Source organism: Lutra lutra, chromosome 16, assembly GCF_902655055.1.
Source record: "Lutra lutra chromosome 16, mLutLut1.2, whole genome shotgun sequence".
Taxonomy (NCBI): domain Eukaryota; kingdom Metazoa; phylum Chordata; class Mammalia; order Carnivora; family Mustelidae; genus Lutra; species Lutra lutra.
Genome location: NC_062293.1, coordinates 25,770,956 through 25,831,903, shown reverse-complemented (window position 1 = coordinate 25,831,903; position 60,948 = coordinate 25,770,956). Strand labels below are relative to the sequence as shown.

Below are 60,948 nucleotides of genomic sequence, written 5' to 3'. Positions count from 1 at the left end.
TCTCAAAGGAATTTTGGAAGCAGGTTTCCAGGATCTTGAGGGGGCTAGCTATTGTTGGAAAAAAGTCATTTATTACTGTCTATAAAACCTTAGTCATGAGACCCTTCAGATGTATATCGGTGGGCCATATGCTTGGGGGATGATTGCCAATGTATATGGGGTAGAGCGGTAGAGATAAAGGAAGTTTCCAAAGGAATTTTTTTATGTTGAAGCAGTCTTACAGGATCCTGAGGCCAGGGTGGAGGGCTGGGGGGGTGGTCAGGCTTGCTTTGCCCTTAACAAGGTATTAACATGGAGGCAGCTGAGTTCAGAGAGGAATGTCCCTCTGTCTGTTTTAAGGACTTAGCAGTGGGCTGTAAGTCGTAAAGAAATTTAATAATTTTTCTTTTGCCTTTGCTTCCTACATCAGAGGCCACCTAATGGAAGTCTACACAGCATCCCAGGCAGGGAGGGGCTGGGGATTGTGAGGAGACTGCAGAAGCAGGCAGGGACCAGTCTAGAAAGGAGAGTAGTCCATATTCTAGAGGTAGCCAGAGGTTTGAAGGGTTTTAAGCAGAGGAAAGACTTGGTTATATTTTTAGAACGATCATCTGGGCAGTTGGGTGAAGGTGGGTGGCAGGGAGAGAGACAGAGTAATCCAGGCACGAGGTGATGGCGGCCTGGACAAGAGGCTGGGGCAGGGAAGAAGAGTTCAGAGAGATAAAGAGGCTGAAATTTCCGGATGATGATCATGTGCGAATTAAGAGGACAAGGAGCAATTTTGAAAGACTTGCAGTTTTGGCTTCTAATCCAGGTTAATGGGGGTGATTTGATGAAATCAATTTTGGATGCAACCCACGTCTTCTGGCGCCCAGTCCCGTTGCCCTTTTGCCTCTTGGTGCTGCCAGCGTCGGTAGCGCACCCTGGGCCATTGGGGAAAAAACCGCGCCTCGGCTGGGCAACGGAACTCCTAGCTTTGAACGCCACCGTTCCAAAGGCGGCGGCCACTGCAATGCGCCCTCCTAGGCGCCAGATGGCGTTCCCGCACACGCCCGGGCTGCTCTGGCCCCGCCCGTCTCAGTGGCCGCGGAAGGTGACGTGGACACGGAAGTGGTCGTCGTCGCGGCGGCACGGGTGGGAGTGGGGCGCGGGGCTCAGAGTGCAGCCGGCGGTCGGGCGGACGACGGCGTCTCGCACCCGCGGTGGCGGAGGACGCGGGCCTTGCCGGTTGGGTGCGAGTCCACTGAACCGACGAGCAGCTTCTCAGCCCGTCTCCTGCCCGTTGGAGCCCCCGGAGCCGGGACCGCTCGGCCGGCGTCACCATGACCAAGGCCGGTAGCAAGGGCGGGAACCTCCGCGACAAGCTGGACGGCAACGAACTGGACCTGAGCCTCAGCGACCTGAACGAGGTCCCCGTCAAGGAACTGGTCAGTACAGCCCCGCCAGGCCCAGGTGTCGTCCGAGACGGCGCTGGCCTCTGTGCGGGCCGCCTCCTTTCCAACGCCTCACTTTCCAGATCTTAAAACTAGGTGGAAGGAGTGGGACTTAGTTCCCGGGGAGTCCACCTCTGCCCCCAGTTTTCTTCCTGGGATGTACACGTGTCACTTTGGCGCTGATCCAGAAGATGAGAAGGCGCTGCCCGTTCGGTTCTGGGCTGTTTACGGGTCAGGGGTGAATCTCCCCTCCCATCTCGGGAGCTTTCACAGCGCTCAGCTCCGAGTTTGACTCCAAGTAGACGCCCACGGAGTTTTTGCTGGCTGTTCGGAGAATGAATGAATAAATGAATGAATGACTCCTCTAGAGAAGTAGGCCTCTGGGTAGACCTGGGTGTGGCCGGGAACTTTGCATCTAGGAAGAGGGCAATCCCAGCTGGCTGTCCCGGCCCTGAGGCATCCTTCCTTGAAGAATGTGTAGTGTCACTGCTTGGTTGGCAAGTGCTCTTCCCAACCACAGCTTCAACTGGCTGGAATCCAATTGCTGCTGCCCACCCCACCACCCCTCTACTCTCACACTCCCAGCCAGGAAACAGACCTGAGGTCCCAGGAAAATCAAACTGGTTTGTTGCCAAAGTGGACTTAGATCACAATCCCTGCTTTTCCCATCAGGTTTCCTTCCGGCACCAGCACACTGGGGTCACTTTGGGTGACCTACGCTTTCCTGCCTTTAATGAATGACGTTTGCCTTTGGCACTTGGCTCTGTAGTGTGGAGGTTAGAACAGATTTCCAGTCCATATTCCAGTTCCATTGCTTAAGAGCCACGTCCCTGCCTTTGGCAAAAGCTGGTTAACCTTTAAGCCCGTAGATTTCCTCATTAATAAAATGGTGGTAATAGTTCCCATTTTACAGGCTTGTGAGGATTAAGATTGGAGTGTAAGACCCTTGGTAGGTAGTAAATGTTGCGACATGCAGCTGTTATATTATTATTACTATTCCATTATATTTGAGTGCTAATTTTTTTTTTAAAGATTTTTATTTATTTATTTGACAGAGAGAAATCACAAGCAGAGAGGCAGGCAGAGAGAGAGGAGGAAGCAGGCTCCCTGCTGAGCAGAAAGCCCGATGTGGGGCTCGAACCCAGGACCTGGGATCATGACCTGAGCCGAAGGCAGCGGCCTAACCCACTGAGCCACCCAGGCGCCCTTGAGTGCTAATTTTTAAAGGCCTTCCTAATTGTGGGAATTTTCTCTGGAGAAGGCTTCATGTCACTGAACCATTCCATGTGTTGGTCTGACATTGTGTTCTCATTCCTTTTCCTAGGCTGCCCTCCCGAAGGCCACCGTGCTGGACCTGTCCTGCAATAAACTGACTAGTCTCCCGGTAAGACTGGCAGGCGGGCACCCTTCCTTGCAGAGCCGTGATGCTTCTTGTTTGAGGGTGTTATGTCTTAAGAGTCATAATTTCAGGACAGGCCTGCAGCCAAGCTGTAACTGAAGGGGAGCTTGCTGGGGGTGGGGTGGGGTGGTTTGTCTCAGCAGGAAGGGAAGCACGGTAGAGGCTTCATTCTTTTAGAACAGTTGGAAGGTCAGGCCGTGAAAAACTAAAGTCAACAGAATGCTGGCTGAATCGCTTAGTGGGGGTCATCTTTTTTCCTCCCTTATATTATTCCTTTGAAAAATAGTTTACCCTCCCTATTGTGGAGAGGAGAGGAGAGGCCATTCTGTAAGTTCCTCTGATTTCCAGGGGAGAAAGCTGCCTATGAACAGCTTCCGTGCATATCTTCTGATGAGGAATAGGAAAAAAGATGTGGCTTTGGGGACTACTGTATTATTATTCTCCCAGCTCTTGAATTACTTGAGATACTTTTTTGTTTGACACATCCAGCCTGTGGTCAGATCCTTTCGATTTTTCTTGCACAACTCCCAGTTCTCCTTCTCCATCGTATGCTTTGCGATGTCTTCAGTACACGGTCCTTTATCTGCGTAGGCCCCAGTGTGGTTCAGCCCTTTAGCCGCTCCTGGGTGACGGCCGGTCTGTGCTTCGGAGCAGCGTGCCGTCAGTGTCAGGACCTAGTTTGTTGCCGTTGTTGTCTTTGCCAGCAATCACTCTGGCCGTGTCACTCCCTGCTCGGCTCCACTGGGCTCCGCTCCGGGATCGGGTCTCAGAAGTTGGCAGTTTCTTCCTTGGGTCATTAGTCTGTTCCCCTGTCAGCATTCCCCTTGGGCTTCGCTCATTATCTCTAGCATCTTCCCGCAGCTCAGCAAGAACCATTTCTCACTGAGAAAGCATCCAGAATCCCACTGCTTCTAGGCAGCATTTTGTGTCTAGTGAAAGTATGGTGGCCAGTCCCTGCCGCCTGCCGACGCCGCACACATTGTCCGCAGTTCCCCCACGCCCCTCCCCCACCGCGCGCTTTTCAGTCCGAGCGAGTTCAGCTGTTCGTGCCTTCCTTGGCAGTGCCGATCCGCTGGCAGTTACAGGTCCCCAGAGAGCGTGAGCAGTGCCTCTGCGCCAAGGTGGGAGCAGTACCGCAGATAGGTGTTGTGCTAGGTGCTGTGAAGAACAGAGAATAACCCCGAGTGCTTGAGGGCGCTCCGTTGTTTTAGGGAACTGGATGGTCCCGATGCGCTTTGACTACCCCTGTGGAAGGAGAGCACAGGGTGCCGTGGGGGGGCCAGAGAGGCCCCTAGTCCCTCCAGGAGCAATGTGGAGGTTGGGTTGGAGGGCGCACGGAGCATGAGGGAGCACACACTTATTTTGTGCTGACTTCGTGCCAAGTCCTTGGACGGAAGCAGCTCACTGCTTCCCCTGCAGAAGTGCGGGGCGTTGGCCGCATCTCCTTGTGGGCAGAAGAGCTGGGGGCAGGTGGGGCCAGGCTTTCCACGAAGCTGCCTCCGCCTCCAGGGCTCTGGCCTCTCCGTCGGAGGAGTGGGCCCAGGGCCGAGGTGTTCCGTGTCTGGGTCCTAGGCGGATTTCTGCAGCCTCACACACCTGGTGAAGCTGGACCTGAGCAAGAACAAACTGCAGCAGCTGCCGGCTGACTTCGGCCGCCTGGTCAACCTCCAGCACCTGGATCTCCTCAACAACAGGCTGGTGACCCTGCCTGTCAGCTTCGCTCAGCTCAAGGTAACCGTTCACCAACCAGTGTTTGGTGCCAGGTGAGGCAGAGGGCCCGGGGACGGGCGGGGCACAGCCGTGCGCGTGGCCCACAGGGGCCCCACCTTGGTGCTGCCGCCTTGGAAGTCAGAGGCTCGCTTCCGGCTCCTTCAGCTTGAGGGGCTCTGTGTGAACCCGGGCTTGAGCAGCCTCTCTGTCCTGTCTCTTCAGAGCCTGAAGTGGCTGGACCTGAAGGATAACCCCCTGGATCCTGCCCTGGCCAGAGCAGCAGGGGATTGCCTGGACGAGAAGCAGTGCAAGCAGTGTGCCAGCAAGGTAAGCCCAGAGCTCCACCGGGCCATCCCCGCCCGGTCCCCTGGGACTCGCTGCTGCCTCCTCTTGTTTCTTCCCCTCCTGGGGTACCTGTAGCTCTTCGAGGTTTCCAGCACTGAGGTCTCAGTGAAATAGGGCTGCTAGTGGCCCATCAGGTGGAGGGACCTTTGTTTGTGTTGCCTTTACAAGTAGAAAAATACTGGCTTCTCTGTTGCAGAACTTCCATTCTTAAGAAACAGGCACCTCAGGGCGCCTGGGTGGCTCAGTCAGTTAAGCATCTGCCTTTGGCTCAGGTCATGGTCAGAGGGTCCTGGGATCAAGTCCCACATCGGGCTCCCTGCTCAGTGGGGAGCCTGCTTCTCCCTCTGCCGCACCCCCTGCTTGTGCGCTTGCGCGTGCGCTTTCTCTGTCTGATAAATAAAATCTTAAAGAAACCAGGACCTTGCTTAATCCAACATCACACCATTGACAGTTCTTTAATTGGACAAGAAGATTATCTGAGTCACAGGTATTGTAGGAATTTTGATAATAAAAGTGTTGTTAATATTCGTAAGCTTGTACCTGTAAGCAGACACATCCTGAGCAGATCTGACATTTGATTTCAGTCAAGTTGTCTGATGTAGGAGGAACTAAAGGCAGCATGGAAGGCAGGCATCGCCAACAGGCCTGAAGATGCCTCGCACTTTTTTTTTTTTTTTTTAAGGAATTTTTATTTTTAGGAAGAGACTGTGTGTGAGAGGGAAGGCGCAGAGGCTGAAGGAGAGAATCCCAAGCAGGCTCCACTCTTAGTGCGGAGTCCAATGTGGAGCTCAGTCTCATAACCCTGAGAGTGCTACCTGAGCCGAAATCAAGAGTCAGACGCTTAACCAGTTGAGTCCCCCAGGCGCCCCACGCCTTGCACTGCATTTCTCTCAATGCCAGCCACGGTCACTTTTTCCCTCCAGCTTTAGAACAGCTGAGCACCAGATGGCTTACTTGGCCTTGTCTAGGAGGCATGAGGAACAGAAAGGACTCGAAACGCTTCAACTTTAAATGCTAGAATCAAGGGAAGTGGAATGGGGGCACAGTGGGTCTCTAGGTGAATCCCAGGAATAACGGCCTTTCTTTTCTTACCATTAGTTCAGGGCTTCTTAGAAAGTTTCTTCTCATGTCCCACCCGTTGTCACAGGAGACCAGGTACAAGGTCAGTGTGGCCCGGTAGCCCTTGGCAGAGAACAGTATAAGTGATCAGTGTGGCTCCGGTGCTCAGGAGTGCTGTCTGTTCTGAAGGACGGCAGGCGCTGTGACTGACCACTCCTCCTGTGTCCCGCGTGCTTTATGCCTCCCCTCCTGATCCTCATTGCCCTGGGAGGCACAGCTCCCTTCCACTCCCCTGGCACACGAAACGCTCCCTATGCACACCCATTTCATTTATCTGCATGTTCATTCAACTAATAGTACGTTAAACTGTATGAAAGTGCCGATATTCCTCAAAGATCGTTTATTTATTTATTTATGTATTTGACAGAGACAAGCGAGAGAGGGAGCGCAAGCAGGGGGAATGGGAGAGGGAGAAGCAGGCTTCCTGCTGAGCAGGGAGCCTGATGTGGGGCTCGATCCCAGGATCCTGGGATCATGACCCGAGCTGAAGGCAGACGCCTGTGAGCCACCCAGGCGCCCCTCAAAGATAATTTTTATTGAGCACCAAGATGTTTGGTGTTAGCATACAGCTTCCAGAGTGAGCCCACTACTGCCTTGTGGGTATGGTCTCTGAAGCCGTGCTCCCTGGCACCACGGCCCGGCACAGACTCTGGTGTGTGGCACACTGTTAGGCGTCATAGCAGAGTGGCTTGGGCCAGCCAGAATGAGGTCACTTGTCCCCAGGAGTTAGCTTAGACTTCCCCAGCTCTGACCTTATGTGGGTGCACGGGGCAGCCACAGTAAGTGATAAGCTTGGAGCAGAGTACAGCACCTTTTAAAAATAATTTGTTAGCTGGATGGTATTTATCAAGTGCTTACTGTATGCCATGGACTGGCACAGACAGATGGTGTCTGCCCTTCTGGACTCATGGTCCACACTAGAGGTGTCGCTCCCATTTCTGAGCTGTCATAGAACTCCTGATGTATGGGAGCCCGGGTGAAAAGAGACATCTCTTAAACCTCTCTGCTCTTTATTTAGCCACCCGCATATCCCTTAAAACCACCAGAATGGTTGGTGTTTATTTAGTATTTGGAGTTCAGAGTGAGACGGTGACTTTGAACTTGGGTTGCCTCCCGCCATCAGGCTTGACCTTCGACAGATCTGCACCCCTTGTTGAGTGGCCATTGTTTAGTGAGCTTGATTCCCTTCGGAGAGGTTGCAGCAGGTTCAAGGCCTGGGACAGGGTTCCTCGTGGCTTCAAAGCAGGCTCTTGCAGGAAGCCCGAGAGGGGAAGTCACTTGCTAAGGTTACATGGTTAGGAAGTGGTAGAGTCAGGATTGCGTTGGGCTCTAAGCTTGCACTGTCCTCTACATCCAAGGGATACTAGCTTCTAAAGATACAAACAAACCTAAAAAATAAAGTCTTTTACCTCTTCTCCTACCCGTGGCTGTAATGAGAATTTCTGGGGCCGTCGGAGTCAGAGGCCACCTGTGATTGAGTGGACGAGGACTGGGCACTAGGGCTTTGTCTGCTAGGTGGGCTGCATGGTGCTTCCCTTCCTCATAGAGGCTTCCTTGCTCTGTGTGCTGAGATGAGTGGGACAGGCTCTGGCTCAGGAGCTCAGAAGACCTGTACTCTAAGCTGTGCTACTTTGAAGCCATGTAACGTGGACAGATCATTCCTACCTGCCACCCCCCTGCCCGCCTTGGTTTTTTGCCTCTTGAAATGGGGAGCCAGGCAGTCATTCATCAAACATAGTATTGAGTGTCTAGCCGGCAGAGGGGACAGCAGTCTCCACCCTCAAGACCCTAGTGTTGAAACTGGGAGAGGGAAGAGGCCTCTCTAGATAGGCCGGGAGCTTGCATAAGGGACCAGGGTGGGAAGGCTCGGCAGCAGAGCTGCTGGAGGCTGACGGGAGACCACATGTGTGACAGTAACTACAGAGCAGGACCCTGGATACACTCCAGTTGGCATCTGCTCACAGCTTTAGTGGCCTGGGCTCGAATGACCTGTCTGCAACTAAGGCTGGCGGTGTAAGTCGGGAGACAGGGGCGGGGTTGCCTTCTTTCGCTCTGCGTTGCCCGGGGCTGTGCCAGCCTGAAAAGAGCAGGGGGCCCCTTGGAGCCTCTGGAGCGGACGTGTGCTCCGTGGCTTCCCTGGCTCCCAGCACTTCACCTGTCTCCCTCCTGCAGGTGTTACAGCACATGAAGGCTGTCCAGGCTGATCAGGAGCGAGAGAGGCAGCGGCGGCTGGAAGTAGAACGAGGTACGTGCCATCCCCCCTTCAGCTGTCTTCCCGTCCTTCTGCAGCTGCTGACTCCACTGTGGCGGGGGCTTGGGTCCCTGGAAGCGGCGGCAGAGCAGCAGGGGACCGTGTGGCAGTGGACGACATCCTCTGTCCGGCGGGTCTGTCTCCAGGCCTGGCTCGCTCACTGAGCTCCAGAGCCCTCCAGCCTGCTAGGAGGGTTAAGAGGCATCAGAGGTTAAATAACGTCAAGACAGTCTCCTTCAAGCCCTTCCCAGAGCTCCCCTCTAGTAGGCAGTCCCCGTTCCTGCACCTGCTCAAGCCTGAAACTGGAAAGATGGCCAGGATTCCTTTGTTCAGTTACTCCAATATCTGGTCTGTTAGCAAGTCCTGGTGTGACGCTCCCTCCCCGCCAGGCCACCCCAGGACTCAGCCCCCCTGCTGTAGCCAGTCCTGGCGCCTCCCAGCTCCGTGGCCTTTTGGCACACTCGTGCCCCCTCTGCCCGGCAGCCACAGCGATCTTTCTAAAACAGAAGTCAGTCATGCTGCTCTTTGCTTACAGCATTCTAATGGCTTCTGCCGGAACTTAGGATGACATTCAGACATCATCCCGGGGCTGACAAAGCTCGCCGTGGCCCCAGCCTGCTTGCTTCTCCCGCTCTGCCCCACACCCCGGGGACAGAGTGCTGGTAGCCCCAGCGGCACGAGCCCCTGCTGTTGCTGGAGCACACCGAGGCTGCGCTCGCTTCAGGGGCTGGGCCAGGTTGCTCTTCCCTCAGCTCCTCAGCTGGGTTTGTGTGCTTCCTCAGGTCTGCTCACAGGTTCCCTTAGCTTTGCTGTAACCCCCTCAGAAGCACCCAGACTTGGGCCTCCATCCCGCCTGTCTTTCCCTCACAATCTCTGTTACTCTCTCTCTGGCACACATCATGTATGGTTTGTTCACTTGTCTCCGTCTCTAGGAAGCTTTAGGCGCTGGAACCTGACTTGTCCTCCCCACTGTATCCCAAGCACCTTGAATAAGGCTTGGTGCGTAGCGGCGCTTGTTGCTGGAGGACTCCCAGGGTTGGGGAGGGACGGGTGTAGTCCTGGTTCTAGGCGAAGTCTGAGATGGAACCCGAGTGACACCTGTAAAAACATGTATGGTCCCATGATGCCATGTTTCCTTGGGCCACAGCTGCTTGACTTCCTGCCGCCATGTGCTTTCTCCAGGCTGCGTGTAAGTGCCCTTGGCATTCTCAGTGCCCAGCTGGAACTTGGAGGTTGTTTGTACGTGGAAAACCAGCGGAAAGCTCCAGTACTTAGCGTACTGCTCTTAAGCCACATTACGGGTCAGATAGGCTTTTAAGCTGTTAAGGGACTTTTAACTCCCTAATTTGTGGCCTTCTGGCTTTGGAAAAATGTGCTTCATGCTTCCAAATAACTCACTGGGAAGTGCATTTTTAGAAGCCGGTGATTTCTGAGTTGGGTACTGGATGTGAATGCACTTGAACCGTGAAGTAAATCAGAAGGCGCCACAGACTCCTGAGGTGAGGTCTGGAGTTTACCCTCTGACAAATTGTTAGTCTTGCTTTCTCAGCAAAATACTTCATCTTCTCTCATGGGGAACTTGAGCACTCACTTTCTCTTCTTCCTTGCCCTTCCCATGCCACGTTCCTTTCTGAGGCTGGGAGGATAGGAATCCCATAGAACCCACACCCCCGGTGTCTCTTCTCCTGACGGCTGAATTGTAGAAGGCTGTCATTCGTGTGCTTTCTGAACCCCCCCTAGCTCGTCACCCATGCCCCTTGTTAGGTCTCCCTAATCTCTCTGCTGCACGGGGCTCGGACCCCTTTAATCCATTCATTAAACCCTGAGAGTGGCTTCCCCGAGAGCAGAGAGACTGCCTTTTCCCTTTGATACAGCTTATGTGACCGGCCTAAGGGAAGGGAGGCTGAACCCCAGCTTTTAGTTCCTCGGGAAAGCACTCTTGCAGGTTTGTGGGCGAGTAGTCATTTCAGGGTGCATTTTCGGTAGAGGCCGAGAAGAAGCGGGAGGCCAAGCAGCGGGCTAAGGAGGCTCAGGAGCGGGAGCTGCGGAAGCGGGAGAAGGCGGAAGAGAAGGAGCGCCGGAGGAAGGAGTACGACGCCCTCAAGGCAGCCAAGCGGGAGCAGGAGAAGAAGCCCAAGAAGGAGACGAATCAGGCCCCGAGTACGTGTTCACAGTCACAGGTCTTCTGCTGGGTTGCACTGGGGGCAGAGGAGTGAGCGTGCGAGGCAGCCCCCGTGGTCAGATCGAGCAGACTCTGAGGCCTGGGGGAAGCTTGGGACGGTTTGGTGGCTGGGTGTGGGGGGCCATCCTGGGGAGCAGGTGCTCTGCTGCTGTGTTGCCCCAGAGTGTTCAGTCAGAAGTGGCTGAGAGCCTTCCCCGAACAGGGAGCTGGGTCAGCAGGGGCCCCCAACGGAGAGGCAGCTGACGGCGGAAGGAGCCCTGTTGGGTGGGCCGAGGCCCGGGGCACTGCTGCTTGCCCTTGCTGGCCTTGAGCAAGTTGCGTAGCCACTTTTTTGTTTCCTTGTGTAAAACGAGGATCGGACCTCCTTAAAGGGCAGCGTTAAGTGAGAAAATCTATGTGACAGGATCATGCGGTTCTTGGCATGTGGGTACTCTGTCAAGATTTTTAAAGTTTGGTTTAAAACAATCTCAAAACCAATTTAAAAAGAAAATTAGAAATGTAATATATATATGTTCATCTCAGAGAACTAAAAAAGTTCCATATATGTCTCAGAAAATGGCAATCACCTGTAATCCCCCACACCCAGCTGCAGTCACTGTTGACAGGGTGCTAGCTCACCGTCCCGGGTTGTTTTTAAGATTATTTGAGAGAGCGAGTGAGCAAGCGTGCCCACAAGCGGCAGGGGCAGTGGGAGAGAGAGAGACTCAAGCAGACTTTGCCCTGAGGGCACAGCCCGATGCGAGGGTCAATCCCATGACCCTGAGATCGTGACCTGAGCAGAAACCAAGAGTCGGCCGCTTAACTGATGTGAGCCACCCTGGTGCCCCTGGGCTTTCTTTTTATGTGCCTCCTCTTCTAGAATAAGGACACAAGCAACAATAACAGATCTCTGGCCTGTTTCCCCAGATGGGCAGCACCCTACCCGTGCTCAGTGCCCCTTGAAAAGCCCGTCCCCTGACCCCGAAGGTCGCCCCAGGGACTGCGAGCTGCGTGAGGCACCCGGAATGAGTTGTAGTTCCAAGCAAGCTCCCTGGAGAGCCACTGGGGGAGGACTTCTCCTCAGTCTCCATGTCAGCAGAGTGTATGAGAACTCATGTTCCCGAAAGTTTCTCTTTGGGGCCTGGGAGTCTTCATTGTGGAAGAGGGGGGAGCGGGTCCACGTGGGGAGACGAGTGTCGCTGGGTAGAGTGCGCATCTCCTCAGACTGATGGAACTTTCTATCTGCGGTGCCTCTGTCCCTGCAGAGTCCAAGTCTGGCTCTCGGCCCCGCAAGCCACCTCCCCGGAGACATGGCAGGGCCTGGGCCGTGCTGAAGCTGCTGCTGCTGCTGCTGCTGTGTGCGGCCGGCGGGCTGGTGGCCTGTCGCATGACCGAGCTGCGGCGGCAGCCCCTCTGTGCCAGTGTGAACACCATCTACGACAACGCACTCCGCGGGCTGCGCGGCCACGACATCCTGCAGTGGGTGCTGCAGACCGAGTCTCAGCAGTGAGCTTGTCCTCGACACCTGCTGCCTCCCAGCCTTGGAGCTTGGATTCCTATGGAATTGGGTTCTGCTGGACACAAACCTCTTTTTAGCATCAGACCTACCTGCCATCATCCAATGGCTGCTGATTGGTACTTGAGATCTCCTCTCTGTAGGACTTCTTTGTTCCTTAGTCAGGGTTCCCTGGTGGAATGAGAAGTTGGAGGTGGGCACAGTTTACCTGCATGCCTAAAGGAATAGGCTTGGGGTGGGCAGAGGGAAAAAACGGCCTTTTCTAGTTGTTGCACAAAGCTGTGTAAAGGCAAGGCTTGTTTCTACTAAACGATCAGGTCAGCTGTCACTACATTTATACTTTTGTATGTCACAAACCCTTTCTTTCATTCCTCCCTGCGTAGCCAGGGCAGATCAGGAGGCAGTGCGATATTGGGGACAAAGGGAACACCGTACTCAGTAAATCTAGCCTAAATTGGGGGGTGGGGGAGGGTATACCTATTTTCTTAAGCACCTCAGACATTTTAATGACCATACAAAATCTCAGGCTGTGAAAGGGACTTCAGGACCATCCATTCCAATAGTAACACGTGCAGACAGGGAAACTGAGGCCTTCCATGACTTGCCTTCGGTCTCCCAGCTAGTTGGAGTCAGAACTAGACTCCCACTCCAGTATCCTCTCTTTCCATCACTTTGCTTCCTTAACAACATCTGGAGAGAGGAGAACTGGAGAGAGGAACCGAGCGTCTCTCGGCTGGAGTGCAGACTCTCGGGACGGTAGGCAGCTCTGTGTCCCACAAATAGGATTCTCCCAGCCAGGAGGGTCTGGGGCAGCTCCTACGGCGTCCTGCCCCGACTCCTGTGGCTTTCACAAAACAGTCCAGGCTCCTTGGCTCTGTTAGAGCATTAACTCCCTAGTTGCCAGTAAACAAGGAGGTGGACCGTCACGAAGCCATTCTGTCTGAGACAGCTGTTGGTAATCGGTGTGACAAAGTCAGAGGCAGCCCACAGACTCAAGTTTCATAGGGCTGGAGGTTTAGCGTTGTTTGGGTCTCGACCTATAACCACCTCCACAACAAAGGGAAACAAGTAGCACCATGGAGTTGGAAAGTGGCGCGTTTACAAACAGCTAGTGCAGAGAAGGGGAGGGCTGTCTGTTCTCCCGCCTGCCAGATGCAGCCTCTTCTTGCTCTGTGGCCTCCTTGCACAGAAGCTAGAGGAAGGGATAAGGTGTGGTCGTCATGGTGCTCATTCACTGAAACTCCCAACTGTAGGCTGCTTGTCTCCCCCTCAGGAGGGCAAGATCCGGTCATGATGCAGAGACAGAAGGTGGGGCCCAGCTTTCAGCCTTTGTGGCTCATCTGGATGGGACAGCCACTCCTGACTGTCCTCAGACTGGAAGAGTGACTTGTTCCTTTCTCTCCCCATCCCCAGACATTTCTGCTGCAGGGACCCATACCTTACTCAGAAATCACTACACATTCCTTAGTCTTCCTCCAAGCTCCAGAGCCATTGGTACAAATGCTTTATTGAAACAAAATACATAGTATGTGAGATGAGATGAAGAGGATGGGGAGTCAGCCCAGGGATCAGACCCCCAAGCAGGAGGGCTGGGTGAGAGGGCAGCAGGGCACACCTGGCTCCCTCCAGCCAGCCTGCTGAGGGAAGTTCCCTCATGATCTCGAGATTTGAAGCTGAGGTTCTTGTAGATTTCTACAGTTATTAAATACGTGTCTGAGTGGTCTGTCTTTGTTCCTTTGTGTTTTGAGGGCTGCTGGGGTAGGGTGACTTGTGCACGGCAGCGGAGTTTCCCTGGGAGAGGGACAGTCTGTGCTTGTGAAGGTGAACACAAGATCTCAGCTGCCTGTGCCAAGGTGTCAGAGAGACTCTGCAGATTCTGACACTCGGGAAGGAGTCTCTTGTGAGCCCGACCCAGGCTTGTGCTTCCAGCCTCTTCCCATGGTCCTCTTCCAAGCTCGTGAGGTGCAAATCTCCAACTTCCCCAGGGCTGGCCTCAGTCTGCACCGTCTAAAGAGAGATCTGGCTGCAGAGCGGTCATCTGAAGGTAGACGCGCCTGGATAGCTCTGGTCCAACCCGGCGGGAGGTGGCAGTCACGCCTTCCCCACGTCGTACCTGTATGTCTGCGAGCAAATTCTGACGTTCTTGCTCTGAGAGACACCGCCTATAAGCCTGAAAGTGGCAAATGACCTCTCAATACTGTACCACCCAGAGTCACCCCTGACCATCAATAAGGGGGCAGTGAGCTTGGGGGTGGGGTGGGATGACAGCCTGTCCTCTGTCCTTGAGTCACTGTTCAGATTTCTGCAGGCCTGCACTGCTGACTACCGGTGCCCTCCACGGAAACTGCCTGGGGAGTCCACTAAAGCCACAGGGCGCTGGGGGTGACCACTGGAGCAGCCTACCTGGACCAGGAGCTGGGGGGAGGGATAGGCATCCACGATGGCACTGGCCATTTCCAGGCTGACTCGGTTCAGCTGCTGAATCTGTCTCCTCCACACCAGCATGAGTCCCCTGCCCGCACGGTCCACCTTTGCCCCTCCAGACCAGTCACTCTCCAGGCAGAAGGAGAAACTAGTTTGGTCTCGAAGCTTCCTGTGAACGGCAGTTGAAGAACTGAGTCACTCGTCACTCCACCTGTTCCCTTCGCTGGGAACTTAAACACCCTCCTTCCACCGACCCTCACAAGCGCCTCTTTGGGCACTCACTTTGTTCCCAAGCCATGCTAGTTGCTGGTTCCCTTAAAAATGACATCTCATCCTTCTCATTGAGAGAGAAGGTGCCAGAAAGGTATCAGCTTGTTTCCCATGTTGACATTGGGTTAATGGACAAGAGGCAGTGTGCACAGGGATAGCCACTAGGGACTGGGTGTTAGGCCACCTGGGAGTCTGGTTCCACTTTTAACTTGCTAAGAGCTCAGACAAGGCAGTCTTCAGGCCTCTGGTCCCTTGGGTAGAAAAAGAGACTTGGACTAGACTGAGATCTCCTACTAATTCCCCTACTAATTCTGACCATGAACACTCCCAGAGCTCAGTAGGCTGAAAGTTTGTTTTATGAGAACTTACAACATCGTGACCTGACTGGGGGCGGATCCCGGTAACCTGGTTCACAGGTGACCCAGCACCAGCCTGCGGGACATGAACTTACAGAGCAGCTGGTGCAGCGTGTTTTAAAGGGACTGGGCTTGAAGGTTCCTCACCAGCATCCCCAGCACAAGGCTGGCGCTGCCCAGCGCCAGCCTCACAGACAACGGCTGGTGGCAGAGCTCAGGGGAAGAGGACACAGTGGGGCTCAGCAGGGGGCGCGAGCCTTTCATGGCACTCACTTGAAGGGTGCCTCAGCCACAGCCTTGGTAAACGCGCATGCGAAGTCAGCCAGCTCTTTCCAGGTCTGCACCAGTCGGGCCTGGGCTCGTGTGTGCAGCTGCAGATCCACCAGCGCCTACCCCCGCAAGAGCAGGACAGGTTGGAGGGGCGGAGGGAAGCTTGTCTGAGGCTCCTCCCTCACGCCTGCCGAACCTGCACCCCAGCCCCTTGGCTCCCTGTTCTACCCCTTCTCTCCTACTCAGTGCCAAGGCAGAAAGGCGTGTCCAGCGGGCACTTTGCTCCTGATCTAGAGCAAATCGGGTTCAACGAGAGTAGGAGCCCCGAAGTTCTTACCTCTTCCATGTCTACTCTGGACACCACACGCCCTGCGCTGGCCTCTGGTCGTCTCTGCTGCTTCTCCTTGGCCTGTTCCCTATCTGCCACTCCCCGCTTCCTTCTTCTTGAGGGGTTTGGAGCACTAGAACAGGGGAGGAAATTAAGAGCAGCAGTTCCAGGCTGAGCTCGGCAGAAGGGCTTGTTGGGGAGGACCCAGATCTGGGATGAGTAACATCCCCCTAGTGGAGCTGCCCCTTTACATGCTAAGTCTCGGGGACCACTTCAAACCTGAAGCATTTCTCTTGATCCACAATAACCAGGGACAGAGCTTTCCCAGGTGCCCTTGCCGTGGTGTTGGTCACAAAGCTCCTCAGTGTTTCCTTCCCCTTCTCAGGGCTGCCCACACTTCCCTGCATGAAGGGCAGATGCTGCGTTAACATCCGGTCCCTAGAGGTGGTTCTCTGTCCCATGCCTGGGTGACCACCCTGCTCTGCCCACCTGCTTGAAGTTCCGGACCATGGACACAAACGCTTCTGCCGGGAGCAGCACCAGGACCATCGGTTCCTCCACCCAGTCTTCCTGTCCATCCTGCCAAAGGACCCGGAACCCAGCACAGGGAGGCGGGTCAGCAGGTGCTCAGCACCTGTGAGAGAGACCCAGGCCTTCGGGGTGAATGAACGCACCCACATCAGCCAAGCCCGTTTTTGTATTATTCTTTTTCTTCTGGAATGAAGCCTGGTGGCAAAAAATAACCCGTGATCCCATCCCTCCCCAGTCCTCAACTGTCCAACCTTGGTGTGCCACGTCTCAGAGGCAGTGAAGAAAGGAAGTTGAAATGGGCTGAGAACTGCCAATGTTCCTGTGCACTCTGGATAGAGGAACGGGGGGAAGGAAACTTCCAGAGGGTTTTGTGCAAAAAAGTACTTGGCCTTTGAGGGCAGAGGCTGACTAGGAGCTGAGTGGCCCTTAGAGACACACAGGTTGTGTGTGACAAAGACAAGAGCCACAAGGGGAGCTGCCGCCTGGGAGGGCCCGTCCTCTTCACCACTGCCACGGGGCAGCCTCCTGAGACACATGCCCGCAGCGGTATGAGGGACTGGGAGCAGGGCTCCTGGGGAGGGTCTTCTCACTAGGTCCCTATAAGCAAACGCTGAGACCCATAATACAACCAAGTGCAGCGGGAGGAGCGGGGCCTCTAGTTCCCGCTCAGCCATCGATCGGCTGGGACCCTTCACACAGCTTTCAACTTCTCCTACCTGCCTCCCCACCCGTGATGCGGGGTGAGAAGTCCCTCCATGTGGGAGAACCGCCACGGACACGGGAGGGAGGATGCGGGAGCGCCTTGAAAGGTAATGGCAATATGAATACAAAGATTTGCTAATACCCCAAATTAAAAAGCGTCCAATTGTCCTAAGTTACTGAAAAAATTATGAGATCCAAATAAGGGGGAAAAATTTTGTTTTAAGCAGTCTCTATGCCCAACAGGGGGCCTGAATTCATGACCACGAGATCACGAGTCTCACGCTCTACTGACTGAGCCAGCCAGGTATCCCAAGCGAGGAAAAAAATCTTAATGTTTCATCTAGAGAACCTTATAAATGAGGGGTGGAGTATTTTGGATTCGCAGATAAGAGGAATGGAAGCCAAAGGAGCTGCAGAAACCTCAGGGCCAAGGAAAGAACATTTGCTGTGTGCCTACTATGAGCTCCGGAATTGGCTACCTCAGTCCCCTGACAGGGCGCACCCAGAGGGATGCAACAGTGTCCTCGTACACGTGAGGCACAAAGAGATGAAATAATCTGCCCAGGGTCATAGCCATAAAGCTGTGGGGCCTGAGATTCAAGCACAAGCCCACCATGCCCGTTTAGAACCAGGAAGCCTACATAGAGTATCTTCCTTCTGCCCCGCGGATCCACTCTCCCTCTTCCCACTCGGCTCTCTGCAGGAGATCACATCACCAGGTCCTCCGGTGCAAATGGCCAAGTGGGAATGGTGGGTGGGAAACCCAACAGGAGACTGGAGGGAGGGAGGGAAAGAGGGAGGGGGGAGTGAGGTCGTTTCCCTAGCTCCCTTGAAATGGGTCACTTAGGGTTTGCTATGTTCCTCTATAGAAGGTCAAGCTTCTCTCAAGGGGGTCCTCTCTACATTTCTTTCTCCTTCTGGATTCTGGTAACCACTTCCTCCCCTCATCCCGCCAGGCCTAAGCATGGTAACAAACATGCTAGTGGTCCTCCACCAGGGCCGATTTTTCCCCACAAGGGCGTTTGGCAACTTCTAGACATTCCGGAGTGTCAGGACTAGGAGGGTGCCACCGGCATCGAGTGGGCTGAGGCCAGGGAGGCTGCTCGACATTCTCCACCACACAGAACAGCCCTCACAACAGAGAATTATCTGATCTGAAATGCCGACTGTATCTGAGGTGGAGAAACCCTGAGCTGGTGTTGTCATTACCGTGAGAAGCCATGTCGTCCCTTGTAGTTGCCCTATAACCTGCCCACGCTTTAGGACACTGTTCCTTTCTAACATCTTCCTCAAATTATCCTAAGTTGAGTGTGCCAGTTGTTTTCCTGCTGGGACCCTAACATTCTTTAGAACGAAAGGGCATTTATCAGGGAGCTCAAAGGGGGAGGAGAGACATCAGCCTGAAACCTACTACCTCGGCTGGTGCAGCCCTTCTCCTCCAGGTGATGCTGCAGGGCACGGCGTGGGCCTCGATCACACACCGGCACTCCATGGACTGCAGTGCCCCGAGGAGCTGGCCTCCCCCTTCCATCTGCAAAAGCACTGCAACAAATGACGGGAGAGGGGCGGTCAGGGGTTGGCCCAGAAAGTGGGGACCCCAGCATGGGATGAAGACAGATGCTAAGAGGACCTGGATCCAGCATCACGACCAGGTGCTTTAGGCATTCCTCGGGCCTCTGAGCTTTCAGCCTGTTAGCCACGGCTGCCTTCTTGGTCCTCTCCTGTTGTCCCAGGGCGCGTTCCTTCGGGCTTGCTCGTCTCCGCGGCTGGCGTCCCTGCGAGCTGCTCCTCTGGACCTCCTGGCTAGGCTTGGTTCTCTTCTGAAGTGGGGGGACCTCAGCATTTGTCCAGCTGCTGTTCTGGATAGGGCAGGTAGCTTTGAAGGCTGGAAGCTGGTGGCATGGACTGTCTCCCGCAGGGTCCTTGTTATTTGATGCACATCTCTCTGAGGTGTCACGGAGGGGAATATCAGGGACCTTTGGAAAGGGTTCTTTTTTCCAGTCACAGGATGCTCCTTCACTATTTTGATGATCCCATACACTTTTAACTGGGGAGCTAGAGTCCTCAGGGCTCAGTGGCTTGTGGGTCAAAAACTTACATGCAAGCCTCTCGGCCAGGGGAATTAATTCTACCTCATCCTCACTTCCACTGCTTAGCACCCTCACTGGCTCTATTTGTGTGATGGATTCAGCTGTGTCCGGGGTAGGTGGTACATCTTTCAACCTTGGTGACGGAGGACAGGAGGCCTCAGAATCCGAGGTGTGAACCACAACAATCTTCTCCTCCCTCTGAGACTGCCTCCTCTTTGATGAAGACGGTTCCTTCTTCAGGAAGGCAAATGTTGGCAACTCTTCAGAGTCGCTCTCACTGGAATCCAGTGAGAGCGATGACTTCTTTAGAGCCATCAATGCGTGCTGTCAAATTAATTCCCTAAAAGGAAAAGAGAGGAGACACAGACCGTGGCACTGAACTCAGTCCATTAGACCTGTTCTGTGGCCAAACTTTATGGAAATACATACAATATAGAAACAGAAAAACAGGCTTTGGTCCCAACACATGCACTCTGGAACTCAGTTGTCTGAAGTCTAACAGGACTCCTCAAATCCCTTCCAGGTCAAGGTGACCTAGAAACAAAGTGGAGATTACTACTGGAAAATGTTAATGCAGTAGTAACAAGACTCAACACCACCCCCTTATTGATCTCTGCATTTGAAATGCACACGTTAAATCCTCCTTTCTTTAAAAATTGAGATGTAACTCACATGCCATAAACTTCTCTTTCAAGTGTACAGTTCTTCAGTAGTTTTTGGTCTATTCACAAACCTGTGCATCACTGTCTAATTCCAGGATATTCTCAGCACCCCAAAAAGAAATCCCATAGCCATTAAGCAGTCGTTGTTCACTTCTCCCTCCTCCAGTTCCTGATAACCACAGATCTACTTCTGTTTTTTGTGGATTTACCTGTTCTGGATATTTAGTACAAACAGAATCATACAGCGTGTGGTCCTTTGTGACTGCCTCCTTTCACTTAGCATGTTTCTCAGCGCTCGTTTATGTTGTGGCGTGTGTCAGTACTCCATGGTTTTTTACGGCTGAATAACATTCCACCGCATAGATAGGCTGCCATTTGTTTCTCCGTTCAGCACTGCCATGAACCTTCATGTCCAGGTTTTTGTGGGGATAGGTTTTCAATTCTCTTGCATGTATACGGTGGAAGTCCAACTGCTGGGTCGTGTACAAGAATTGCTCTTCGAAAAAACGCTCACAAACACTGTAGGTGTGACCCCGGATGGGCCATGTAACCTCCCTGAACCTCGCTTTCCAATTTAGTAAAACAGGGATGATAACAACACCTATTTCACAAGATTGTTTGAAATAACCGAAATCGTGCATCTACAGCGCTTAGCACAGCACGGAGCCCACAGTAAGCACTCGGTAAAGGAGGGACCTCCTTGCACCTCGCCGGAGTCCGGCAAAGCGAGGTTGCCTGCCGGACGAGCCCGGCGCGTCCACACCGCGCGGCGGAGCCCCGGACGCCCTGATCACCGAGGCCCTGCGGGGCGGTGCTCAGAAGTCCAGCCCAACCCGCCGCCCGCCGCCCGCCGCCCGCCGCCCGCCGCCCGCCGCCCGCCGCGCCAACTCTCACCTGCGACTCTTCGCGCCACTCTTTCAACTGCAGCGCAAGCCCCGGAAGCAGATCGCCCGGTACCGGAAGCAGATTTCTGAGGCCGGAAGCGAGTGCCGGCAAACATGGCGTCGGCGGCGCTGGCGCTAAGGACGCGGGCGGCTGGTAACGGAACGCCGTGGTTGTTGCGGGGCGAGGGGTGCAGGCGGAACGGAGACCCTGCAGGGAGGCCGTTCCTTGTGGAGGCCCCTGGGCGCGGAGCCGGGAGAGCGCCGGTGGGGGGTTGCCCACGAGCTTTGAGGGACAGCTGTCACTGGCCACGTGACACATCTCGGGGGGGGGGGGGGGCGGCCCTGGGTGGTTGCGCGAGGAGCATGTGTCCTTTCTTTGCCCCGTGCGCAAGTGCTGCTTCCCTAGCGTTTGGTGACGTGGGCACGCCGCTTCCACTCCGTGGATTACCTTCATCCATAAATACTGGCACGCTAGAGCTCAGAAAGTTAACCCTCTGGTTCAACAGATTGAAGTCTCTTTGCCAGAACAGTAAGGTTAGGTGTTGGGGATCTCGGCAGAGATGAAGAGAGTCTTTGTTTCCCGGACCAGTTCTGTCTAGTGGATAAGCCAATAACTACGCACATAAACTGGTTGTAAATCGTGACGAGTGCTTTTAAAGAAAGCAAAAGCGTGTGTGTGTTGTGTCTTTTGGGGGGTTGGTGGTCAGGGGAGCCTTTTGATGAGGTAACATCTAAGACAAGACCTAAAGGATGACAGGAGGCCTAATCCTGTAACAGAATGAGGGGCAAGAGAGTGACATAAGCCCGTTTTACATGTTGAGAAGCAAACCATTGCTCTTATGTGAATTTAAAAGGGGGTAGGGGTGGAAATGAGGGAAACGAATGGGAAGCTGTAGTAGCCCTCATGAGACACGATTTAGCCAAGATGCTAGTGTCAGTGAACTTGGGGGAAATGGGTGGTTTTAGGATCTGTTTTGGAGATAGAACCCAGAGTTGGCTCCTGAGCTGGATATGTGAGATGAGCAAAGGGAAGCAATCTGCAATCATTCCTTGATTTCTGCCTGAGCATCTGCACAGGTGGTAGCATCATTTCCTCTGAGATGGCGGGTGGGGAGTAGGCTGAAGAGTAAAGATTTGTGAAAGAGATAATGTAGATAAAAGCTCCATTCCTCAGCTTAATAAATTAAGAGGATGAACGAAAGAATAGATTTAAAGGTAGGTAGACCCTGGTGCTGGGCATTTAGCATGTCTTTCTAAGTATTTATTTCTGGTCCTTTGTGCCAGCTACTCTCTGTTATTAAAACTTCAGGAACCTGGTTTCAGGAACTCTGAATTTGTAGGCTCCAGAGACTCACAAGGCTTCTCTAAAGATTTTGGTATAGTCCTGATTAACCATGGCTGAGTCTGGAGAGCTGAAAGCAAGGACTGCCAGCCCTATGCTTGTCATATAGCAAGGGGCTTTCATCTTGGTTAGTATGAATTTTAGTTCACTTTCCTTTTTTTTTTTTTTAAGATTATTTATTTATTTGACAGAGAGGTCACAAGCAGGCAGAGAGGCAGGCAGAGAAAGAGGGGGAAGCAAGCTCCCCACCGAGCAGAGAGCCTGATGCGGGGCTCCATCCCAAAACCCTGAGATCATGACCCGAGCTGAAGGCAAGAGGCTTAACCCACTGAGCCACCCAGGTGCCCCTAATTCACTTTCCTTTTAAAAAGAGATGCCATTGAGCATTTTGGAATGAGTATGGAGAGGCCAGTTGTCAAGGGCAGGGTGTCAGTCTTCTTGGTCAGGACCTGCACTGGGTGGGCTTGCTGATGAGAGTCCCGCCTTCTGAACTAGCTAAGAGCCTGTGGGAGCCACCCTCAGAGAAGCTGCCCTTTTTGTTTACAAGTATTTGGTGTGCAGGGAATTGGTGGATGGTTGCGAAAGTGGTGGGTGATGCCAAAGCAGGACCCTCTCTCTCTGGGTGTCCTGTTGCTGGGCTCTGTGGTCCAGCCCCTCCACAGTGTCTGGACCCTTGAGGACATGTGGTGAGTGAGACTGAAGCGGGCAGCCCTGTGGCGTCTTCTTGCTGGCTTATATTTCTGTGGTGTTTGTTTCTCCTCAAAAGGACTGAATGTGTCAGGACCCAGGGCACATGGTGTTTATTTTTTTTTCCATGAATATTTCACTACCTACTGCCTCCCCTGGCCACACACACACTTCTCATGCAGCGCATACACCCTGGACAATACAAGGAATGATTTGTCTCCTGCTGTGGGAGAAGGCCAAGGATTTCCAGACACTCCCTGAAAACCAACACAGTCGAGTGGCATTTCTGCTTACATATCTTCCTCACCTCCCCTGCCGCTACCCCCTGCCACCTCTCAGCTTAGCAGATGGCCCATTGAGGCAGAGAATGAGTGATTGGGAGCCTCTCTGAACAGCATTTCTGTTCTGTCTGCAGTGACAGCCCTGCTGAGCCCCGCTCCGGCCGCATCTCTTGCCGTCAGATACGCATCCAAGAAGTCAGGTGGCAGCTCCAAAAACCTGGGTGGAAAGTCACCAGGCAAACGCTTTGGCCTCAAGAAAATGGAGGGTGAGGGTGTGCCTTGGTTTCCATTTCCCAGCTGCACTGTCCCTTGTCCTTGGCATTCCTTTGCAGAACAGGGAAACCATGTACCCTCCCAGTCTTGTACTCCGAGTAGCTCGCCAGAGCCCTTGGCTCCAGATTACGGATGCAGATAAGACCTGAGGCGGGGAGAGGGTCCTGCAGAAGATCAGATAGGTGTGAACCTGGGCCGTGAGACGAGAGAAGAGAGGAAAATGGCAGGGGCGTGGGGAGAGGGGGAGACTGGCAGAGGGAGATAAGGGGCTGCTTGTGTCTGAGAATGTAGCAATTGGCTTTGTCCAAGGCCATGCTTAGAGGTTGGTGTTAGCATCTGGACCAGAAAAGCAAGGGCCAGTATGTTTTCTTAGCAGTTTGCTGTGCTGCCCATCACTGGGGCCCACAGTCAGTGTGCTGCGGACTTCTCTTCTAGGTCACTACGTTCATACCGGCAACATCATTGCGACTCAGCGCCACTACCGTTGGCATCCAGGCGCCCATGTGAGTTGCTCTGTGGCCCTTTCCCCTTTCTTCTTTCCCAGGACCACATCTCTCTGTAGCGTGGTAGTGATAACCATACAGTTGTATTTATTGGGTACTTAGCAAATGCCAGGCATCGTTTTGCTTCCTGGGCCTGTATTATCTCATTTCATCCTTACCCCATCCCAGTGATTCACTAGGTATCCATTTTCAAGGTAAGATGCCAGCAACTTAGGGAGTAGGGGGCCCATAGGACAGAACTGGGGTTCGTGCTGGGGCTGCCTGACTCCCAGTCACTGGGCTTTGCCTTGTGGGGCATCAGCGTGGTTCTCTTGGGTCTCCTTTCTGACCCCCAGCTGTTAGAGGAGGAGATGCCTAGTGATTTGAGATACTTGTTGAATCTTGGGAAACCAATTTCAGTGTATTCCTTATGAGATGGCTGAAAGATAGCTTGAATTTAATAAAACACAATTCTGCGTATGTGCCAGAAATTAGGTCCATATCAGGCAGGGATTTTAGTTTTCGGCAAGTTGGGATTACTTTCTGAGGTAGGAAGCTTCTTTGTTAACACAGATCTGTACTGTACTTTCTTTCTTTTTTTTTTTTTTAAGATTTATTTATTAGAGTGTACCAGTGAGTGTGCAAGCATGCGGGGTTGGGGGCAGAGGGAGAGGAAGAGCAGCAGACTCCCCACTGAGCTTGGAGCCAGTCTTGGAGGCCCGATCTCACAACCCTGAGACCATGACTTGAGCCAAAAATAAGAGTGGGATGCTTAACTGACTGAGCCACCCAGGCACCCCTGTTCTATACTCTTCCCATTATCTGAAATGTTAGTTAGTTTCCTTTGTAATGGATTAATTCCCTCCCACCGCCCCTTTTTGGGCAGTTTTGGTAGGCATAGAAAGACTGAAAGTGGCCAACAATTATGTCAGAAATGCTCATTTACACATGAATTGATTGTATTTATGTAGCTTTGTCTTTTAGAACTAGAGACACTGTGTGTGTGTTAACTCTTGGGACTGGATAAAATAATAACAGCAGTAATAAAAGCTAACGTGTTTTGAGCTAAGCAGCATTCTAAGCGCTTTATGATTAACTCACTTAATCCTCAAGGGGACCCCATAAAAGTACTCAATACCCATTTTGCAGATGAGAAAATCGAGACACAGTGAAGTAATGCAGCTTGCCCAGGCCACACAGTAGTTAGTAGGTAGTGGTGCTGGGATTTGAACCCCGCATCCTGGCTCCAGAGCCAGGCACTGCGTTTTGGCAGCCATCACTGTGATCGCTGTTTTGTTTACTATGACAACTACAGTGTTTTTTAATTTTAAATGAGGCGAGCTCCCGGATGGGGGGTGGGCAGCGATCAGGGGCATTTTCCTGGGCCTGGTTTGGGAATCTGTCTGGTGTGGCATCTGGCTAGATGCACAAACGTGGGTCCAGAGCCCAGCCTTCAGGGACCAAGTACCCACGAGGATTGGCTGTTGGGAGTTTTCTTTTCCCTCTTTTGTCACAGAGTCACCAAAGAAATAGATGTCCAGGAAGCACCAGGCAGCAGGAAAGGGAACCTGAGATAGAGCTCTCTGGTCTGCCTGTTGGGCCCAGAGCCTGAAGCCTTATGAGAAGTTTGTCCCGAAGTCCTGGGATGGACCACCCGGCCATCGGCCCAGCTGACCTGGTCTTTGTGTTGCAGGTGGGGCTGGGGAGGAAGAAGTACCTGTATGCCCTGGAGGAGGGGGTAGTCCACTATACGAAGGAGGTCTATGTGCCCAGTCCCAGCAACGCCGAGGCCGTGGATCTGGTCACCAGGCTGCCCAAGGGTGCTGTGCTCTATAAGACTTTTGTCCACGTGGTTCCTGCCAAGCCTGAGGGCACCTTCAAACTGGTAACTATGCTTTGAACTCCTGGTTGAGGCCATTGGACAGAGCATGGAGCCCAGGTGACCGGAGAGGGTGGCCGTGGGGGCAGTCGAGGGTTGGAACGACAGGGCCTCCTGAAGAAGTCTACTTGGTGGTGATTGCAGAAGACTGAAGTGACTGGTGGGGAAGCCTTTTGGGAGACCTGACCTGGAGCCTGAAGTAAAGTTTGCTGAATCATGAGTCTGTGCTGTGTGAGGACAGACCTGGCTGGAGATGCGGACATGCTTTCTGGTCCTTACCCACGTTCTGTGGCGCACACTGAGAAAAGGGGCCTCTCAGAGTGAGGAAATGAGAAGAGGGGCGTGTGTTAGAGGAGGGGATTGCTTTAACACCAGCTCTCCAAGGGGAAGGAAGACAAGAATTTGAGGATGTCACAGCAAACCCCCCCCCACTCCACGGGATCCCATGCCAGGCAGGGCCCTGGGAGGAGTGGGTGGGAGGGGCTACAGAAGAAGAAACAAGGTCATGTCCTCTCCTAGAACTGTATTTGGAGGGAGATGGGGCTGTAGCCTCTGGAATGGCAGATCCCTCCCTGACTCTGTGGGTCCAGCCTAGAGAGGCCAGGTAGACTGAGGTCCTTTCAATAAGGGGCCGAATGGGTGACCAACGGGCTTCTTTCCGTGCACCAGGAGAGAGACACACTCACCTCACATCCTTTTCTGGTTCTTGGTTTATCTCAAACCATAAATGGCAGCAAAGGATCTGGCTTTAGGAATACTCAGTCAGGGCCTCGGGTGGGCTGGGGCAGGCCTTCATTGTCTATCCAGCCCAAGACCCTTGAGGCTTGGCTTCTGGTGAATGGGCCAGGAAGAAAGTCTCAGCTGGGGCAGAGGGTTGTCCTGGCCTTTGGAGGGAGGCGGTTTGTAGAGTCCAGTGGCTTCCTCCAAGGACTCTGCCCAGTAGGCAGGAGCTTCAGGGATTGGGGATGCAGAACCCCCACAATTCGGGAGATCTGCCTTGAACTTGTCACTTTGTTCTCTCAGGGCATGACCCCAGCTTCTCCACACACAGATCCTGGGCAGAGGTGACCCAGGGTTTCTTGAGTTTCACTTTGGCTCCCTTTTTGTGAGATCTCAGGTACGAAGGCCCAGCTGGGAAGATGGCTGGGGGCATCTCTGTGGGCTCAGCACTGTCCCTCCAGGCCCCTGGAGAAGCAGGAAGGGGCGGGATGCAGGCTTCCCTCCAACACAGTGGTGGTGCCCCCCAGCAGAGCAGGGGGCTGCTTCAGGGGTTGGGCGAGCAGAGCCACAGTTGGGTGGTGGTGCCGGCAGTGACCTTAGGCCTCCTCCTAGCTTGATGGCAACTGAAGGGTAGGAAAGAAGGGCTTCAGCCATCCCCTGACAGCCCAGCCTCTCTCCACCTGGCCATACATACACTTTCTTGGGGCCTCAGACTCCCGTGTCTCCTCTTCCCCCAGTGATGTTCTGGATCCCAGAGCAGGTGCCCCCTGGGTTGGGGTCCTCTGTCCTTCCTTCCACCCAAAGAGGTGAAGTGGGGCTTCCTTTCAAATCCTGGGGCTCTCCATCAGTGGCCCTTTCCTTCTCCTGGTCTGAGGGGCTCTAACTGGGCATTATGTGTAAATATAATATGAAAAGAGCTCACTTCTCCAAAGCACCTGAGGCAAGGAATGCTAAACGTTCACCTCTCTGCAGGCCCAGATCCCCAAGCACTGTGCAGTCCACTGGTGAACCTGCTTCTGCTGGTCCTTCTTCCCAGTACTCCTAGCCAGTTAGGTGAGCCAGCTGCCACAGGGGCAGCCCCACACAGAATCCCTTTTCCATCTGGGGATAGCCCTGTAACCAAGAAAAGCCAAGGGAACCAGGCAGGCACACACCACCCTTCAGCTTCCATCTGGACCTTCTTCCCCAGGGTGAGCCCAAGATTAGGGTATCACACACTGTCCTCTCCCAGAATTCTCTAGGCATCACTCCATCCTCCCCCTAGCTGCCCTGGGTCCCTGGGCTGGCTTCAGGCCCCCAGTCCACACCATTCTGCTGACTCCCCGGTGCCGGCCCCAAGGGTCCTCCCTCACTTGGATCCGCTGGGAATCTCGGCATCTTTCCCCTGCCAAGACCTCACTGGGGCGTCCCACTGTGTAGAAGCAGGGAAGGGGGCAGTCCTGGGGACCATGAAGGATGACTCAATGCAGCCCCCGATGCAGGGTCAGGGTCAAAAGGTGAGAGAACAGAGCCCAGTCCCTTCTGTTCCCGTGTTACTCTCCCCATTCCCTTTAGTTCTCTCCAGCGAGATGAAGGCACAGAGCTCACTCCTCAGCAATTCTGAGATGTGCTCGGTGGAGAGCCACCACTCCTCTCCAGCCACCAGGTCCCTCTCACTGTCTGGCAGCCACTTTGAGGCTCTTTGGGGAAGAGAGGAAACCTCCTGTGTCCACCTCTCTGTCCTGTCTGTCTGGGATCCAGAAGTGCGTGTGTGGGGTGCAGGATGAGAGCATGCGGAGGTTGCAGATCAGACAATTAGTTTTGCTTTCTGTACCCAGGCTCCCACACGGTGCCCCATCCCTGGGGAAAGGCTGGCCTCTCCCCCTCGGATGTCAGTGCTCTGGGCTTTCTCTGCGGAGCTAGGGAGGGAGAGCTGGGATAAGACCTTTGCCCTCACCAGCAGCTCCCAGCACAGGGTCGCCATTAACAATAACAATCACCAGGCAGGAGAAGGCAAGGACCTTATTAACCCTTTCTACACTGCTGCCCCGGCTCCAGGGGAACCCAGGCTGGAAGGTGCAGGGTCCACAGAGTAGATCCCAAAGGCCCCTTCCATACTGAACACTTGATCTTGCCTGGCCAGAGAGCAGGCGCCCTTTGTTGGGATTGGGGTGGGGGCAACAACAAGGGAAGGGTTGTGGGGCAGGAGTGCCTGTGTATTGACTGGGGATCTGGAACAAGTGGCAGGAGCGGAGACTCTGGCCACACTCCAACTCACACTGGTCTAGCCGCAGCCAAAGGATGGCCATGATGAAACTACCCTCCCCCCAGAGGCACAGTCAAGGGCCCAGCCTGCACCTGGCATGCATGGGCCCACCTCACCTCCCCACGTTGGAATCCCGCTCCAGAAATTAGGTAGGATTGACATGACCGTCTAGCATCAGCTTGACATGTAAAGAAAACTGAGGCACAGCTCCCTTTCTGTGGGGGCATCAAGCCCCCCCGCCCCCCGCAGCAGACTTAGGAGAGCAATGTAACTTTTTCTCTTTCTTTCTTTCTTTTTTTTTTTTTAAAGATTTTATTTGTTTAGGAGAGAGAGAGGTGTCACAGGAGGCAGAGCGGCAGGCAGAGAGAGGGGGGAAGCAGGCTCCCTGCTGAGCAGAGCCCGATGTGGGGCTCCATCCCATGACACTGAGATCATGACCTGAGCCGAAGGCAGAGGCTTAACCCACTGAGCTACCCAGGCTTCCTGAGAGCAGTGTAGCTTTATTCTGTCTCTTCAGCTCAGGGAAGTGACATGTGTAAGGAGTTCAGAGCGGGACAAACTTAGGGAGGGGAAGGAACTTGTGGAAGGGCTAGGCACCCTTACAAGCTGGGGGTCTGTGGGGGCCGGCAAGGACCCCAGAGGACCCCAGTGCCTGAACTCAGCCCCTTCTCCATTCTTCCAGACTGTGGCATCCCAGAACTCGGCTGGCAAGGGCCTAGTCAAACACAGCATTCTTCCCCAGTGGCTTGCTCTAGGTGACCCTATAGATGAAGAGGCTGGGCTTACAGCCCATGGCAAGGGGTCAGGGCTCCATCTGACCCAACCCCGGGACTCAGGACAACAGGAGGCACTCACAACAGTAGCTAGGAGGCTACTGTCTGTGGGGATCTCTGCACGCAGAATGGCAGTGGCAGAGGGGTGGCAAGACAAGGCATCAGCCTTGAGCCACCTTGAAGACAGCCAGAGGGCTCCCCCACCCCAACTCAGGAACCCTGGCCCTGGCTCAGAGCCAGCTTGTCGGCTTCTGCCCTGTTGCCCTGCTCGACCTGTCAATGCCATGCCATGACCCTGTGTCCCACAGAGGGCATTCCCCTGTGGGCCTGGCCTCCACAAAACTCCCTCCAGGACTTTCAGAAAAAGTTGGTGGGAGTGGGCTCAGCTTCTGGCATACCCACTGGCCAGCCAGGGGGGCTCCAACTTACCCAGACCTGTGCACTTCTCACTTCCAGATCACCTCCCGGGGACTCTGCCCTGCCACTTCCCATTGGCCCAGGTAATGGGACTCAGGATGCCAGTTGGCAGTCTTCTGCTCTTGGCTCCCCCTCCAAGGGAACAAAGCAGTCCAAGGTTGCCCTGGAAACTGGGCACAAGGGCCACAAAATACAAAAGCCTCCCTCCCCAGGCGCTCCCCCTCCCTCCAAAGGAATTAGTGCTTAGCCTATGGGGTCTAGACTGCCCCAGCCAACCCACCTCCACCCCTCATCCTGCCAGTCCCGAATCCTGATCTTGACCCCAGGGGGCCCAGCCTGGGGGGAGGATTTCAAAGCCTCAGAGTCCAAACCTCCAGGCTGAGCTAACCCTCCAGAAAGACAGGGGTGGGGAAAACGCAGAGAAGCTGCGCTCTGGCCTCCATGGCTCACACAGGGGAGAGGACGGGGAGGGCGGTCCTCCGCAGCCAAACCTGCTTTCTGAACTGGCCAGGGGTTCTGGAGCCTAGAGCCTGGTCTGGGTCCCGCAATGCTTCCAACTCAGGAGGTCAGCCCAGGCCTGCCAGAGTGGTGTGGGTGGAGCTGGTCCACAAATTAGGATCTCCTGAGGGAGCTCTGAATCCATGCCTCCACTGGGTTCCCGCCTCACCAACGAACTCAGAACCCTCAGGCAGGGCGCCCAGCCACTGGGCTCAAGGTGCAAACTCTGAGCGCTTATGGCAGCGGATGGTGGCTAGTAATAAGTAACCAGGGCCTGGTGTGATGGGGTGAGCGTGGCAGGGCCTGAAACAGAGAGCGCAGGCCCTGCTGATTTCGGAAATGAAGACTCTGGAAACTGTTGTGCTAACCTAACAGCAGCCCAGGTGAACCCTGCCATCCGGATGGAGAGTCCTCAGCCCACAGAGTGTAAATGCTCTGACCGTTACCGGGACCCGCTTAGCAATTTTTCTTTTTATCGACCTGAGTTTTTGTGTTAAAAAAAAAAAAAATTCTAGAGACTCAGGGCGAATTTCAGAGGTTGACAAAAATAGCAGCCAGAACAATGTCATCCTGCCCCCTCACCCGAGTTAGCGGGAGTTCTTCCTGCTGTCAGCTCCTCGCTGGTGACCTGCTCTCGGGAGGGCAGGGGGTGGTCAGAGTGCAAGGCGGGCCTCCTGCCTCCGCCAGGAGCTTACTGCCGCCACTGCAGGGCTGTGACTTCGGGCTCATCATTCCAGTTTCCTGGTGTGCCGCATGTCCATCCTTAAAGCGCCTGCCTCACAGTGTAAGGATTCAATGAGATGCTATGCAGAATGCCCGCCCGCTGGCTGAACAGATCCCCCGCCACCGCCCTTCCTGGCAGTCAAGGGCGCCCTCTCCTGGCCACTAAGAAAACTTGACATGTGGCAGTCGAGGCAGGAATGAGCCCTTTGTTCCCGGTGCAGAGCTGAGCAGGCCTATGCAGGACCTCCGATGGAGTGCTTTTAAAGGTCTGAGAAACCCTGGCTCCCATATTAAGTCAGGCGTGAAGGTCTGATACGGAGCCCCTGCTGACAACAGCAGGAGAGCTGGAGGGAGAAAGGGGTTGGCAGAGGAGAAAGGTGGGACAAACCTTTCCAGCATGGCCCTCCCAGGGCCTTAGGGTGGTGGCCAGGGACCCACGCCACTGTGACTCTTGCCCCTACAATTCCAACTCGAACTACCAGGCTGTGGCTGGGGCTGCCTCCATTCTGGGGGGTGCTCCATACATCGGAGCCGGGCAGGAGAGTGAGGAGAGCTTGTGGGATGGGCCCTGATGAGGCCAAAGGCAAAGAAGCCAGCATCCCGAGGAAGTGCTGGGTCAGGACCCTTGAGAACTGAACTGGCTTTCGTGCTGGCCTCCTGGCCGGCAATGAGCAAGGGCCTATCTGGCCCTCAGAAAAAGAGGGAGCTGCTCTAGATGGGTTCCTGCCTCCCTTCTGGTTCTTGGATTCTAAACCGTTCCCACTCAAGGGAAATAAAACTTCCACCTTCTCATGGCTTTCAGAGCATACCAGCGAAGACATTCGGGGGAAGGCCAGACAGTGCCAGCTTCCTGGCAGCCGGGAGGAAGGACACGGAGGCTTGACTTAGAGAGATAGAGATATATTTCTTCTGTTGCATATTTCAGACTACACGTGGAGCTTTCAGGCACAATGCTTCTCTAGACTCTTCGGAGAGCCCCGACAGAGTTTTCTTCCCACACTGCTCCCGAGGGCTCACCCCTGCAGCGTGGGAGCCCAGGTCTGGCTTGCAGTTCTGGGTACCTGGGAAACTCTGCATTGGTCTCAGCAGGCCCTGATGCCCTGCCTTGCCCCTCGAGGGGCCAGACATGCTGGAAAGCCTGAGAGCCAGCCCCACCCCTTCTTCTATGGTCCCCTGGCTACAAGAAGAGAGGCTGTCCCACTAGAGTCCAGCTCTGCAGCGCTCCCCCAAATCACCTGGTCTCCGGGCCTCAGAGCCTGGCGTGGCACTTGTACCCCCGTAGAGCCTCAGCCATGAGCACCATAGGCCCAGGCTGGGGGAATGAGGTCCCGGAGAGTGAGGCAGGCCCGGCCTCCTCCAGAGCAACAGCAGATGGGCTCGTCAGGCCCCTGCTCCCCAGAGCCATGGCCCACTTCCTGGGGCTGCTCTGAGCCCTATTGCACAGCTTTCATTTCCAGTTCCTCCCCCTACCACCCATTAGAAACAAACAAACAAACAAAAAAACCCAAATAATAAGAAACCTAGAAGGGAAAGCGAGGAAGAGCAGGGCGTGGAAGCTGGAGCCCTTCTCCCCACACTCCTGCCCTCCGCTGGGGTTCCCGGCAGAACCGTGAGCAGTAAGGAGCATGCCCCCTTCCCTGCCGTCTGCGCCCATCCTTGATGGCTCAAAGGGGTAGCCTGCCTGGGCCTCTGGCTCTTGCCTGTGGGGAGGGGACACCCCTCCGCTGTCTGTAAGGTGCAATCCCTGGTTCATCCGGAGGCCAGGGCCCTGCTACCTGAGTCGCCCGTCTGCTTTGACGGGTCCCAGCTCTGATTTGGGGTCGGGGGACACAGAGCTCCAGCTGGTCAGTCTGCAAAGCTCCAGGCCGGGGCAGGCGGAGGGGCCCATGGCGCACAGTCCGGCCACAGACCAGAAGCCACTCAGCTCCCCATCTGTCCAGGCCTCCAGGGCCGGGCCCGTGAGCTCTGCATGCCGCCGGGCGGCCTCCTCTGCAGGTTCCGGCTGGGGCAGGTTCAGGATACCACTGAGGCCCTGGAAACTCTGCTCCATGTACTCATTGTGGGGTGGCCCAGCATGTAGCCAGCTTGCGTCATCTGCAGGGTGCAGGACAGACAGTGAGCGGCCCCACCCAGCCAATTCGGTGAAGGCCAGCCCCCGCCCCTGGCCCCTCCCCATGCAGGTCTGGGCGCCCCCAGGTCTCTCCCAGCTCTACCAGGGAGTCACAGGGCGCTGAGTGACCTGTGACCTTGTGCTGACCCACAGAACTTTCTGGGCCTGTGACGCCATCCGCTTTCATGAAATCAAGGCCATAATCTCTGAATTCCCAACTTCATAACAATGAGATCAAGGCACTTTGGGAGAGGAGGTAACTTTCCCATGATGGTCTGGTCTCTGTCCCCTGAACCCCTTCTCAGCCATCCCCGGGGGTTCCCAGAGCCTCGGGCCCTCAGCTGTGGGGCCTCCTTTCTTTGCTAGCCTCCCTTCCCACCACCCCTTACCTCCTACCTTCTTGACCCTCTGTTCCCCTCATGCACCAGATGCCCATGGGCTTTGTCCCCTCAGCTTAGAACACCCTTCTCTGTAAAATTCCAGCTCACTGGGGCTCAGCACCAATACCGGCCCGCTGGACAGCTGCCCTCCACCTGCCCCACCTCCTGCATCAGACTCGGAGTCCCGGGAGAGCAGGGGTGTGGCTTGTCTGCTCTGGATCTGCTACAGCCCCCGCCCCCCCCCCCCCCCCGCCTATACCCCATCCATCTCGGGGTTACTCCTGATCTTCTCTGTAATAAGATGGAGCCAGAGGAAGGAAACAACACCTACCTATTGAGCACCTACTGTATATAAGCTATGTTTACCCACATACTCATCCCTGATATCTCCCAGGGGTTAGTTAGTTGTCCTAGGCCCCTCTTGAGGGAACCTGAAGCCTGTGCCTGTGTTCCAAGCCTGCTCCCTTAGCCTCACCTAAGTGTGGGCTGGGCCACAGGATCCCGCCCACCCAGCCACATGGTGGTTTGGGTGCTCAGTCAGCTCTGCTGCCCCAAGAATCAGGAATCCGGGGACCAGGAGGCACTGGTCAGTCTCTACCACACGGAGAGGCCAATATCATGTACTGAGAAGCCAGTGCCTGGGGCTGACACACAGACGGGACATGTGGCCCCACAGACACATTTCCTGGGTTCTGGGGGACAGCCCTGCATTCTTCCCATAATTTCCCCATTTTACTGGAGCTGGTTTGAGTGGACTTGTGTTCCACACATCCTGGAGGCCTCCAATGGTTCTATCCCTCCTACTTTAAACAAGTAAGACCAGGGCTCGGCTCTGAAGGCCAAGTAACCAAGGATAAAGGTCCAACCAAAATGTCAGAACTACATTCCAAAGCCAAGTCCACCTGACCACAAAGCTTGCCTCACTGCCCTACCATGGTACAGGGATACTAAGGGACAGATCATCCAGGCCCCAGCCCTGCCCCTTTCCCCTACTCGAAAGTCAGCCCTGACGGTCAGCTTCTTGGGACCGGTCGCCTGCCTGGTGAATCCTATATCTTGTCTGGCTTCTGGGCCTAGATCCTTACCTTTCCTGAGAGGTAGTTTGCGGTTGAAGGTCAAGGGCAGCACGAGGAAGCGGGTCTCACCCAGGGGTTCCCAGAATTGAAGGAGCCGAACAGTCCAGGCCCCTGGCCGCAGGGGCCGGCTCAGCGGGGGCTTGTACTGCGTGACCTCGGTGTCCGCGTCTACCGTGACGTCATACGACGTGGCCACCACGTAGGTGGGGTCGATCCACACCACGGTGGCTGTGAGGTTGGTGCCCCGGGCCCAGCGCTGCACAGCCACAGGCTCGTCCAGTGGCCCCAGCAACCCCCCAAAGTTCCGGAAAAGACGCTCTTTGGGGTCCCACTCAGTGCCGACCTGTAGGGAGGGAGGCAGCTGGGCGGGCGCTGGGGGAACAAGTCCTCTCTACTCTGATACTGCCTCTAACTGTCTGTGTGACCTTGGCCCAGTCACTGCGTCTTTTCAGGCTCCAGCCTCCCCATTTGCAGAAGGAAAGGCCGGGACTGGGATTTGCTCTAAGATCTTTCTCAGCTCTCAGATTTGTCCTAGGCTCCTGCTCTGGCTTGCTCTGTTGTGCTGGGGGCCACAAGGCTGAGCTGAGGTTTAAGGCCCTGCCCAGAGACCATCCCCACATGAAGCCACAGCCTGCAAGAGCCAGAGGACACTCCATAGCCTAATAGAGTATCCAAGTCCCTCTAGAAGGAAATCACTGCAGTGTCATAGAAGACTGGGCTTGCCCTCTAGAGCAATACAGTCATCTCCCTGCTCCCTGCATGTCCTCTGTGCACCCCACGAGGGAGGTGCCCCTTGGCGTGCGCCTGTCAGGGAGACCCTAGCTCCGTCACTGGGAAGGGAGAGCCTGTGAACCCAGTCCTGAAAGGCCTAACTCAGTCCTTGTCCCTCCCGTGGTGTCTGTCCCCCTCTTCCTACTACCCGGAGTCTTAACTGGGGGTCAGGAAAAAGCAAGGGGAGGACCTGTCCCACCTCCAGACTCTGGAGCCGGCTGGCCTGGCCACTGCGCCCCAACAGCTTCAGCGACCCCTGGGGCATCAGCCACATCTCAAGCGTCTCTGCCGGCCCCTGGGCTGAGGGCTGCACCGCCTGCGTCACCAGGTAGCCCTGGAAATGGTCGTCATAGAAATACAGGTGCACGCTGGACGGCAAGCCCCGGGGCTCAAACCTAAGAAGGTTCCAGCAGGGAGAAAGGGAGATGCCATCAGCACACCCGACGTGGCCTGGAGTCCCAGGGAGGGGGCTCTGGGTAGTCCCGTCCCCAAGCGTGTCCTTTGCCCCAAATCTCACACCCACAGCACCTACGTGCCTGGCTCTTGCTCTCTTTGCTTTATTTGCATTCTCCCCTGCTTTGGAGGTTGGACTCCCTGGGGTAGGGGCGGTCTCTTTCTGACTGGCCTCCCCACAGGGTGCCACATGCGCAGGGCCTGCAACAGGTCAGAAGGAGGTCTCACCTGCAGAGTGGGGAGGCCATCAGGGGTGTCGCGGTGGCAGCGTGGCGCAGGCTGAGGCGGGCGAAGGCGGTGTAGGCGGTGAGCATGACGTCACTGAGCCCACTGGGGCCATCGGCCACATCGTAGGTGTTCTCCCAGTACGCCTTGAGAGCTGGTGTACCCGGTGGGTAGCTGCCATAGAGGTGGAAATCCAGGATCTCCAGGACCTCCTGGTTCACGGTCGACTCGAACTTCCGGGCGAAGAAGGTGGGTCTGGAGACTTGCTGGAGCGGGAGAGGCAATGAGGGTGAAGGGGTCTGGAGGTCCCAGGTGGCGTGGCTAGGCTGGGGGGGCCCTCCCAGCACTGCCTAGACATCAGCCTCCTGGGGCCCTTCCCACTGCCAGCAGAGCCCCGAGAGCTGCTGCAGGGGAAGCCCCCCCACCCCAAGATTCTCTGATGGGGGCTCAGCTTGAATCCCTTCTGCCAGCAGAAAGGACAGAGAGAAAGGCTGGGCAGGGGGCGGCCGGGCAGGGAGGTCCCCGGGGAAGCACCTGCAGCCGGAGGAAGTCCTGCGGCTTGAAGTCATTGGGCGAGCAGCCGCACCAGTCCACGATGTGCTTGTACTGGCACTTGCAGCCCAGCCTGCGGTTCCAGTTGGTGACCCGCAGGTTGTTGTCCACTAGGCTCTCGCAGGCCGGGCTGTTCTCCAGCACCGTGTGGAAGAAGGACTGCGGCGGGGGCGGGGGGGGGGGTGAGCCACAGGCCACAGCCCACAGCCTCCCCGCCCTCGCAGTGGGGGTGAGGGGGGACCCGGGTCACCCACCTCGGCGGGGAGCAGCGTGTACGTGTAGAACTGGCGCAGCTGGGCCACCAGCGGGTCGTCCGTGTACACTACGTACTCCACGAAGCTGCGTGTCAGCACGAACCAGTCCGAGCCGCCGTCCACCACGATGCCCGCCGGGATCTGCCGCTCGCCCAGCCGCCACATGTGTGAGTCGCACTCGTGAAAGAGCCGGTCTAGGCCCTGTTTCTTGATGAACCTGCCAAGGCGGTGGGGGTCAGACGGGCCACAATGAGGGTCATGGGGGCCAGGGGGCAGATGGGCCACAATGATGGTCATGGGAGGCAGGGGGGCAGATAGGCCACGATGAGAGTCATGGGGGGCGAGGGGGCAGAGAGGCCACGAGAAGGTCATGGGGGGCAAGGGGGCAGATGGTTCATGATGAAGGTCGTGGGGGGTAGGGGGACAGACAGGCCACAATGACAGTCTTGGGGGGCGGGGGGCAAGCTCTCTCATGCACCCAGGGACCAGCATGCTTCAATCTGGGCTTGGCCGGGAGGCCCTATAATCCTGCTGTGTGTGGGAGGGGCTGTAATGAGACCCCTCACCTGGAGTTGTCCCGGCCATGTGACTTGAGGAAGTTCTTGTCCCGGTTCTTGGACAGGAAAGTCACCAGCTCCTCGTTGGTCCTGGAGAGGGGATGGGGCACGGGGAGTGTGTGTGAGGGGACCGGCTCAGGCTCAGGCCCCATTTCCCACCCTGGCACCCTCTGCAGCTCCCTGCCAAACAGGGAGCTGTCCAGGCCACTTGCCCTGCCCTGGGCTAATGCTCTGGGGTCATGGGCACCTGCAGCTCCCGTCCAGCCCTGCCCTCTGACCGTGCACCCCAGTCCAGGCCTCTGTCCACTTCCTAGTCCCTTGTCACTCTCAATCCTGACATGATCTTCTACCAGGCCCTCCCCTCAACCGGGGCTGTGGTCCGGGGACCAGAATGAGGCCTGGAGGAGGGGAGGGAGTCGCTCAGGACCCTCCCACCCCAAGGACCCCCCTCCCCGTCTTCCCTGGAGGACTTGGAGCAGTGCCCGCACCTGGTCGGGTAGTCGGTGGCACTGAGGTTGATGAAGAAGTCCCAGGCCCAGCCGGGCACCTCTAGCAGGTCCCGCATGCTCCGCAGGTACATCCGCAGCAGGCTGGCCCCGCCCCAGATGGTGACCATGCGCCAGGGCGTCACCCGAACGTTGTCATACTGCCGGGCCAACTCCACGACCTCACGGTGCAGGTAGTTGGAGCGCTGCAGTGGATGCGGGGGTACTCAGCAGCCACAGGGGGGGCCCCCCGGCATTACAACTTCCTGCCCCCCGCTTGGACAAGTGACACGGAATGGAGAGACCACAGGGCAGTGCTCCAGCTCCCAACCGGCCGCGCCCCACGTTCTCGGCCTGCTCCCCTGTCTGGAGGCCACTCGGGCAGACCAGTGAGCCTGGCTACCGGTGACCTGCTGGGTCTTGGCGCGACTCGCTCAGGTCCCTGTGCTGTCCCTCCAACGGTACCTTGTCTACGTGGATATAGAAGAAGTGCTGCGCGTGGTAGACGGCCTTGAGAAGGCGCTTCAGCTGACGGATGGCACGGCCGTGAACCACCAGCATGTAGGCAATTCGGACCGGGGGGCCATCCGCGGGCTGCTGGGCCCGGACCTCGTCCCACTGGATGCCGGGGCTCATCTTCCCTGAGCGGAGAGCAGGAGCAGCAGTGAGGCCTCTCCCCAGGCCACAGGGTGGGGGTGAGGCGGGAAGAGGGCCGCCTGCTTTCCAAAGGAAGGACCTTGGACTTGGAGCCTGTCGCTCCGGGGTCCTAGCTCTGCCTTGGCCGCTCAGTGCACTTTATCACCAGCCTGGCCGGCGGGGGGGGAGGGGGGGCCCTCTGAGCTTTCTTCCTCTGGGCAAAGAAGGGTCCTGCCACGGCACCCCAGCCCTGGGGCGGCTACCCCTCCACCCAGCCCTGTCTCTTCCTCTCACCAGCCAGCTGGCAGTGGCGGGGCACAGCCTTGGGCATGAGGTTCCCGGCCTGGTGCAGGCACACCACATTGGCAATCTCCTGCTGGCACTGCTTGGAGCTGGCCCGGGCGAGAGCAGACAGCGCGTCCTTGCCCACGATCTCACACTTGGGGGTGAAGCCGTTGTCCGTTGGCTGGGGGGCGCCCTCCACGCTCCCTGTGTCTCCATGCGGTGGGAAGCCGGCCGCCCCAACCAGCGCCTCCCCAGCTGCTGCCCCGCTCAGGTTCTGGCGGCCTGGGGCCTCTGGGGGTGGGGCCGGCGGGACACGGCGGCTAGCTCTGTGCCGGCTGGTGACCGCCCGTACCACCTTGGCCACGGGCACGCCGGGGCTCTCGGGACGACCCCGCCAGCGCCCATGCCTTCTGCCCGCGCTGCCCCGGCGCCCGGCTGAACTGTCTGTGTCCTTGGAGCCCTCGCCAGGGTCCAGCGGCCGTGGCTTCCTCTGCCTTCCTTTCTGTAAAAGATGGGCAGTCGCGGTCACAGGGACAGTCGCTGTCCTCCTGCTCTTTAGCTCCCTGCTGGCCTCAGGCCTAGAAGGCGCTGCCTCACCCTCTGCCCTCCGAGGAGGAGTGCCATTCGCAGGAGGGCTCTGCACAAGGAGGACTTTGCGGGGAGGCCTCCCTGAGCAGTGGCTAAGAAAGTGCCACCAGGCCTCCAGGACACGGCTGCAGCCACACCACCACGTGCTCACACCCCAGGGCCCCGCGTCCCCCTGGGCTCTGGAATCAGACACCGCTCTTTTTCAGCAAATACGAACGTGAATGTCGCAGAAGGGCGTGGAGACCCTGGAGAGGACACGTAAGTCCCACCTGGGCCTGGACAGGAAGAGACCGAAGGAAAGCGTTCTGCCAGCTACAGAATGTCCACGTGGGAGTGTGGAGTGCAGGAGTAAAGGGGCCTGGCCTGGTGGGGAGCCCCGAGGGGAAGCCTGAGATCCCAAGATTGGGGGGATTCTCTGGGAGGCAGAGACTAAGACGGAGTCAGAGTGCGTGACTTTCGTTAACACCCAAGCAGGCCTGTCCCTGGTGTTAGAGGGGACAGAAGGAAGAGCTTTGGACAACAGTGCAGCTCAGAGAGAACCAGGGCCAGCTGCTGGGGATGGCGCAGATGGCACAAGCCACTGCCACACGCTGTCACCGGCTGGGAGGCTGAGGCGGGGCCTCAGGGCACCTGCAGCTGGAGGCTGGCACCTGAATGCTCCTCACGGCGGGATTTCTCTAGAAGGGAAATCACGGCTGCCACACTCTGCTTCCTGGCTCCCTGGCCTCTTCTCAAACCAGGTGCTCCCCTAGATGGCCTAGTCACTCCCGAAAGGCACGTGTACCCACCATCTTCTCCAGCTCTCCCTGCCCCCCTCCTTGGTGCCCCTCCCTGCGGGACCAAATCCCACCCATCCTTCAAGAGCTGGCTCCAGAGTCCCCTCCTGAGAACCGTTCCATTTGCCCCCAGAGGGGGACGTTCCCCCAGCAGGCTGGGCTCCCAAGGGAGGGACTGTCACACCAGCCCCATGTCCCAGAGTCCGGCAGTATAGCTGACACACAGAGGACATGCAGCTCATGTCTGGTGGCCGAGGCATGGAAAGAGCGGTGCGACTGCTCCCTGAATGCCTACCTTGTCCGAGCAGGTTCCTCAGCTATGACATGGGAGAGAGGTGTGGGCGTCCGTGAGAGCGAGCGCACACTAGTGTCCTGGAGGGCACTGTCTCCACCAGCCGTCGGGTGCACCCTCGCCGTCCCGAGGCCCCTCCACGGGCCTCCCTGGCCACCCACCATGGGTCATGGGCCTTTCCTGGCCTGGCCTCTCGACAGACAGCATGACCTGTGATCCACAGTGCCCTCCTTACTAGACTGTCGGCTGTGCTCTTAGGGCTTCTGCTGTCTCCCTGGCTGCTCCTTCTCCATCTTCTTGGCCCATCCTCCTCCATCTCCTGAGACCACCCTGGGGCTCAACCTCACCCTCGCTTCCCGGCGACCTTGAGCAGCCTCTGAACTCCAGCCGCTCTCAGGTGTCGCTTTCTGGCCCGGACTGCTCCCTTGAACCTTCAGGTGTTTAACTGCCCGCCTGAGCCCTCGGTATCTCCCCTGAGAGCCTGACAGATCTCTGGAACCCACAAGTCCCAAAGCGAGCTCCTCCTGTTCCTCATGACCTGCCTCTATGACAGTCTCCCTGTCTTGTTAACGGCAACCCTTTCCTTCCAGTCATTCAGGCCGAAACCCTTGAGGAGTCATCTTTGACTCTAGTTTCCCTCACACCCCATCAGTCCCCCACCAGTAAGCCCTGCTGGGTCCACCTTCATAATACACCTCTCCCGGCCTCCATCACGGCCACCCCTGCCCAGCATCCCTGGTCCTCCTGCTCCTCCTCTGGTTCCCTGATGGTCCATTCCCATCAAAGCAGCCAGTGTGTTCCCGTTAAAACAAGCCCCACTTCACCACCCCTCTGCTCCAAACCACCCATGGGCTCCCCTCCGAGAGAAAAACCCCAAGTCCCTCCAAGAGTGCACAGAGGTTGTGTGAATTGTGTCTAGCCGCCCCTCCGGCCACCCCTCCCTTTCTGACCTCATCTCCTGCTAACCTATCATGCTCACTCTCCTCCAGCTGCAGTGGCCTTCTAGGTGTCCCTCCACACCACCTGCCACGCACTGTCCCCTGTGCCTGGAATGCCCCCCCCAGATGTCCCCACTACTATGCCTTGTCCCCTTCAATCCTCTGCTCAGATGCCACCTTCTTAGCAAGGCCCACCCTGACCTTCACTTAACTTTTCCCACAGCACTTCCTTCCTTTTCTCATGCTAGAATGTCCTTATTTCTTCTGTGTTATTACAGGTGTCTCATCGCTCACAAGAATGGCATGTACATGAGGACCTGGCTTTTGTTGTGTTGTTCACTAATGCATTCCAAGAGCCCAGCAGAATGTCTGGCAATAGGAGAAATGGCAATAAATAGTTGCTGAATGAATGAATGAGTGTAAGGTTCTTGGTATAGGCTCAGCATCTGAGAGATGCTAATGCCCTCATTATTATTATTACTATTAACTATCGCTGGAAAAGGATTAGGAAATAGTCAAATGTGAAGTCAGAAGAGGCGACAAGGCCCTTAGACACTGTGGACTCTATCGGGTTGAGTTTTCCCTGCCCCCTCACCACCTCCCATCAGAGCACACAGCAGGCGCCCTGCCTGCCAGGCCGACAGCTACCTTAGGGCTAGAGCCCTGCTCCTCCACCCAAGCACCCACACTCTCTGCTCACGGCACCCAGCCAGCCTCTGATCTCTTGAGAGATCTGATGAGAGCTGGGGGTGTCTCTCTCCATCTGAGGAGACAACACAACAGGGAGGGCAGGGTGGGAGGCGGGAGTAGACCTCACTCTGGACCCACACTGGGGAGGGCACCCTGGACCGCACAGTCCCCAGGAAAAGTGACTGCGTAGTCCCTTGAGCAGAGCGTAGGTCAAGCTGGTGATGTCCGACCTGGCGACACCATGGGCAGAGAAAGACATTCGTTCTCAAGCTCTGCTGGATAGAGATGGCAGAGCCGCTGTGGGCGCGCGCAGTGGAAGCCGGTACTGGCAAGTCAGGAAGTTGGTCAAGAGGGCAGGGCGTGGGGCACACAGCCAGGCTGGCTGCGGTGGGGATGGGATGAGGGAGGAGGTGGGCAGGCTGGGGCCCTGCAGTGCAGCAGGGAGCTGGCTGACCCTGAGGTCAATCCCAGAGAAAGCTGGGGGCCCGGAGGCAGCAGTGAGGAATGGGGGGTGGTCCCTAGTGGAAAGCCAAACGCCACCGCTGCCCACCCATGTTCATAGGGGCATTGGCAAGGCCCCATACTTGTCCCCCCAAAGGAACTTTCCCTAGTAGCCCTGAGGTCAGGGTCCCCTTTGCTTCCTGAGGGTGGGGACCTGCTCTCTGACCTCTGGCCTAGATGCATTCTGGCCTTTGAGGTCCCCCTTCCCCACGGAGAAGGTGTTCAAGTCCTCTGCCACTTCCAGAGAACACAGAATGGCTTCCCCCACACCCTACCACCTTCAGACATCTCAGGCTGTGTTTAAAGTAAGTGGTGAGACCACGTTTGTGAAAGCTTTTAAAACCATAAAGTGGTTCTTTGGACATTAACAGTCAGACCTGGTCTCCACTGCAGCCCCTCCATAGATGGGCAGAGTGTGCATCTAAAACGCACGTGACCCCACTGCCTCACCCCACGTCACTTACAACGGCACCTGGGTCCCTCCCTAGGGTCTCCAGGATGCACCCCGGACTAATTCTCAAACCTTCTTCCAAGGAGAAGTATGCCCCACCCTCCTTCCCATTCCTCGAAGACACCCAGCCATGCCCACTCTGTGCGCCAACTCTGTCCACCTCTTCCCCTGCGCCCACCATGCTTCCTGCCAAAGCCTTCCCCGACCACCAGCTCCACCATCCCCCTCAACACAACTGAGTTGCCTTCCCACTGTCAGCCTCCCCCCTGCTCACCACCTGCCCTCCGGCGCCCCGGCCTTGTCTACTTTATTTCCGTATCCCCAGTCTTAGCAGAGCCTGTTAGGGAGCACGAGTTAACCATCTTTTGTTGACTGACCAACTGACCTGATGAACGGATCCCTAGGCCCAGTGTGCAGAGCCGAGATCATATTATTTCCCAGTGGTGTAGCACGCACCAGGAACTCCTGCTAATGCTTCACGGACATCATTTTTACTTAACTGTCACGATGGCCCAGTGAGAAAAGTGCTGTGAGTATCCCCTCTTGAGGGAGGGCGGTCACTGCTGAGGACTTGGAAGGAGGCTAGGTAACATGCCTGTGGTCTCACTTGGCAGCAAGGCCAGAAGTGGACCCCGAACGGGGAGGTGGGCTGGTCGGACTTGGAAGCCCACTGCGCTGCCTGGCAACCCCTGGCTCCGGCAAGGGGGCTGCTGAAGGGGTCCACGTGCCAATGCCTGCCTGCACTGCACAACCTTTAGGTCATCGAGGATCTCTACTATCCCAGTCCGGTCCAGCCCTATCAGCCTCTGCCAGGAACCTGGACGGGGAGGTGGGGAGGTGGGACCCCTATTCTACTGCCAGAGTCCCCCACCCCAGGCTGTGGGCAGGCCAGCAGGGATTTGAGGCCTGGACAGTCTCTCAGCCCCTTCAGAGACTCACTGAGCCACGAAGCTGGGGGCCACTGGTTTCTGTGAGGCCTCGGCGGCTAGGCTATAGCCCTCCCCAGAATGGTCACCGGCCTCTGCTCACACACTCCAGGGTCAGAGGGCTCCCCAACTACCTCGGAGAATGTCGCAGCTGCCCCGTCTTCTCACATGGACCCTGAAACACTCTTCCTCCTTCTCCTCCTCACTGGTCCACACAGAACAAGTCAACTCCCTTTGCATGTCACAGAGCCAGCCTCTTCCCGACCCCACTCAGCATCTTTTGGAGTTATGGCCTCACATGACTCTGTTACGACTCCCTCAACATCCCAGCCTCTTGGTTCCCCCAAAAGAGACAAGGGCAGCCCTTCTCCCAGTCTCCACAACAAGCCTTCCAGACTGCCCAGGTGTAGAAGGGGTAAGTGGACATGGAGCTCCCTTGGCCTTCACACTGCCAGGTGGAGAGACCCAAGAGGACACGGCAAGCAGAGCGACCGACTCTGAGCCCTAGAAGCACCAGAACGGAGGGGATAGGGGTATGGGCAGAGAAGCCCTGCTCACTGGCCCACAGCTCAGGGCCAGGGTTTGGCTTATCTCCTGGACCTTCCAAGATGGCCACAGACCCCACTGAACCCTTCCTGACCAACGTGGGAAGCGACGTATCAGGGCCCCAGCTAAAACCAGCCAGAAGTGAGTGACACTCTCAGGGCAGGGATCTGGGTACTGAGCTGGACAGGTTTGTCCCTGCTCCGGGGCCTGACGCTCTGCTAAACCAGCTGATGCTGTCCCCATTCCCTAAGAGCTATAGGCCTCCCCCCCACCATTCCCTAATGTCCTGAAGCCACTCACCAGCTCACTTCCCCCAGCCATCTCCTCCTGAAGACCCCCGGCTTTCTTCAGACCCCAGGTTAAGAAAGCCACGCCTGGGGAACACTCCAGTCCTCTCCCTCCGGGTCACTCCCTGTTCCCTCGGTTGCCGTACTGAGTTCCAGCCCCGAGCTCCACTTCTCCACTGACGGCTGCCCGTCAGGCGCTTCTGGGAGCTGATGCCCGGGGTCCCTCGGCCCCGCTCCTCCGCCCCCTCCCAACTTCAGAAAGTTTGGCCTGGGGCTTCCCACCTCCGAGCAGGCTCGGGCCCGGCTCCGCCTCGCGGTCCAACGCCCCGCGCCTGACCTTCATAGCTCCCCGGGCCTGGGACCACCCCACCGAGACCCGTTCCTCCCACCTGGGCCCCCTGCCCGCCCGCGGCCCGGGCCTCCGGGTCACGCACCGCCCCCGCGCACAGTCCGTGGGGCCCTCCTGGGAAAGAGGCGCCAGGGGCCCGACGCCCCGCTCCCGGTGGCTGCCCGCGCCGGTACGCACGCGGCCAGTGCCCCACTTCCCCGGCCGGGGCCGCCTGCAGCCCCGCCAGGACCCCGCGCGCCCCCGCGCCCGGCCTGCCCGCCTGCCCGCCCGGCGGTCGGAGCACCTCGCCCGGCTCGTCCTCCTCCAGGCCGCTGAAGCTCCACACCACCAGGCCCTGCAGCAGCAGGATGGCCAGCGCCGTGGCGATCGCCAGCTTGTAGCGCCGCACCAGCTTCTGCACCCGCGCGCTCGCCACCATCTTCCTGCCCCGGACGCGGGGCGCGCGCCCAGCCCTGCAACCCGGCCGCGAGAACGCGGCTGGGCGCGGACCGAGCCGACTCCCCCCTCCCAAGGAGGAGGGCCGGGCGCGCGCTGGGGCGGGGCCCACGGGTTCGAAATGCCGCGCCCCGCAAGCCGGGGGCGGAGCCTAGGCCCGCCCGAGCACCGCCCGCCTCCCAGGAGGTCCCTTCTCTGTCTCCGTCTGCGGCGGGCTCCCGCGTGCGCTCACCTGGTCCTGGACCGTTAGCCCATTTGTACCCGCTGGTGGAGAGGTCGGCTATCCAAACCGTCGCTAGCCGCCTGGTGTCTCGGGGGGGGGGGGGGGGGGGGGGGGGGGCGGGGACTAGGCTCGGTGCTGATTAGCTCTCCGCCCAGGGCGCGCAGAGAATGCTAGAGCTCCCAGAAACGCCGAGATGGGAGAAATTGTGTAAATGCCACAGGCCCCCGCTTAAAAACCGTGGAGGCCGCACCACCAGGGCAAAGTCTAACCCCCTTGCCTTGCATCCGAGGCTGCGCACAGAGTCTCCTTTCCTCTTGACTCTTTTCATCCTAAGGATCTTAAGGCCTCTCCCAGAGCCGTGATTCCCAAATTCTAGGGTGCATTGGAAGTACCAGGAAATCTTGATAAAACAGATTGCTGCTCCCCACCAGAGTTTCTGCTTTGGTAGGTTGGTAGGTCGGGAGTGGCGCCCTGAGAATTAGAATTTTCAACAAGTTCCCAGGTGATGCCTATGCAGCTAGTCTGAGACTACACTTGCAGAAACTTGTTAGCCCTTTGCATATCTGTTTTCTTTGTCAAGTACTAGCAGCTGTTCCCCACCTCTGTCCTCCTCCCCATCAGTGGCATCCCTCCCACCAAGTGCTTCCCCAGCACCAGGCAGCTGACCCGCTAACTACAAACTGGTTGTGATTTTTCTGGGATCACGCCTCATTCACTTTTGAATCCTTGACCTGCCATTGGACACCCAGCATTGCTCAGTAAATGCTGCAAACTAAAGAGGAGGTGAAGCCCAACTTGCTGTTTTAGCAGCTGACGCTAAAGGTTTCTGAGGGTCTGGTATGTTCCAGCACCGCGTAGACAAGGTGTGAATGCCGGCAGCCCTCCCCTGAACCTGGCAGTCCACGGAGAGAGGGAAGAGAAGGGGGAAAGCAGTGCCCACCAAAGCAAGGTGAATGCCTTCCTGATGAAGCCAGGCATTACGAGAAGGAAGCAATAAAAAGAGCAAAACCAAGATTGAAGATTTAAAATAAAGACTTTAGAATCCCCGACGAGCAGTCTGGAAAAAGAAGTGATTATTTGTTTATTTATTTACTTTTCTTTTCTGAAAGCAATGGTAAAGGGTTTTGGAAGTTGCCAGGTCATAAACCGGGTGAGGGAATTCTAAGCTGTGATGAGTACAGAGAATCCAAGTTCTTTCATGGCACTTAAATAAAACCTCTGTTAATCATCTCCGGCCTCTTTGGTATTTGTAATCATTCCATTCTTAAGCATTAGTTAAATGGGAGAGTTGTAAACAATGTTTTAGATGACAGTTTGGCTACTTAAGAGAGCCTATAGCTCAAGGATTTTGGAAAACATCAGTTGACATGCTAGCAATTGATATGTTAATTAAATATTGATCTTGTGTGCTCATTAAATCAGGTCCCCTAGGGACTTCTACCTGTCAATACTCCTCCCCCACACACCCAATGGAAATAGCTTTATTTTCCGCTGATTATTTAACTAGTATATACTCATTGTATAACAATTTTTTAAAAGATTTTATTTATTTATTTGACAGAGATTACAAGTAGGCAGAGAGGCAGGCAGAGGGAGAGGAGGAAGCAGGCTCCCCGCTGAGCAGAGAGCACTATGCGGGGCTCGATCCTAGGACCCTGGGATCATGACCTGAGACGAAGGCAGAGGCTTTAACCTACTGAGCTACCCAGACACCCCTCATTGTCTAACATTTAAAACATAGAAAAATATAAGGAATAAACTAAAAGTCACCTCTAATCCCATCCCTTGAGATAATCATCATTAATATGTTGGTGCATCCTTTCCCCCATCTCTTTATGTGTATATAATTTTGTACAGATGGAGTCATATTACACAGTTGGCTTTTTAAATATTTTTAAGTATTTTTCCCTCTTTCCACTCATGTTCCCAGCTTCATTTACTTGCTTGGCTCTTTCTTCCTCTCCTAACTTCTTTCCATCTTTCTCCTAATAATTCACACATGTGTTAACACACACACATTTTTTATTTAGGGTCATTATATTTTAAAAAGCTGAACCATGTTACATTCACTTTCTGCATCTTGCTTTTCCCCCCCAAACCATAAATGCATAGTAGAAAGCCCTCCAAGTCAGATGAGACAGGTCTACCCTATTCTCTTTGTAATGGCTGCATAATATTCCACTTCGCCATATTCACTTGGTTTCCAGCTTCTGCCACTACCACAGGTTGTAGTAAACCTGGTTCTATGCAAATCCCTATGCCCTGATGCTTTTTTTTTTCTATGGTAGGTTTTCCAGGCATGGGCCTACCAGGGAAAAGGGAATTTTATATTTTAATAGCACTGCCAAATTGTTTCCCGAAAATGCTGGATAAGTCACATCTTCAACAGCAATGAATAAGAGTATTTCTTTCCTTCATCCCTTCCAGCAGCAGATATTACCACTGTTTTTAATTTTTGCTACTCTGATAGGTGAGAAGTGACCTCCTTGTTGTTGGTGTTTTTTTGTTTTTTTTTTTTGTTTTTTTTTAAAAGATTTTATTTATTTATTTTGAGAGCACACGAGCAGGGGGCGGGCCAGAGGGAGAGAGAAAATCTCAAGCAGACTCCATGCTGAGCGAGGAGCCCCACGTGGGCCTCGATCTCATGACCCATGAGATCATGACCTCAGCCGAAATCATCAGTCGGTGCTTAACTGCGCTACCCAGGTGCCCCTACGTTTAAGTCTTAATCCACCTGGAATTTGTTTTGTGGATGGTCTGAGACCGAGGTTTGCAAGTCTTCATTAGCACTTGCACCGATCACCCTCTCTGTGCCCATTGAGATTTTACTATTTTTTGTAACACACTTGTTACCGAGGTGTAACATGCATCGATTGATTTCGGTTGGACTGTAGACAGTGCAAGGTTCCTCGCACCCCACTGTCTCCTCTTTTCTTCAGCTTCCTCCTATAACTTCCATTGTGCTTGTTTTTTCCTTTTATGGTAGAGGATTCTTGAACGTACAAAATGGCTCCTTAGAACATCAGAACAGGAAAGCATTTTTTTTTTTAAAGATTTTTAATTAATTTATTTGACAGAGAGATCACAAGCAGGCAGAGAGGCAGGCAGAGAGAGAGGAGGAAGCAGGTTCTCCGCTGAGCAGAGAGCCTGATGCAGGGCTCGATCCCAGGACCCTGAGATCATGACCTGAGCCGAAGGCAGCGGCTTAACCCGCTGAGCCACCCAGGCGCCCCAGGAAAGCATTTTTTAAGTTTTAAGTGGGCAGCTCTTACGCTATATTCTTTCTTGTGTGAAGGCTTTCTCCTTAGAGTCTTAGTTTTAGGAGCTATTTATAAGCCATGGATGCTGAATGTTTTCAAATGTATTTTCAGCAGCAAGAGCCCAGACTTGGCTCAGAACCAGAGGGCATGCCAGCCGGGCAATAAAGCCTCAAGGCTGTGCCTCCAAGAATGTCCCCGGGCTCTGTCTTCTTGCCTTAATCTGGTTTCCTCTTCTCTGTCTGGTTCCTGGGATTGACACTTCACTGGGCTGTCTGCTGGGCCTGGTGCTGGCCTCATCCCAAAGGTACACCCTCTGCCAACCGGGGCCCAACCCAGCTCTGGATCCCGGGGCTTCTGCTTGTCAGGGAGTAAGTTACAACATCTATTGAAATGATCATATGGATTTTTCTAAGGGGACCTGTTGAGATGATGGGTTATTTAAAAAATAATGTCCACATATTAAAATATTGTTGCATCTCTTGGGGTAAATGTAACTTGGTTTTGGTAGACTGTTTTTAAAAAAATTGGAGTATAGGTTGAATTGGACTTGCTAGTATTTTCATTGGGACTTTTGCATCTATGTTTACAACAGAGATTGACCTATGTGCAGACTGGTGACTTATGGGACTTGTTTAAGTGGAGGGCTTTGAAGTGTTTGGTTTTGAGTTCCTGATGCACACTCTCTAGTTCCTGTGGCTCCCACTTTCCCTGTCATTTCACACCTGAGTGATGCCACCCATTTATAGTACTTTCTGGTTTACAGTCACTTGTATTTGCAAACCCTGGTCTATGGTTTTCTTTGCTCTTTTCTTTCTTCTACTTCTTCTTCTTCTTTTTTTTTTTAAGATTTGAGAGTTATATCAGTTTACAACACACACTGAGGACCATTCTTTCTTTTTTTAAAATATTTTTTAAAAGATTTTATTTATTTATTTGAGAGAGAGAGAGAGAGAGAGAGAGAGAGAGTGAGGTCACAAGTAGGCAGAGAGGCGGAAGCAGACTCCTCACTGAGCAGAGAGCCCAATGCGGGCCTCGATCCCAGGACCCTGAGATCATGACCTGAGCCAAAGGCAGAGGCTTAACCCACTGAACTACCCAAGGAGCCAGGACCATTCTTTCTTTATTCTGTGTTTGAAATAATTTTTTTTAAAGATTTTATTTATTTGACAGACAGAGATCACAAGTAGGCAGAGAGGCAGGCAGAAGCAGGCTCCCGGCTGAGCAGAGAGCCCAATGTGGGGCTCGATCCCAGGACCTTGGGATCATGACCTGAGCTGAAGGCAGAGGCTTTACCCCACTGAGTCACCCAGGTGCCCCTGTGTTTGAAATAATTTATACAACAATAGACACAGCTATTCCTTAAACATTAGAAAAACCTTGTCAGCAAAAGCACCTCAGTTGGCAAATTACGTAAGTCTTTAGGGAGCTAAGTTTTTGATAACATCTCTTTTTTTTCTCTTGGTTATGGATCTATTCAGAATTTTGTGGGGTTTTTTGGGGGGTCAGTATTGTAATTTGTGAATCTTCTTTTGTTTTCTGGAGAAGAATTTAAATACTCCACTGTGTTTCTCTTATTTTTTTGTTTTCCATTATTTTGTTTATATCATATGTCAACAGTATGAATTGTTCCAAAAATGAAAGGGTCACATCTCTTTGATTTTTCTTTTTAACCAATTGGGAGCCCATATGAAGACTTCGCTTTTGCTTTGGTCTTCTGAGTTGTCTAAAAAGGCTATGGTGAGCACATGCAGTTCACAGATGGGTGTCAGCTAGACATCCCCCCAAACGGGAGAGCACGTTGCTTGGAACATTCTGCTCCTGCAAATCATTTGACTGCTCCGTGGAGTCACTAGAGGAGGCTGGTCAGTAATTAGAAGGTGTCCAGATGGGCTTTTCCTAGTTTGATCCACAACCCTGCCCAGCCCACGAAGCCTGGACAAAATGCCCATTACTTGAACTCCCAGGGTTGTGATTTCAATACTCATTTCCTGAACCCCCAAACTCTATCTTCCAGCATGTTTCCACCGGGAGAAGTAGAAGCTCCGTCTCCAAGTGACTTAAACAAAAACATTTACAAGAGGAAGGTTGGAAAGTTTCTGCTTTGACATACTCTCTATGTTCCAAACACGTAGCAAGAGAGAAAAAGTATAAACAGGTTTAAAACACACACACGCACACACACATACACACACACACACACACACACATCAGGATAAACATCTCAGTGGACAAGAAAGAGAACTAACTGAAAACCACAGTGGTGAGTAGGGCCAAAGCCAAGGGCCAAGGGCCAGTGGGATAGTGGGAGCTAAAATGTTGCACATGGAATAAAGAACAGAGCCAGACTCTCTAGCTGAAGCCAGGGACTGGAGTGAAGCCTCCTGATATGTGAAAAGAGGCCAAAAAGGATGGCAACTGACTAGCTCTTGGGAACTATGGCCAAAATGGTGAGACTGAGGTAGGAGCAGAGCAAAGACAGCCTCACAGCCAAGAATTGGGTCAAACCATCCCCTAAGCCCATGACTGAGTCTGCAAGATCCTCAAATCAGTGAAGAACACAAGTTCACAGCTGCCATCACAAGACCAGTCTTGGACTTGTCTAATGGATGCAACCACAAAACTAAACCCACCAGACAAGAAATAAAGGAGAGAAAAACAGAGCATAAAGTAAAAGCAGAAATCATTGGCCATAACATGCCTATAAGCCAAAATTCCAAAGCACATGGAGAAATCAGATGCTAAATAAACCAACCAACTCAACAACTAAAATAAGCATGCAGATGAAATTTATTTTTTTTATTAATCTCGTAAAGACTGGAAAATAAGGATGCATGAAGAGATAAATGAGGACATCATTCAGTAAACAAGAAATTACAAAACAATGCATGAAATTATGAAACAATGAACATGTAGAAATGAAATATGAACAATTATAAATCTGAGAAATAAAAAGTAGTCATGAAATAAAAACATCTCAAAAGACGGGATAAATTTTAGGCTGGACATAGTTGAAGATGAAATTGATGAATTGGAAGATAGTTCTGAAGGATGTACACAGAATACAGCAAGGAGAAACAGGAATTAAAAAATAAAAGAAGCAGGGGCACCTGGGTGGCTCAGTGGGTTAAAGCCTCTGCCTTCAACTCAGGTCATGATCCCAGGGTCCTGGGATCGAGGCCTGCATCGGGCTCTCTGCTCATCAGGGAGCCTGCTTCCTCCTCTCTCTCTGCCTGCTTCTCTGCCTACTTGTGACCTTTGTCTGTCAAATAAATAAATACAATCTTTAAAAAAATAAAAATAAAAGAAGCAGTTCAAAGAGCAGGCGAATGGATTGGGAGCCTCTAATAGGACTTGCAAAAGAAAAGGATGAAGAAAATGGCAGGAAAATCATACTGAAGATATGATAGCTGAGATTATTCCAGAATTGAAGAAAAAATTCATAACATACAATAGGGATTTTATTTTGTATCCAGTCTGATCATCCATATCTTCCTAAGTGTGTTTAAGCCATTCACTTTTATTGCTATTAATGATTTATTTGGACTTTCTTCTGCTACTATGTTATATTTGCAGCTCACCATCCATTTTCTCCATATTTTTTCTCCTTTCCTTCCTCCTGTTGAATGGAGAAGATCTTATGTTTTCCTTTTCTCTCCTAGCAGGACCACACTTTGTACTGCTTTGGTCAACTTGCTTAATGCTTTTTGTTTTGTTTTTGTTTTTTTTTTTAAGATTTATTTATTCATTTATTTTACAGACAGAGATCACAAGTAGGCAGAGAGGCAGGCAGAGAGAGAGGAAGGGAAGCAGGTTCCCTGCTGAGCAGAGAGCCGGATATGGAGCTCGATCCCAACACTCTGGGATCATGATCTGAGCCACCCAGACGCCCCATGGGTTTTTTTTTTTTTTAATATAGTCTTATGTTTGTTTTTTTTTTTTTTTAAGATTTTATTTAGTTATTTGACAGAGAGAGGGACAGCAAGAGAGGGAACACAAGCAGGGGAGTGGGAGAGGGAGAAGCAGGCTTCCCGCTGAGCAGAGAGCCCTATGTGGGGCTTGATTCCGGTACCCTGGGATCATAACCCAAGCTGAAGGCAGATGTTTAATGACTGAACCACCCAGGCGCCCCTAGTCTTGTGTTTTAATTACCTTCTATTCACCCCATTGGTGAAGGAAGGATTCCTGCCCTGGCGTTACGGGCATGGCCGAAGGCGGGTTACCTAATACTGGGCAGTTTCCTCGTCCATATGCTCATTGCGCAGGGAAGTGGGGAGCAAGTACACTGTGCGGGGGCATAGCAGGGTGCGTTGAGGAACAGAATGTACAAATGGGCTGTGTGAGGCAAGCTTTACAGTATCAAAAGGTGTGATAACCCCTGGTTTTCGTGGGAGGATATTATGGGCTTGCTTGAATAATTACGCAGGCTAGGAGGGAACTGAAACCTGTTCCTCAGGAATAAGCAGGACCTACTTTTGGTATCCTTGATAAGGAGAGTTCTTTGGCTCTGGGACCTTATCCGAGGAGTGAAACAGGGACAAGAACGTGTGGTCAGGCCATTCAAAGCCCTCTTAATTTCACCGCATGTCAAGGCAACACTTGATATTGTTAATTTTCTAGTGCCATATAGACTGTTTGATTACAATAATGCTCAATAATTTAGAAGGAAAGAACTAGAATTCTTTATTAATTCTTTATTAATTCAACTCGTTGCCTTAAGGGTTTTCAGATGTTTTTGGTGTAATAGTTAATGATAATAGTCTACAGAGAACTATAATTTTTACTCCCTGTTGTGGAAAATCAGTTTGCCCCCATTCATTCCCACTTTTTCTTAACTTCACCTGAAATTATAAACTTTGTAATTTTTATTCATTTTTTGTTGTTGTTGTTTATTTATGTGAGAGAGAGAGAGAGCGCACAAGCAGGCCGAGTGGCAGGCAGAGGCAGAGAGAGAGAAGCAGGCTCCCCGCTGAGCAAGGAGACTGATGCAGGACTCCATCCCAGGACTCTGGGATCATGACTGAAGCCAAAGGCAGCGGCTTAACCCACTGAGCCACCCAGGTGTCCCCAAACTCTGTAATTTTTAAAAAAGATTTTATTTGGGGTGCCTGGGTGGTTCAGTCAGTTAAGCATCTGCCTTAGGCTTAGGTCATGATCCCCGGGTCCTGGGATCAAGTCCCACTTCGGGCTCCCTGCTCAGCAAGGAGTCTGCTTCTCTTCCCTCTGTGCTTGCTCTTGCTCTCATAAATAAATAAAATCTTTAAAAAATAAATTAATTAAAATAAAACTCTTCTTAAAAAAAAGATTTTGTCAGAGAGAGAGCACAAGTAGGGGGAGTGGCAGGCAGAGGGAGAAGCAGGCTCTCCTCTGAGCCGGGACCCCTGATGTTGGGGCTCAATCCCAGGGCCCCAAGATCAGGACCTGTGCCAAAGGCAGACACGCCTGAGTGACGTCCAATTGGGAGCCCCCAATTTGAAACTATTTAAAAAAGACCATTATCTAGAGAAATGCATATGTCTCGACTTCAAATAACATAATTTTACATTATAAGTTTAATGCCCCTTATTTACGAAGAAGATCATTTTAAAAATGAGGTGAACAATTTCAAAAGTAAAGCGTATTTATCGCAAGAAATCAGTTCAAAAGTGTTTCGGGAAAGCCAAAGCCAGTGACCTTCCTTTCTCTGCCCCCTGGCCCCACTCTTTAGAATTAACCAGCTTTTTGTTTGTTTTTTTAAATTCCGGTTAGTTCACATACAGTGAAATATTAGTCTCAGCTGTACGATAGAGTGATTCAGTACTGCCGTACATCGCCCAGTGCTCATCTGGAAGAGTTCCCGCCTTCATCCTCATCTCCTACTTTCCCCATCCCCCCACCCACCTCCTTCTGGTGACCATCAGTTTGTTCTCTTGAGTTAGGAGTCTGTTTCTTGGTTTGTCTCTCTCTCTCTCTTTTCCCCCTGTTGCTTGTTTCTTTCTAAAATTCCACATATAAGTGAAATGACATGCGATTTGTCTTTCTCTGACTTATTTCACTTAGCATGATACTCTCTAGCTGCATCCATGTCGTTGCAAATGCAAAATTTCACTCTTTTTCTATGGTCGAATAATATAGAATCAGCCAGCCCTGACAGTCTGCTTTGCTCCCTCCACATTCATCTCTCTGCTCTTGTAAATGTATGCAGTTGTAAACCCTGAATAGGTCCCCCTCTGCGGTGTACAGAAATGGGATCATATGGAAATTATTCAACTACTTGCTGTTTAAAATCATTTTCTCAGACACCGTTCTAGGTTTATTTCATCATGGACACTCTTCCAGGTAATACATGCATAGCTGGTTTTTTAGAAATAGCTACATGACGTGTACTACTTTAGAATGGATGTATCATCCTTTATTAAACCATTAACTGGTTATTGGATGTGTTGGTCATGGCTGGTTATTTGCCCATTACACATACAGCTGCAAGAACCATTCATGTATCCTTCCACACTGCTCTTTGCTTTTGTGTATACATTTGCAAGGGTGAAATGACTACATACATTTCAATTTTTAAAAGCTATTGCCAGAAGATTGGAATATATGAATCCTTCTGAGAATATATGAGAGCTCTCCTTTCCCTAGCCCTCTAAGTAAATGTCTCAAGGTGGATTTTTTTCTCATCCATGAGTTTTTGCAACTGATTTTTTTTTTTTTTGTAGTGTCCTAGCATACATTTGCAAAAGGAGTATGTGATTTAGTCAAGGACAGTACTCGGGAGGGATTATTTTTTAAACAACGTCCACCCCTAAGAAGAAGGTCTTTTTATTCCCTTCGTTCATGAATGACAACATGGCTTTTCCTTTAGGTGTCTCTAGATCAGTCAAACCCAGGTCATAACTCAAATCAATTTAATAGATTGTGACTGCATTTTAAAAAGCATAGAATGATGTAGGCAAAAATAGAAAATATTGAAGTGCTTTTTCGGTAATTTTTGCATTGTGAATGTCTGAAGATCTAAGAGGTAGATTTAAAATTTTTATATCATCTATCTATCAGTTACAAAGTAAAATGTATTTCTTTTTTTTAAATTCATTTATCTATTTTATTTTTTTTAAAGATTTTATTATTTATTTATTTGACAGAGAGAGAAAGAGAGAGAGACAGTGAGAGAGGGAACACAGCAGGGGGAGTGGGAGAGGGAGAAGCAGGCTTCCAGCTGAGCAGGGAGCCCGATGTGGGGCTCAATCCCAGGACCCTGAGATCATGACCCAAGTCAAAGGCAGATGCTTAATGACTGAGCCACACAGGGTCTTAAGATTTATTTATCTATTTTAGAGAGAGAGAGAATGTGTGTATATGAGTTGGGGGAAGGGCAGAGGAAGAGGGGGAGAGAGAATTTGAAGCAGATTCCCATGAAGTATGGAGCCTAAAGAGGGACTTGATCCCAGGACCCTGAGATCAGGACCTGGGCCAAAATCAAGTCAAACACTTAACCAACTGAGCCATGCAGATGCTCCAAATTAAATGTATTTCTAACAATGAGTTGAGGTTAAAAAAAAATATATATATATATGTATATATATACATGTATACATATATATATGTATACATGTATATATATACATATATATATATAAATAACATTTACTTTTCTGGATGATGTGAGAAGTTTGAGATCATTTTAATTTAGGCTATTGTTTTTTTTCTTCCCCCCATTTGTCTGTAAGATCCTCATTTATCACCCCTCTCTCCAATTTGAGCTTATTTTTAAAATTATCAAAGAAATATATGCATGTGGTGTTTTATTCACACACACACACACACACACACACACACACACACACACACACACACCAGAACAAAGGATATTGAAAGAAAAGTAAAAACTCTCTCCCTCTTCGATTTCATTCCAAAGTTCGTGTATATGTTCCAGAAATTTTAACTTTTTTTTTTTTTTTTTTTGAGAATGCCGCCATAGTATGTCTAAATGTGGCCTTCTTTTCATCAACTTTGCTTGGGACTCAGAACATATGCTCAGCTTCCAACCGAGTTCTTTCTGTATACCAGCAAAGTTTTCTCCTGCCAGGTCTTTGATTACTGCTTTTGCTGTACCCACTCTTTTCTCCCCAGATTCCTATTATTTCCAGGTTGTATCCCCTGTGCCAGACTGCCTGCCTCTTTCCTTTTCATCTCTTCATCATTTTCCCCTTGACCATGTTAATTGCATTGTCTCCAGTGTCTCCTCTGCTATTTACAGCCTCCGTCATGGGTTTTAACCCAGCCATTGTGGTTTCTGTCTCCCTGCTCTACTTCCTGCTCTCAGATTTCTGCCCCGTTATTATGATCTTTTATAGATTCTAGATCTTTTCCAGAGCCCCCTTGGAATCCTATTGAGAATTCAAATCTGATATTCAGATGTGTGTGTGTGTGTGTGTTTAAACTTGTGTGGCAGTAAATTTTTTTCCCCAGAGAGATTCCTCAGAACCTTTGGGGAATGATTATACATTGAGCTGCAGAACCTTCCCAGATCCTATGAGCTTCCATTTGCCTCATCCTCAGAGGGGAGTCTGCCCAGGATGGCTGTCAGGGTAGAATCCTTATTCCCTTTCATTTCCATGTGGTGGTGAGACTAGGGGTGGGGGTTAGACTAGGGGTGGGGTGGGGGGCAGTGTCCTCCCCACTCCTCAGAGGAATATCTTCTCTCATTGGTAATGGGGGGCTCAGTTTCTTCTCAGAGTATTTCCTGGGCAGCTCTGTGCCTGCAATACTCAGCTTGGGCCTGCAGGGGGCAGTGTATCAGGGGCTGCCTGCCAAGCCTGTCCAGTTCAAGCGTCCACCACTAGGGAGTCCATTAGAGGAGCCGAAGCCACTCTCCGCAGTCCCTTTTGTCAGTGATAAACCTGGCATTTTGATCTCCAGTTGTCCAATTCCTCTGACCTATTTCTCCAATGAGGGGAAGAGAAGAAAGGGATTTTTGTTTTGTTTTGTTTTGTTTTTGTTTTTTTGCCGATCCAGCAACTACTCAAGAAGGAAATAAGCCACGTTCACTGGGAAGTTGGTAAGACTTCCTGCCTGAATCTTTCTCAGAGGGTTGTCAGGTTCAGACCGAAGGAATCCAGGAAACAGACAGAGAACCCAGAGAGAATGATCACGTCAGACGCGGTGCGGCCCAGGAGGCGTGGCGGAAAGCAGGCACTGAGGAGCCACTGCCGGCTGAGTGAGTGACATCTCCACGGATGAACTCGTAGAAAAGGAAAAAAAAATGGAGTTTTATTATTTTTAAATTCTCAAGAAGACATCACCATTGCAAATAAGTTAATCAAAAGTTTGGGGGAATTCCTGGCTGCATGGTGGCCTGCTTTTCTGCTTCAGAGAGCCCCCCGGCTGCTTCTCAGGGCTTCTTGGTGGCTGTGCCCAGGTGGGACCAGCCAGGCACGCAGAGTACAGTTGGGGTGGTCGGGAAGCTGCGGGCAGGCACAGGTAGGAGGAAAGCTCAGGGGGGCACCCTCACCCCACCATCTCTTGGGTGAGAGAACCCTCAGCGTGGCCAGCATCCCCTACCCTGTCCTGGACACATGTCCCCTCTCTGAGAGGGGGTAGCAGGCTGGCTTTTCTTGTGATGCCTTCCCCGTGGCCCCATGGGGTACAGTCTGACAGAAAGTTCTGGTTTCCTGGGTGGGGATGGCTAGTTTCCAGGGCTGACGTGAGTCTTGCCCTTCTTCTGGTGGCCATTTCAGGAGTGTTCTGTTAGGGCAGGAGGAGGGGACAGGCTGAAAATGGTATCCAGAGAGCCATGTCTACACGACCCTCCTGCCAGGAATTCCCAGCCAAGGTTTACTCACTTCCTCATAATTCTTATGTGCATTTGAACGTTTGAAAACAAGCAAACTCAATGTTTTCCTCTTCTTAACGCCCTACATTCCAAGCTTTTTGGATCCTTTCCCCCCAGTTACTGCGAGAGGATTTCCTCATGAGTCAGGCACTGAGGACAGAGCCTCCTCCGGGTGAATAGCGCCGGAGGGAAGAGACAGCGGCCTGGCCGGCCTCCGTGCAGCTGGCCAGCTGCCGCCAGGTGAACCCTACCTCGTCCTTCTGTGCAGCTTACAGTCCCCCTTCGGTTCTCCTCTTCCTGGGCAGTCCCCCTTCTCCAAGCCCCAATGGCCACATGTGTCACCCAACCCCCCAACCACCTTCCTGTGCCCTCACCCCCTCCCATCAGTGCGCACCCCTGCATTTGCTGGGCACGTGGTCCTCTCTTGGCCTCTTCTGATTTTCAAAGGTTTCCTCCTCCCCTTTGATTTCTGATTGCGGAAACACTTCAAGGAGCCATCTTCTGTGCTTTTAACATTTTAAAATCTCCTCCCAGAGAGGCTGAAACAGCTAAAACCGTCGCCAGGTAATCAAGCCTCCTGGGTGTTTGCACCTGTGGAAGGGGGCAGATAATGCAGCTGAGGAGCACTTCGAGGCCCGGAAGGGGTGTGGGGACACTGGGCGGGGCGAGGGGGTGCAGCATGGAGGGCCTTGAGGCCTCCTGAGACCTTGCTGGCAGGACCTGACAGAACTGCCTTCTGCAAGGTTGTGGTGGGCATCAACCTTCGCACCGAGGGTGAACACAAGGAGGAGACACGAGTTCTGTGGATGGCCAGCGGACTCCCACTTGTCCTTCCTGGGGAGGACCCTGGGGTCACTGACCAGACCCACCCCCCCACCCTCCGAACACGAAGTAAGTGGTCTGCCTCCAAATGTCAGTGGGGTGCGATGGTGCGGAGACCTTGGTTTACAGACTCAGAAGATTCTCAGAATGGATTTCAGTGGTTTGTGCATTGTGATGTGTGTGCGTGTTGTTCACACACTCACAGATGGGGTGGGCATGAGTGAAGGCTCTGAGGAGGCTCACACAGGCCTGACCCTGACTGGCTTTGGCTAAAAAGAAACTGGCCTGGGTCTGGCAGGACTTAACTTGGACCAGACCGCTGATGCCTCGTACGGTGGTCTTCAACCCTCAGGGATCAGTAGGAAATGTCCTGACATTGAGGAGTTCTGCCTGGTTTGGTGGGGGCTAAGGCTAGACCATACCCCTGTGCGGTGTTTTCCCTGAGGGGGGTCAACGGTTCCACCATCCGGCAAGCCAGGAAGTGCCATCACGAAATACCAGAGCTCCTGAGATGGGCCTGAAACTGGGAGGAGGGAAAACCTCTCCTGTCTCTGGGCCTGGGGGTTATTGGACCAGAATTCCAAACAGGGAAGCTCTTCGCCATTCAGTATCCAGCGGATTTTACTTGAGCACCTACTATGTGCCAGGTACCGCTTTAAGTGTTGAGATACAGGGGTGAATGGCACGAAATCCTTGCTCTCAGGTGGCTTCCAATGTACCGAAGAGAGACAGATGACACACAGTCCAAGGTGAAGACTGACTCAGCGAGTGGCAGGTGCTGTGAGGCCCATGAAGCAGGCAGAGGTGGCAGGGAGGGGCTGGGTGGCTCCCGTAGACAGTGTGCTCAGAGGAGGCCTCCTGGAGCAACATTACGAAAGGAAATAAAGGTCAGAAATAGCCAGCTGGGTGACCCAGGACAAGCAGAGGTCCCACAGTGGGAGCAAGGTGGGTGCGTTCTTGGAACAGAATGAAGGCGCGAGGAGTTGTGGGCTGATGGGCAAGGGGAGGAAATGAGGTAGGGGTGGAGGCCAAGGTCAGATGGCAGTTTCCCTGCCCCCAGCTGGGGATGGGCTGGGTCCGTGTGGGCACCAGGGGAGGCTGGCGAAAGCAGAGTAGCCGTAGGGGCACAAGGTGGCAGAAACGAATGCGGTGACACTCCCCCGCAGATCCCAGGAGTGCTGGGAAGGCTGGACTTCCTCCAGCTGAGTGGGCCGGGAGCTGGAACCCCGGTGACTTGTGCTCCTTTGGCAGGCCGGGCATGCCGAGACCAGGGCACACCGATAACCTGTGGCAAGCACATCCCCCTGGCTGGGTGTCCTAGGCAAGCGTAGCCAGGCTGCGGGCTTGGAGGGCCAGCGGCCACGTGCGCTCTTTGGTCTGAAATGATACACACGGGTGTGGGTTTTTGTGCTGTAAGAGGAGCCAGGAGGTCCTCTTGTATCCACTTTTTTTTGTTGTTTCTACAAAGTTCATTGAGCATCTGTTATGCACTAAGTATTATTTGGAGCAATAAAGATACAAT

General features: G+C 53.6%; 4 protein-coding genes across 9 annotated transcripts; 2 read left to right on the top strand and 2 right to left on the bottom strand.

Annotated features, from left to right (window-relative positions):
* The first annotated feature begins 1,076 nt into the window (after nt 1-1,076).
* LRRC59 (leucine rich repeat containing 59) lies at nt 1,077-13,636 on the top strand. Its single transcript, XM_047707523.1, has 7 exons — nt 1,077-1,406; nt 2,737-2,796; nt 4,384-4,542; nt 4,744-4,848; nt 8,158-8,230; nt 10,223-10,396; nt 11,663-13,636. Exons 1-7 carry the CDS (start codon nt 1,302-1,304, stop codon nt 11,905-11,907), a joined length of 921 nt encoding a protein of 306 aa, XP_047563479.1. The 5' UTR covers nt 1,077-1,301; the 3' UTR covers nt 11,908-13,636.
* On the bottom strand, nt 13,401-20,481 carry EME1 (essential meiotic structure-specific endonuclease 1). Of its 6 annotated transcripts, XM_047707518.1 has the most exons (10): nt 19,756-20,398; nt 19,314-19,418; nt 18,425-19,224; nt 18,206-18,336; nt 16,051-16,140; nt 15,841-15,962; nt 15,571-15,694; nt 15,237-15,352; nt 14,317-14,506; nt 13,401-13,920 (listed from the first exon to the last, which is right to left on the bottom strand). In XM_047707518.1, exons 3-10 carry the CDS (start codon nt 19,197-19,199, stop codon nt 13,615-13,617), a joined length of 1,854 nt encoding a protein of 617 aa, XP_047563474.1. In that variant the 5' UTR covers nt 19,200-19,224; nt 19,314-19,418; nt 19,756-20,398; the 3' UTR covers nt 13,401-13,614. The 6 variants fall into 6 exon arrangements, with proteins under 6 accessions (XP_047563474.1, XP_047563476.1, XP_047563475.1 ...); XM_047707520.1 differs by lacking the exons at nt 19,314-19,418; nt 19,756-20,398 and adding an exon at nt 20,441-20,481; XM_047707519.1 differs by lacking the exon at nt 19,314-19,418.
* Nucleotides 20,482-20,502: 21 nt separating this feature from the next.
* Nucleotides 20,503-25,594, top strand: MRPL27 (mitochondrial ribosomal protein L27). Its single transcript, XM_047707381.1, has 4 exons — nt 20,503-20,584; nt 22,875-23,006; nt 23,449-23,516; nt 25,189-25,594. The coding sequence occupies exons 1-4, from the start codon at nt 20,545-20,547 to the stop codon at nt 25,393-25,395; spliced, it is 447 nt and encodes a 148-aa protein (XP_047563337.1). The 5' UTR covers nt 20,503-20,544; the 3' UTR covers nt 25,396-25,594.
* Nucleotides 25,595-31,634: 6,040 nt separating this feature from the next.
* Nucleotides 31,635-45,378, bottom strand: XYLT2 (xylosyltransferase 2). Its single transcript, XM_047707380.1, has 11 exons — nt 45,162-45,378; nt 38,544-39,036; nt 38,079-38,254; nt 37,617-37,819; nt 37,138-37,218; nt 36,572-36,788; nt 36,300-36,476; nt 35,769-36,031; nt 35,287-35,482; nt 34,326-34,659; nt 31,635-32,844 (listed from the first exon to the last, which is right to left on the bottom strand). The coding sequence occupies exons 1-11, from the start codon at nt 45,294-45,296 to the stop codon at nt 32,522-32,524; spliced, it is 2,598 nt and encodes an 865-aa protein (XP_047563336.1). The 5' UTR covers nt 45,297-45,378; the 3' UTR covers nt 31,635-32,521.
* Nucleotides 45,379-60,948: the final 15,570 nt, after the last annotated feature.

Bases quoted from the DNA above. Each gene is read 5' to 3' on its own strand.
- LRRC59 (XM_047707523.1), top strand. From the start codon at position 1,302: ATGACCAAGGCCGGTAGCAAGGGCGGGAACCTCCGCGACAAGCTGGAC. The intron at 2,797-4,383 runs GTAAGACTGGCA...TCTGGGTCCTAG, and splicing joins ATAAACTGACTAGTCTCCCG to GCGGATTTCTGCAGCCTCAC. The intron at 8,231-10,222 runs GTACGTGCCATC...CATTTTCGGTAG, and splicing joins GCGGCTGGAAGTAGAACGAG to AGGCCGAGAAGAAGCGGGAG.
- EME1 (XM_047707520.1), bottom strand. From the start codon at position 19,199: ATGGCTCTAAAGAAGTCATCGCTCTCACTGGATTCCAGTGAGAGCGAC. The intron at 15,353-15,570 runs GTAAGAACTTCG...TTGCGGGGGTAG, and splicing joins CCAGAGTAGACATGGAAGAG to GCGCTGGTGGATCTGCAGCT. The intron at 14,507-15,236 runs GTGAGTGCCATG...TGCCGTTCACAG, and splicing joins GTGGCTGAGGCACCCTTCAA to GAAGCTTCGAGACCAAACTA.
- MRPL27 (XM_047707381.1), top strand. From the start codon at position 20,545: ATGGCGTCGGCGGCGCTGGCGCTAAGGACGCGGGCGGCTG. The intron at 20,585-22,874 runs GTAACGGAACGC...TTCTGTCTGCAG, and splicing joins GCTAAGGACGCGGGCGGCTG to TGACAGCCCTGCTGAGCCCC. The intron at 23,517-25,188 runs GTGAGTTGCTCT...TTTGTGTTGCAG, and splicing joins GTTGGCATCCAGGCGCCCAT to GTGGGGCTGGGGAGGAAGAA.
- XYLT2 (XM_047707380.1), bottom strand. From the start codon at position 45,296: ATGGTGGCGAGCGCGCGGGTGCAGAAGCTGGTGCGGCGCTACAAGCTG. The intron at 39,037-45,161 runs GTGCTCCGACCG...CATCTTTTACAG, and splicing joins AGGAGGACGAGCCGGGCGAG to AAAGGAAGGCAGAGGAAGCC. The intron at 38,255-38,543 runs GTGAGAGGAAGA...CTCTCCGCTCAG, and splicing joins CCGCCACTGCCAGCTGGCTG to GGAAGATGAGCCCCGGCATC.